The sequence below is a fragment of the Bubalus kerabau genome, chromosome 5 (assembly GCF_029407905.1).
Source record: "Bubalus kerabau isolate K-KA32 ecotype Philippines breed swamp buffalo chromosome 5, PCC_UOA_SB_1v2, whole genome shotgun sequence".
Taxonomy (NCBI): domain Eukaryota; kingdom Metazoa; phylum Chordata; class Mammalia; order Artiodactyla; family Bovidae; genus Bubalus; species Bubalus kerabau.
Window position 1 is genome coordinate 104956857 of NC_073628.1, and position 64534 is coordinate 105021390.

Genomic DNA, 64534 nt, shown 5'->3' on the forward strand with positions numbered 1-64534 from the left:
CTGGGTAGGGGATTTTTCCCTCAGCTGCTCATTTGACGAGAAGGTAAGAGCACATTCCATCAGGCCCTGCGTGGAGCCACTGCCAGCACCATGGCCCTCGCATCTCAGGGGGGGTACCACCGTGGGGGAGGGTTCACCTCAGAGGGTGAAAGTGCAGGAAGACCATGAGACAGGACAGTGAGGTTGCGAGGCAGCTCTGGAGGTGAGATTGCCATGGCAATACAGAGGCCAAGGCAAAAGACTGGAGGCAGGAAAGAATTGGGAGTGTTCAAGAAACAGGTGATCAAAATGCAGCTGGTGTGGAGTGCAGGGGAAGGGGCTTGAGGAGAGGCTCAAGGTGGGGACAGAGGGAAGGGCCCCTCCCTTCACCTGCTGGAGGCAGAAGCAGCCAGGCAGGTACAGGAGGCGGACCGGGGGAATGCAGACAGCAGAATGGATTTCCCTGCAGTGGCTGAATTTAACCTTTTTTTTTTTTTTTTTTTTTTTTTTTTTTTTTTTTTTTTTTTTTGAGGGAGCAGGGGACGGAGTGGGCAGTGAAGGGACCAGTAGGTGGTAGAAGCCAAGAGCATCAGCAGGCCAGTCAAGAACCCCTGCACGACCTGGGGCAAGAATTTCACCTCTTTATGCTTCCACAGGCTCTGTCACTCCAGGTCCATCAGGAAAACAGAACCACACTAGGGGTTTCAACGAGGGGTCAGTATGGAAGTTGGCTGGATGGGCATTAGGGACAGAAAGAGCTAAGGGAGCCATGGGCATTGTAGGGGGGCGGCCCTTGTAGGGCTGAGCAGGCCAAAACTGATAGTGAAAGTCGCTCAGTCGTGTCTTTGTGCTCTTTGCGACCCCATGGACTGAATTCTCCAGGCCAGAATACTAGAGTGGGTAGCCTTTCCCTTCTCCAGAGGATCTTCCCAACCCAGGGATTGAACACAGGTCTCTCGCATTGCAGGCAGATTCTTTACTAGTTGAGCTACAAGGGAAGTCAAAGAACATATCAAGGAAGCCCTGAGCCGACCAAGGAGCATGTTACCGGGACCGAGAACCAGAGGGGCGGCTGAGAAGCCCAGAGATCTCAGAGAGGGGTCCTGGGCTAGAGTCTCAGATCCCAGAGGAAGGGGAGGAGGGCTGTGAGCTAGGAGAAGGGAGCTAGGTTGAGGTCTCGGAGTTCACAAGACAAGGCTGGGCAAAGGTGTGTCTTTGAGTTCTTAGAAGGGCTGGGCCAGGAGATGAGCGCTGGGCCTGGCCGCCTGGAGACGGGTTTCGCTGCAGCGAGAATTCGTGAGACGCTGGACCGTTGCTGGGCAACGCGGGCCAACCAGGAAGTGAGACGGAAGTAGTGGCGCCCCGCTTCCGGCGGTACTACGCCTGCGCGGCTTGTGGTGCCTTGTCAGTTTCCACCCCTATTTCGCAGAACCCGTAGGTGAAGCAAAAAGAGGTGGAATACTTGCCCTGGGCCGCGCGAGGGTTTGACTCTCTTGCTGATGCTCTTGACCTCCCCCGTAGAGAGGGCGCTGCACCGAGATAGAGTCGCCGATCCTCTGTGGCACGGCTGGGAAGACAAGACCACGCGCTCACCTGCTGGGTGCACTGTGCTTTCCTGGGGACAGGCGGGGGCCGGGGGCGTTGGTATCACCTGACTGCATGGGAGAGGGAGGGACAGCGGGAGAGGCAGCGTCTGGTTTGTTCCCCATCAGGCCTTGGGGAGCCACTGTGGGTTCTTGAGAGCAGGAGGAGCCAAGGGAGGCAAGCGGATTTATCCAGGGCAGTTGGCGAGGGGAGGTAAGGCATTTTGGCAGGTTTGAAGAATGGGCTTCCGCCACACTCAGAAAAAGAAAGTGAGCCTGGGGGGCAGAGGGGTGGCATTGGCCCTTGGAGCTGCTCCACCCAGACGGGGGCCGCCAGGGCCTCAGTCCAGCAGTCCCCAGGGAAAGAGTGCTAGGATGGACAGCACCCTCTGGCCTCTGGCACTGCCCTGCTGCATCCATGGAGTAGAGGGTGAGTCCACCACAGCCTTTCTGGACACACCGGGGGCGCCTGGAGAGTGTCTCCCTAGCCTTGACTCTGGCTCCACTGGGCCTGCGGGAGCGGCTAGTTGGTTAGTGAAGTGAGAATAGCGCTAGCACAGAGCAGACCCTGCCTTTCTGATCTGGGGTCCAGGAGGGGGCTCCTGGAACAGGCTGGGCAGAAGGGCATTCGCTGCTGTCCTGGGGCTGGGCAGCCATGTGGGGAGGGGGGAGGCTGGCCGAGGCCCCGTCAGAGGGGGAGGAGCAGAGGGAAGAGAGGAGGTCACCCAGGTAAGAGGAGCTGGGACCGCAGGTGGGACAGTAGGGCTGTGAGAAGCAGGAGGACACCCAAGCAGGGTGAAGGGATTGCAAGGGGGTGGTCACTGCCCTGTGCCTTCATACACTACCCCTCAGAAGAAGCAGACAGCATCTGCACGGGGGAGCGAGCAGCAGCTGGCTGTGCAGGGCTCGGAGGCAATGGCCTGACCTCCCTCCCTCCATCCCCTCTGTGCAGGTCGCAGTCCAGGAAGCTAACACTCTCCTGAACTTGGGACAGCCCCGCCAGGCGCTGGGCTACTGCTCGCTGGCCGTCCTGGCGGGCGGCAGCAGCACCTGTCACCTGCGCCGTCGGGCCACTTGCCTGGCCGAGCTGCGGGAGTTTAGCCGAGCACTTGGGGACCTAGACCACGTGCTCCGAGAGGGCTCAAGGGACAGCGACCTCCAGACACAGGTGGAGGACTTTTGCTCCCGGGGCCGCCTGCTGCTGGGTCTGGGGGATGAGGCTGGGGCTGCGGGGGCCTTCTCCCAGGCCCTCCATCTGGCACCCACCCAGGCCCAGAGCAGCCTGTGGGAGCGGCCAGGCCGGGCTCTAGCCACCCACATACTCTTGTGCCAGGCACGGTGTTGCCTGGTTGAGCAACGCTACAGCGAGGCCTGGACGGTGGCAGAGGCCGGCCTCCTGTTGGACCCAGAGCACAGTGGCCTGAAGAGGCTGAAGGCAAGAATCCGGAGGGAGGCGTCCTCTGGCTGCCGGCTCCACTGACCAGCACTCCCCAGGCCCAGCTGTGAGGACACCCTGTCATCGTCATTCTTCGACCAGCCCCTGGGGAGGTTGCTTGAGGAGGTGCTCCCCCACCCTCTCCCTCTTCCTAGTCCTGGGTGGGTTGGCAGATGGCCAGCCTTGGGAAGCAGAGGAGAGAGCTCCCCACCTGCCTGGAGCAACCACCCTAGGAAGCTCAGAGCCTCTTCCCTGAACAGCGACCTGGTCCTCAAAACTGGGGCCCTCTTGGCCCTCTTGGGCCTCAGAGAGAAGTGCTGTTCCTTATCCCTGGCTTGGGGCCTGCAGGTTGAGTGGGGTTCAGCCTGGCCCCTCGTAGCCCTGGGGAGATGGTGCCAGCCCAGGAAACCCTTCTCCAGATGTGGAGCAGCCCTTGACTCTGGCCTGACCTCTGGCCAGGCGTCCTGCAGGGCCTGGAGCCCCTCAAGGGCAAAAAACTCTCAAACTGGGCCCAAAACCTATGCTTTCATCAAGGTTGTTCTCCAGGGAAGCCAGCACCTTGGGAGGATGATATGGCCTCCCTTCCCTGCCAAGCAGAGACACCTGCCCCAAGGGGCCTCCAATGAGCAGAGCAGCCAGGCGTCTACTTGGCATCCGATCTCCTGTCGGATGTAAAGGTGCTTCTTACATGATTAAACTTACCCACTCCCACCACAGTTGGCTTGGAAAACTTCTCCTGGAGGATGCGGAGAAGTCCAGCCCTGGTCCCATTGCTGTAGGTTTCAAAGAAGCCAGGGGCGAGTTGTGCAGTTTTTCTCTCCCGTTCATGAACATAACTGCTAGACAGGCCATCGAGTAAAGCAAGGGACAGAGGGTGCATTTGCTCTCCTCCCCCCAGGATGTCCTGCCCTCATCTGTCCACTCAAGGCCAGAGCTCATCACAGTGAGCTTGCAGATGCCTGACTCACCACAGCTTCCCAGGAGCTGATGGTCTTGGAAGAGCCCCCAACCAGTCTCCCGCCCCCAGCTCCTCACTGCTGAGCTGGCAGAGACCCCCACCCCAAGTCCTCCCCATCCACTTCCACATGGGCTGGGGGTCGTTACCACATCTGCAGGTCCACATGAGGCCATATCCCAGCCTCCTGCCACGGCGCCCAAGTGGACAAGAACTCACAGGCCCTGGATGGCCTCCATCATGGCAGAATAATCAGGTAGTTTCAGTGTAAATCAGATTGTCCCCCTAGAACACAGGCTGTACCTTATTTTCTCAAAATCTGAGGTTACCAAGAAACGTTTATGATGTGGTACAGAGAGCATTACCTATTCTCAAGACAATAAAGATGTAAATTGATGTTTTAAAATTCCCTGCAGGTGAAACACCTCTTGGATCCAAAAAGAAATCAAAACTGGAATTGGAGAATATTGGAAAAATAGTTAAAAAAAAAAAAAAAAACAGTCCAGGGGAGCCCCTATGGATTGCAGTGCCCAGAGGAAAGTTCACGTTCTGAGTGCATCACTAGCCAATCAAAATGAAGTGCATCCTAAACTTGAGAAGTTTAAAAAGGACAGTGAAATGGAGGAAATTAACAGGCAGGGATGAATAACAGGAAACAAGTTAATGAATTCGGAATACAAAAGGGAAATAACTCAAAAATCCAAAATACAGTTCTTTGAAAATCAAACAGATGAACCAGTAGCTGACTTAATCTGGAAAGACAGGAAAGGAACAAAGCCACAAAATTTTTAGAAGTAAAAACAACACACAGGAAATTTAAAGAATCATAAGACATCACTTTTCTCACCTCTGTGCAAATAAATTTGTAGACCTAGATAAAATGTGTTGGTTCCCAGGAAAATATTATTTAACTGAACTGACTCCAGAGTAGATGTAACAATTGCACAGGACAATTATCACGGAGGGAAAGAGAAGGTGGTTAGGGAGCTTCCCCCAAAACAGCTCCAGTTCCAGATGGTGTCGGGGAGATCTGCCAGCCTTTAAAGAACAGTCAGCTCGTAATTGCTTTAAACTCCTTCGCAGCCAAGGAAAAGAAGAAAAGCTTCCAAGTTCTTTTTTTCTGTTGAAGGATAGTTGACTTACAATACTGTGTTAGTTTCTGGGGCTCAGCAAAGAGATTCCACTACACGTATAGATGTATGTGTATTCTTTTTTTCTATCCTTTTCCATTATAGTTTTTTATTACAAAATACCAAATATAGTTCCCTTCCAAGTTTTTTTTTTTTTAGAAAGCATAATCTCAACCAAATGAAAGCCACAAACCCATTTCATTTACAAATTATCAGTTCAGAAACACTAAATGAAGCACCAACAAACCTGAATTCAACAAAATGTTTGACAGCAACATACATGGGAATGCAAGGGTTTTTCAAAATCAGGAAATGTGTTTGTATAGTTAACCACAGAAATACTTAAAGTAAGTTCTGTGACCCTACCGGAGGCTGTATCAGAGGCATGGGTCATGAATGATAAGTCCTCTCCAACGTGTCACCTCCCTGCGCCCTTGGGTTCCTTCCTCTACGTTACACAGGAGAGGTTCTGGCTTCTCAGCTTCATTGGCCCACCAGTGAGCAGGACAGTGTGCAGGGCTCTCCAACTCCTCTGTCCCATGGTGTCCCAGGCAAGAATACTGGAATTATTGCCATTTCCTCCTCCAGGCAGTCATCCCAACCCAGGGATCCAACCCATGCCTCTTGCATCTCCTGCTTTGGCAGGCGCATTCTTCACCGCTGAACCCCAGGGGAGCCCATAGCCAACACACAAATTTAGACTCTCTGGCTGGTGCACCTATGTGAATGGTGCCAGCCCAGCTCAGTGCTGTGATCCCTCCACTATGGTGTGACACCCCTGACCCGTCCCCACATAATCCCCAGGATTCTTGGTGTCAATTAATTATGTCTTGAAATTGTTTGGATCTATTACTGTAAGTTGTTTTATTCTGGGTTGGACCCTGTACTCGCCCCTACCCTGAGCATGCAGAGATTGGATCCTACTTGTGGGTCTGGGGGCTAACTATGGACATCGAGTAGAATGAGCAGCCTCTTTCTACGTATCTGGTCCACAGGAGGTTCTCGCAGGGTTTATAGTGAAAGGGGCTTGTCTCCTTGGACATGGGAGGGGCTCAGAGGCCCCAGGTGTTCGAGGTTCTCAGCCCCATCTGAGGCCAACCAGACATCCCATTCCTGGTTTCAGGGTCCCAATCCTTCCCAGTCAGTGCTTGAACTTTCTCCTAAGAAGCTTGGGGAGGCTGTGAAAGTCCCAGCACTGACTGTACTACTCACAGGAGCAGATGTTGTGTCTGTCTTTCAGCCTTATCAGCCCCGCACTTGTGAGACAGAAGGGCCTCTCAGGGCTGTGGTGGAGCTGAGCCCAGACCTGAGCTCCTGTCGTCTCCATGTGAGTGCGCAGGACACCAGGGGCCTTGGGGCCACTCATCCATAGCAGCACGCAGCCCTCGCTCCCTGGGCCCAGATTCAGCTATCACTTCACAGCCGAGCACGGTGGTAGCTCGGTCACTCCTAAAGCCGCTGCCACGAGTCACGTCTCCCAGGCACTCAGTCCCACGGTCAGGCCCAAGGATACAAGCAGGCTGGTTCCCAAACTCCATGTTTGGGGGTGCCTCCTGGGGCCATTCCTAGTGGCCAATTCATGTGTCATAGGGTCCATTTAGGAGACAGAAACCACACGAGTGATTTAAATAGCAAGAATTTAAAGAACAGTAGTTATAAGGCTCTTAAATGTTAATTTGTTCACTAACTTGTGTCCGGCACACCAGGCTTCCCTGTCCTCCACTATTCCCAGAGTTTGCTCAAACTCATGTCCATTGAGTCAGTAATGCTATCTAACCATCTCATCCTCTGCCGCCCCTTTCTCCTTTAGCCTTCAGTCTCCTAGCATCAGAGATAAGGGAGTAAAATAACTAGGGATCACAAAAGTAGCAGCCTGAGTTCCAAGACAGATGACTGGCCCCTCCGCATGGGCTGTCAGCCACCACTGCACCCTTCAGCTCCTCTGCACCTGCCCCTCACCCCCACCCCTGCCAGGTGTTTGCCAACCACACAGCTGTGCCAGGCACCACACATCTGTCCTCTTGTCTGACTCCAAGACAAATCATATAGAGGAGGGGTCTGATGTTCCAGTTGTTGGGGCCGGGGGCGGGGCTTGGTGATGGGAGACCTGGGGCAGAGTCAGACCGCCCCGCCCCCTCCTCCTGTCTAGGATGCCTGCCTCTTGACTCCAGGAGGCAGTGAGCAGGACAGTGTGCAGGGCTCTCCCAGAGACCCAGCTCTCAGCTCAGCTCTCCAACTGCTTCGAAATACTTAACCTCTTCCAGCCAGCCTGTCTTCTCCAAGCGGGGCATCTCCCGCCTGCCTGGAGCATGGGTGGGCAGACACAGGGAAGGTCTGTTTCCCCCCAGGCTGAGGCCCAGAGACATGCCTGCTGGGGGATGCTGGGCTTCGGGCAGAGGATAGGATCTGCCCCAGACCGCCTGGCCCAAGGGCATGGGGCAGGGAAGGACTGGACCCAGCAGTAAAGGGCAGGTGTCTGCAGGGTCTGAGGGCAGCCCCAGGGCCAGAGGCTACTCCCTGTAGACCTGCCCTGGTCCCAGGACTGAGGAGAGGAGGGGCGCCCCACTCCCTGCCCTCATGAGGGTGCTGGCTCCTTGGACCCCAGAGCTGAGGTTGGGCTCAGACCTCCACCTCCCACATCTATTGCCCAAGAGATGAGGAGGGGTGGACAGGGAGCCTGCACTGGCCCTTGAGCTCATCTAGGAGAAAGGACTAAAGTCCACCTTGAGGGGGTTATGTTCAAGGCAGCTAGGTCACGGCCCATCCAGGGATTTGGCTGGGGGTCTGTAGGTCCTTGGCCTGTGGGCCCCCCTTTTTCCAGATCCTCTTGGAGGGCACCCAGTACCACTATGCTGGGTTCCCCCAGAACCTGCTGGCCTCAGTGTAGTGCCCACCAGGAGGCAAGGCCAGGCCCCAGGCCCCTTGCTCATGCAGTTTTTTTCATTGATAGAGCTACAGACAAGGAGTCTGAACGGGGCAGCGTGAGTGGGAAAGTGCAACTGAGCTCAGAGACCAGACAGTCCCTGCATCCGGGTGGCCTTGGGTCGGGGAGAGGGAACCTCTGGCTGGACAGCACAGAGCCTGGGTCCCCAGAGCCAGCACACTCTGGGAAGGAATTTGTAGCTGGCAGACTGGACCCTGACCCAGCCCTGGCTCCCGGGAGGGGCAGTTCCAGTTTCTCAGTCTCCTGACCTTGGCCTTGTCCGCATTCAGACCAGCAGTCTGGGTAGCTCCTTGCTCAGGCTGGGTCCCTGGGCCTTTGTTTGGGGGTCTGCCAGGACAACCAGGGGGCTGAGGCAAGCCCTGCCTGGGGGCTAGGACTGGTTTCTGGAATCTGAGCCCCTGAAGCATGGCCCTTCCCCCAGCACAGGGGCCAACCTAAGAGACCACCGGAACGTGGACTGGAACATTGCAACAGGACCCAGGGTGGATCTTCTGGTGAGGGGATGGAGTGAGCAGTTGTTTACCCCAGATCCCTGGCTCTGTGGCCTGGCCCCAGCCTTGGACGCTTATAGAGTCCCAGGAGCCCAAGGGGATCCTTCCATCTGTGAGATTCTGAAATGGAAGCAGAACCATGCTGGTGACCAAGTCAGCCCTGGAGAAGGGACATCTGGGTTCTGACTGGGGCCTCCTTTACCCAGAGCCCCCACCTCTGGCTCCATCATGGGCCAGGGGTGCCTAACTAACACTGAGGCCCTGGGGTGCCCCTGCCAACCCCAGAGGCCCTCTCCTGTTCCCCCAGTCAGGGCCACCTGCCTTCTGGGGGTCAGTGTCTCTGAGTGGGGACCCTCCCTGGCAGCCCCACTCCCACCCCATCATGATGAGCAGGGATGCCTGCTCCCCTCACAGCCCGGCAAGGCCCCCAGAACCCAGCACCCTCACTGGACCCTCCCTGGAGACAAAAGAGAAAGGAACCCCGTGACCAGGGTGGTTCTTGGTTCCAACCTCTCCGCCAAGGTGAGCAGGGTAAGGAGAAGGGCCTGGCCTTCCTTCCCAGGAGCCCTGTGGCCCCTTTGAACCCAGGGGACAGCAAGGATGGATGAAAGGCAGGAGGCGGGACCCTCAGCCTCCAGGGATTTCGCTCGCTCAGCAGGAAGCCTAGAGCCCCCAGAGCAGCTCTTGGCCCCTCCCCCACACCAAACCCAGATGGAACTTGCCTACTGTGAGCAGGAGGGGTCCGCCTCCAGAGAACCCCTGCTCGCATCACAAAGGAGACCGGAAGCTGCACCAGCCTCTCCTGGCCCCTCCTGGAGCCACTGTCTCCCACCCCTGGGAGCCCTCCTGACTCAGCCTTCTGAGACATGTCTGTGGTGGCCGCTCTGAGTGACCCAAAGGTGAGCCGAGCCAGGGGCCTGCCTGCCAGGCCAGCTTTCCTGGGCAGCGCAGCCAGGAGAACACCCTCCAAGCACCAACCCGTTGCCAGGCCCCAGACAAGCAGCCCAACACAGCCCCCCCAACTCCTGTAAGGACCCCTGTCTTCCCAGCTGGCCACAGAGGCCTGAAGATGCCATGACTGTGTCTCCAGGGAGGTGGGGTCCCCAGCTTCTCCCCCTGTCGGTACCTGGCTTTGTCCTCAGTCCTCAGGGAGAGTTTTTACTGTATGCCTACCATTGTTATGCGGAGTCCCCTGGAGTCAGCAGGACACAGTGAAGTGGACTGAGTGATGAGTAGACTCATTAGATCTGATCAGAGAAAGAAGACACTGGTGAAACCAGGGCCACAGGTGCTAAGTTGGGCTCAGATCAGTCAGCCTGACTCATCCTTTCGTTCATTCATTCAAGTCAGTGGATGCCTCCAGGGTCATGGGCACCCACCTAGGTCCTGAGGACCAGGTAGAAGGAGCCCTGTGACCCCCACACTGACACCCCCAATGGGGAGGTGGGCAATGGGAATAGAAATAAGGACTGTAGATGCCGAACCACAGGTGAGGTGGTGAAGCAGTTCAGGTCTGGGGGTGGGCCAGACCGGGGGAGGCCTGGCTAAGGGGACCTCAAGCAGGAACTTCCAGAAGGAGAGGGGAGCAGAGAGAAGTGATGGAGGCCTGGCCGCTCCTCCCTGGTTGGGTTGTGTGGCAATGATGTCAGAGGGCTGAGTGACCCACCCCCCACCCCTCACCCCCCAGTGAGTCTGGACACGTGTTGGCATTGAGAACAGCTAACCCAGTCATGGGCAGCCTCGGGCCATGCTTACCTGCCAGTAGGCAGGACTGCATCTGTCCTCTGTGCTGGTGTAGACTGGGCCCCAGTCTCAACATCAGGAATGTAAGCTCATGTGAGGACTGAAGATGGGAGGGCAGCCCACTCTCCCCGGGGACCCAGGCACCTTTCTCGGTCAGGGCCCTGAATGCCAGCAGCAGAGGCGTGCACATGAGCACACACACACATACACCCAGGAGCATGTTCACACGCTCATCCCATGCACTCACACACACACACGTGTGCATCCACACGCACACTCACGTGCACAGGGGACTCATGCAGCCCTCTGTGAACTGTCCTCACTGACCCGGGCAGTGCACCCTCTCGTGCCCACAGCTGCAGCCCCGGGTGTCCTCCATGCTGCTCGGAGCCTGGCTGTCACCACCTGGCCGGCTGGAGAAGGCGTCCCCTCTGTAGTGACAGGGTGGGGGGACAACTGCTGAAGCTGCCCTGCCGTGTCCTGTCTTGGCTTGCCTGGTCACCACAGTCACTCTCACCTCCCCCTAGACCCTTTGGGCTCCAGGCAGGAACAGTGAGCAGGGAGCCCAGTGGCCCAAGCCACCTCCCAGAGGGTGTCCCTGATGCAGGGGGCCCACAGCTCCAGGACATCCCCCCAAATCGGGACAAGAGCCCCAGGCAGGATCCGCTGCAGAAGCCCCTCGACAACTTGGGAGCTGGGTCTCCTGGGTCCTGTATGCCCACCCCAAGCTGTGAGCTGAGCGACCCCAGACCAATCTCTGCCTGAAAGCAGACGTAGAGAGGCCAGCCTCAAAAAGGGACTGCCAACGGGCCAGAGCCGGGCCTGCCCCACCCCCGGGGTCCGGCACTCAGACTCCTTGGGAGAGGGAGGAGAGCCCTCAGGCGCAGGACCTGGGATGGAGAAAAGGGCCGAGCACCCTCCAGCCTCGGGCAGGGCCTCCCTAGCGCCACACCCAGCCCCCGCTGCCCTGACGCCCCACCCCGGGTGGACGCCGCCCCTGCCTTGGCCTTGGGGCTCCTCCGCTGTGCGCTTTCCCCGTCTAGAGACTTGCGATGGGCAAGCCCGAGAGCCCACTGGGGATGGTGGAGATCGCCGGCCGCTCGGGGCAGAAGCACCGAGGCTTCCTGGAGGCGGGGCTGCTGCTCCTGCTGCTCATGGTGACCGGCGCCCTGGTCACCCTGGGCCTCCTCTACGCCGACAGCAGAGGTGAGTGGGGGCGCCCCCTTCCCCCGGACGGGCCACCGGCACCCTGTCACCGCGCTCGTCCGCACCCGACCTCCGGAAGGTCTGCGCGCCCGCCCACTCGGAGGAGCCGCCTGGCGAGCAGGGCAGGCGGGGTCTGCGCGGGGCACCGGGGGCGGCCCGGCTGTGCTATAGCCTGGAGATGAGGGGCACTGACCTGTGGGGACCGGGGACCTTTCTGGAAGGCTCTGCCCAGGCGCGGGCTGGCACCAGGCTGGTTCTGACTCGGTGGGCCTCTGCCGGACTCCCGAGAAGCTGTAGACCCTGTCCCCAGCCCCATCTGCGCGCCCCCTCCCCTCGGCTGCCGCACAGAGCGCTGCAGTTCCCGGCCGGCCCAGCAGCAGGAGCCCGCGCTCCAGCACTGGGACTCGCCGCGCAGCATCCTCCGGCCGCCGCGCTCACCTGCCGCCTCCCTGGCTGCCCCCCGCAGGGACCTCGCTGGGATCCTCCTCCCCGGCCCCTGACGGCCCTGGTTCCCCGGCCTCATGGCATCTCAGGCTCTGCTTTTCAAACCTTGGTGGGGTGGTGGGGAGCAGGCTGGGGTCCTAGGGAGGTGGAGGAGCAAGAGTGCCCTGCTGGAACACCCCCACTCACAGAGCCCAAACTGTCCCTTCCTGGGGTCACAAGGTACGGGAAACAAGAGGAGGCGCTCACGTGTCTGCACCTGGGCACCAGGTAGCCCAGGCCAAGCCCTGGGGTGTGAACTGTCCTCACTGGAGCGCGCTGCTGCCCCAAGGGGCATGTGCAATGGGCGGACACCAGCTGGGAGGTGCTCTAGGTTCCTTCTGCAGGCGGGTGGGTGGGCAGTGGGCTCAGAACTCAGGAGGATCTGCAGGAAAAGACACCATCTCCACCCCAACCCCAGCACCCTCAACAATAGGGCAGAGGCAGTCTTTGTACTAGAATGTTCCTTCACTGACGGGAGCCACCTGTACTGCTATGGAACCATCCAGACATTGCTGGGCAGCACTGTTTCTCTGAAACAGAAGTGGGAGCCACCCCCAGATGTAATGGGCATTCCCCCTCCCCCCAGGGCTGCTCCTGCCTGACCAGGTGCCCGGCTGGACCCTGCCAGCTGCTTCAGTCTCTGGCCACCCTGGGTCTTCTGTCAGGGTAGATGGGCACTGAATCACAGAGCTCTCAGAGAGACCCCAGGGAGCCTGTTCACAGCTACTAGGCTGCAGAAACCCAGCTGAGGGGCTTCCTGGGGACTGGGCTGACCCCGCACGCCACCCCAGTCCTCATCTAGGCAGTACTAAGAAGTGTGAGCCCACCCTGACTGCAATGGCCTTCCCTTCTCCTCCTGGTTCCCTAAATACAAGTGGGGTCTCTGCCAGGGCTCCTGTGTCCTCCCCTACCCCCACAAATGACCCATAGCCAGTCTCTGCCTCAGGTCCTGATAGAGCCTGTGGAAGGGTTTATATGCTATGTTATTGCTTATTCTTAAGTACTTTCTCATCCACTGATTGTTTTTTTTTTTATTGATTCATGGATTACTTAGAAATCTCCCTTTTAAATTTCTAGATGCGTGGAGATTTTTTTCTTAGTTGCCTTTTGTAATTGGTATCTAACTTAATTGAATTGTCATCAGAAGCCATGGTTTCTGTAATACTGATTCATTTGTATTTGCTGAGACTTGCTTTAGGGCCAATACAAGGTCAGTTTTATAAATAATCCATGTGTGCATGTGGAATACACCCAATCACCATTAGGTGAAAGTGGAGACACAGAGGAGGCTTAGTACATCTATTAGGTCAATCAAATCTATATATTTGTTTCTTTCCATTTTCTTGATCTTTTAATTATTGAAAAATATGTGTACTAAAACTTAGCCCTAGAGAACCTTCAATTTTCCTTGTAGTTATGTCAAGTATTAGATTGCCTGTTTTAAGACCCTCTGTGCTGTGTGCTATGTCACTTCAGCCGTGTCCAACTCTGTGCAACCCCATGGACTTTAGCCCACCAGGCTCCTCTGTCCCTGGGATTCTCCAGGCAAGAACACCAGAGTGGATTGCCATTCCCTTTTTCAGGGGATCTTCCCAACCCAGGAATTGAACGCAAGTCTCTTCAGTCTCCTGCATTGGCAGGCTACATTAAGGAAATTTCCTGACAGTCCTGTGGTTAGGACTCCATGTTTTCAGTACCAAGGGCATGGCCAAAAAAAAAAAAAAAAAGCTACATTATTATATGGATGCGAATTTAGATTCAGTGTATCTTCACTCAGTGTAATGGTGTGAAAGTGAAAGTCACTCAGTCGTGTCAGACTCTTTGCCACCCCATGGACTATACAGCCCATGGAATTCTCTAGGCCAGAATACTGGAGTGGGAAGCCTTTTCCTTCTCCAGGAGATCTTCCTAACCCAGGGATCGAACCCAGGTCTCCCACATTACAAGCAGATTCTTTACCAGCTGAGCCGCAAGCGAAGGCTGTATAACGGTGTAGGGCCCCTTTATGTCTTAATGTGCCTTTTGCCTTAATGTGTTTTGTTTTCAATTCTGTCTCATCTGATCTGAGTTAGCATTTGCTCTCTATTTCCTCCATTCTTTTTCTTTGAAACTTTGTCTCTTTAGCTTTACATGTGTGTCTTTTGGAACCGTGTATAGGTGGATTTTGGTCTCTATCTTCTACCTGGAGGATTTTGTCTCTGTCTATTCACACAAAAATGTATGCTTTTTTCTGTTGTGTTCTTTTGTGCTTCGATGCCTTTTTTCTTTTTTCTCACCTTGTTTTGGATTGGGCTATTATTTTTCACTCCGTTTTACCTCAACTAGCTTGAAAGTTTTATATTTCTAATCCTTGTAAAGGTTATCTCAGATTTTTTCATTTTAATATGTTTTTCAAAAGTTATAGATAAGCCTTTTTCATAAGAGCAACTTTTTAAAATAAAATATACAGTAGCAAATACAGTCCCAGGCCTATACTCCTGCCCATCCTGGAATTATGCTCCTCAGAAGCTGTCATATTCACTGGCTAGTGCAGAGGTTGGATACCTCTGGCCCATTGCTTGTTTTCCTAAATAAGGTTTTATTGGAACACAGCTGTGTCCATTCACTTGGATATTGCCTGTGGATGTTTTCATGCTACAAGAGCTAAATTAGGTAGGTGAGACAGAGTCTGTATGTGACTCACAAAGGCTAAAATATTTATCTGGCCTTTTACAGAAAAATACTGCCAACCCCTGTACTGGAATGTCTAAACTTCATCTCTGACTCTTCTCTCTTTACTGTCATTGCTAGATCACAGGGGGGCCCTATAAGGCTGTGGTTAATACCCAGGCTCCAAAGGCTGACAGGCTGGTGGGCTTGCCAGCCTCCCCAGATCCCAGCTACGTGACCTTGGAGGGTGACCTTGGAGAGTTTTCATCACAGCTTTGTGCTTCAGTTTCCTTATCTGTAAAATGGAACATAACATAGTTAGAGACTTACTTGAGGGTTCAAACACATCAAAAACACTTAGAAAAACTTCTATCATGATATTATGATCAGATTTTATTATGATCAGATTATAATAGAATGTTAGATTTGTCATTGATCCTCTATCAGTATTATTATTGACATCCCAAATAGGAGGCAGATTTGGCTCCTTAAGCCACCCAGGCTTCTATGCTCCCAGTATAGCTACCTCATTGCCTTTGATAAATCCATATTCATCACTACAATAGTTCTACTGAGGGAGGATTTTTCATAGCTGAGCTATGAAGACTAGCTGGATTATATTTCCTTTCCTTGTTATTTTTGGTTTTCTTATTAATAGCAATCTTGTTTAAGGACTCTTATTTTTCTCTTGCTTCTTCCACCCTCCTCAGACTCTGCATAAATGTCTGTAGGATGGTGTGATATTATCCCACAGTATTTGGATGCCCAGTTCAGATTTCGTTCATTCTTTTACTCTCTGTGATACAGTTTGAAGAGTTTGACCCTAATTAATCTCCAGGTTCACTGGCTCTTTCCTCAACTGTATCTGGACTGGTCAGCCAGTTAAAGAAATTCTAAGTTCATCTCTAATAACATGCTTTTCATTTCTGATGTTTCCCATTTTCCACTTTCTTATAGCTTCCATCTCTTTGCTGAAATTTCTTATCTGTTCATGCATATTATCCACCTATTCCATTAGATCCTTTAACATATTAATCATAATTATCCTGAAGTCTTTTTCTGATGATGCCAGTATCTGAGCTATCTCTGAGTTTAGTTTTATTGATTAATTTATCTCATGGCAGTGGATTGCTTTTTCCTCCTGTGTGTATGTGTGTGTCTCTGTGTGTCACACATTTTTACTGAGCGCTGCACATCTAAAGAAAGAGCAGAGACTGGAGTAAACAGTACTTGCACCCAGCAGTAAGCACACCTGTTCTGCCAGCCTTAGTGTGAGTGGTTGAACCCATCCAGTCAGGAGTCAGCTGACTTGGGGTTTTGTTTTCACCCTGTCACCCTCGGTGCCCTGCAGACTTCACCTTTCTCCAGCTGTGAGTGATGATTACCTGTGCTCAGAGAAGGAACCTCTGGGTCCACTTCGCTCCTGCTCCAGCCTCAGCAATCAGCAGTCCCCAGTGTGTGTGACACAGAGGGGTTCTCTCCATGCCTCTGTCCCTGCACAGCTGGGAGGTTGCCCTTGCTCTTTAGTGCTTGGCTTACGCTGGCAGGGGGTGGGGGGGCTCTGGGGTCCCGGCCCAGGCTCAGTCTTGGAGCGGAGCCACCACCGCATCCCTGCCCTGATCCCCACGTCCATCAAACTTTGCCGTATCCCTGAGTCCCCTCCCCCGTACCTAGTAGCAGCAGACCTCAGCTAAGATCCTGGGCCCACAGGGCTCTCCTTTGCCTCTTCCATGAGCAGAGGATTTTTACATCAGGCTCTCCTCCAGACCAGTAGATTTTCACCTGGTCCCTGGGGGTGAAAAGGTGTACTGCCCTTCCCCGCAGTGGTATAAAGTTCTTGCTTCCCACAAGAGGAGAGTGCAGGCAAGCATGAGACACCAAGTGCAGGCCCCGCAGCAGAAGCAGATAATCTCCTGCATGCCTGTGCCACTGAGTGGGACTCCCTCTGGCCTTCTGAGAACGGCCCCAATCTTTCTCATCAACACCTGGTAAGGATCCATGGAAATAGCTGGTGAATAAGTGCAAAATCCCCGTGTGTTGAAGCTCCAGCTGTTCCACACTGGCTAACTCACACTTGGCCTTCAAGAATTCATTAAGGGGCTTCCATGGTGGATCAGTGGTAAAGAATCCACCTGCCAATGCAGGAGATACGGGTTCAATCCCTGATCCAGGAAGATCCCGCATGCCACAGAGCAACTAAGCTCGTGTGCCACAACCATTGAGCCTGTGCTCTAGAGCCTGGGAAACGCAACTACCGAGCCCACGTGCACAGCTACTGAAGCCTAGAGCCAGTGCTCTGCAACAAGAGAAGCACTGCAGTGAGAAGCTTGTGCACCTCAACCAAGAGTAGCTCCCACTTACCACAACTAGAGAAAGCCCATGCGCAGCAACAAAGACCCAGCATAGCCAAAAATAAATAGTTTTAAAAAGAACATTTCAGACCTTTAAAAATAAGAATTCATTAAAACGTTAGCTGATTTCTTCTTACTTTGTCACTTGTATGGTGACCGTCTCTTACTCCTCCTGGGGTCTGTCAAAGCAATAACTCCCATCTCTGCTGGGTGGGGCTTGTCACTCTGTTTTCTGGGTCCCCTTCTGACCTCAGGTCCTAGAAGGTCTCCAGAAAAGTACTGATTTCTGTAGACTATCTGGATTTTTCCTGTTGTTAAAAAGGGAATGATGTTCTATTGTGGCATTTGATGTCATAAGCAGAAAGCTAAACTAATATACCTTAAATCTTATGTGCATATTTGACTTACTCAGTTAGTCAATATTTTCATGTTTCTCCCAAACAACACAAGCATTTACTCTTCTTGTCCTCCACCCTGATCACATATTGTTGTGGATACGTCCTTGGTTTCCACCTCATTTTTTATTTACTGCACACAGGCAACATTCTCTAATACCGTCTATTTAATTTAGATTTTCCATGTCCTTACCAGTTTCTTTGCTCATTGCTCTTCCTACTTCTCCGGCAGCCCTTATGAAGTAGTTTTCCTTCTTTCTGAAGTACATGCTTTTGGAGTCTCCTGTTCACAGTGTGCCTACAGACAGTGTGGGTCACCTGGGGGGTTGTTAGAAATTCAGAAACTCAGGGCCCACCCTAGGCCTGCTCAATGAGGACCTGCACCTAATCCCCAGGGGATCCTCTGTACTTAAATTTGGGAAGCGCTGATTAGGATGGCATTTGCTGAACTTGCTTGATAATCAGAGGAACCCGGGGCAGTTGTCTGCCCAGGAACCTCTGGCACCATCTCAATCTGCTTGTTGTTGTTCAGTCACTAAGTTGTGTCCAACTCTTTGTGACCCCATGGGCTGCAGCACGCCAGGCTTCCCTGTCCTTCACCATCTTCCGGAGCTTGCTCAAACCCATGTCCATTGAGTCAGTGATGCCATCCAACCATCTTGTCCTCTTGCCTTCTCGTCATCCCTGTTTCCTCTTGCCTTCTCGTCATCCCTGTTTCCTCTTGCCTTCACTCTTTCCCAGCATCAGGGTTTTTTTTCCCAATGAGTGGGCTCTTCACATCAGGTGGCCAGAGTATTAGAGCTTTAGCTTCAGCATCAGTCCTTCCAATGAATATTCGGGACTGATTTCCTTTAAGATTGACTGGTTTTATCTCCTTGCAGTCCAACAGACTCTCGAGAGTCTTCTCCAACACCATAATTCAAAAGCATCAATTCTTTGACACTCAGCCTTCTTTATGGTCCAACTCTCATGTCCATACATGACTACTGGAAAAACCATAGCTTTGACTAGATAGACTTTGTTGGCCAAATAATGTCTGTTTTAAATACACTGTCTAGTTTTCTTATAGCTTTCCTTCTAAGGAGCAAGCATCTTTTAATTTCATGGCTATAGTCATTGTCCACAGTGATTTTGGAGCCCAAGAAAATAAAATCTACCACTGTTTCCACTTTTCCCCTTCTATTTGCCATGAAGTAATGGGATGGGTTGCCATGATCTTAGTTTTTTTAATGCTGAGTTTTAAGTCGGCTTTTTCACTTCCTCTTTCCCCTTCATCAAGAGGCTCTTTAGTTCTTCTTAATGTTCTACCATTAGGGTGGTATCATCTGCATATGTAAGGTTGTTGATATTTCTCCCAGCAATCTTGATTCCAGCTTGTGATTCATCCAGCCCTGCATTTTGTATGATGTACTGTGCATTGAAGATAAATAAGTAGGGTGGCAATATACTGCCTTGTCATACTCTTTTCTCAATTTTGAACCACTCAGTTGTTCCATGTCTGGTCCTAACTGTTACTGCTTGGGCCACCATAACAAAATACCATAGTTGGGGTGACTTCAACAACAGAAATCTATTTCCCCAAGTTCTGGAGTCTAAGAGTCCAAGGTTGGGGTACAGGCCAATTCAGCTCCTGGTGAGGACTCTTCTTGGCTTGTGGATAGACACCTTCTCACTATGCCCTCATGTGGCAGAGAGGGTCAGTTCTGGGGTGTCTTCCTCTTCTTATAACACACTGGCCCTGCTGGATCAGGACCCCACCATATGGCCTCATTTAACCTTCATCACCTCCTGACTGCCATCACCAAATGCAGTCACATTGGGGGTTAAGGCTTCAATTCATTAATAGGGAGTGGGGAGGGGGAGACAAGCATTTAGTCCATTACAGGCCTCCATCTGGGCAAAACCAAGAAATCTTCTAAGGTAAGACCTCTGAAACTGTACTATATATAACCAGCATGTTAGGCCTTTGCTGTGATCAAGCAGGTTTGGGAAGCACAGCTTTGAAATACTCTTTTCAATAGCAAACCTTAGTTTTGTTTATTTGAATATGACTTTATTTGGTACTCATCCTTCAGTAATAGTTTAACTGGTTAAAACATCTGGACTTAGTTATAGACTCAGCATCCTGAATATTTGACCTCACTGTCTCTGACTTCCACTGCTGCTGTTATGAGCTGTCCTTCTTGTCGGATGAACCTTTTCCCCACTGAACTGTTTTCTCCTTGGTATCCTGCATTTTTACCATGAGGCGCCTAAACTATGGGACTCTCTTTATTTATTCTGTTTTGGGTCTGTTGTGATTCTTGAATCTGAACATTAATAACATTTATTAATTTTGGAAACTTGTCGCTACTATCTTTTTCATATTGTGGCTTCCCAGGTGGCACTAGAGGTAAACAACTCACCTGCCAATGCAAGAGACATAGAGACGTGTGTTCGATCCCCGAGTCCGGAGGATCCCCTGGAGAGGGCCATGGCAACCCACTCCAGTATTCTTGCCTGGAGAATTCCATGGACGGAGGAGCCTGGTGGGCCACAGTCCATGGGGTTACAGAGTCAGACGTGACTGAAACGACTTGGCACAAGCGCACACACATGCTCCCGCATAATCTTTTTCTCCCCTTCTTAAATTCTGATTATGTATGCACTCAATTTTTCTCACTCTACCTTCCATATATCTTTTAGGGAAAAATTTCCATCTCTTTGATTTTGCTCCACATTGTGGGTAAATTCTTTAGAACTACATTCAAATTCACTAAATCTGTCTTCAGTTTGGTTGTATCTTCCACTTGACCCATCCATTTTGGATTTTTTAAAATTTAATTTCAACAATTACATTTTTTATTTCTATAATTTCCAAGTGATTCTTTTCCAAATTGATGTTTTTCTTTTTTAAAAAAATATTTCAAACATACTTGAGTTATTTCTACATCAGCTAGCTACTGCTGCCTGACAAATTGCCCCTATACACAGGGGCTTAAAACAACAATTATTTATCACGACACGCATTCATCAGTGGGCTGGGGGCAGCTCACCTAATGTGGGTCAGGCTCAGCTGGGGCAGGTCTGTACAATGAACTTCATCCTCCTATGAGGACAAGCAAGCACATCCTTCTCCATGTAGAAATGTGTGGAGACAAGTAGGAGCACACTCAGGGCCTAGCCTCACAGCAGGAACACATCATTAGCAAAGCTACAGGGGCCAACCCGCACTGAAGAGAGGGAGGACATACTTCCTGCCTCCTCGGGAGTACCAACTACTAAGGCATAGCGGCAGAGAGATGTCAAGGTCTGGGGCCCGTGATGCCAGCCTCCACACGTTCTGATCAGATAATCCCAAAATATGAATCCTTGGGGTTCTAGTCCTGCCTTTAGCTGTTTCTCACTCATGGAAGCTGGTCTTTTCATAAACCTAAGTGCATGTTCAAACTGGCTTTGTCTATGAGAATCCTTTGTTACTTGAGCTAAGTTTTCCTCCAGAGAATATGTGTGTTTATCTCCATCATGCACCTGGAGACACTACCAGCCTAAAATTAATTTCTCAGCTTAAGGTTTCCTTGACCACAGGATCCTGTAGACTCATGCTCCATACCTGCATGACAATCAGCCTGGGATTATACATTCTCCAGGGAGGACAGTTGTTTTCCACCCAATAAAGTTCTTCTTTGCCCTCTTTTGTTAGATATACAGACAGAAACAGGAAGAGCAGAGAAACAGGAAGAGCAGAGAGACAGAAAGAGGTAACAAATTATTCACATCAAGGCCAACCTTTAGGAGAACCAATCATTCAAAGGAAAAGTTAGTTATTTTTTAATGTAGAGGGTCTGTATGAAAAGAATTATTCAAGCATATATAAAAAAGAACAAAGAATGGACACATGTCAATTTGGTATAAGGAAGGCTACTTCTTTCTGGAATCAATGGGGAAATATCCCTTTTGAGGGTCTGTTTGCTTGTGTCCATTGATCCTGTTTTATATTTAGAGGAAGACTTCATTCCTCTTCAGCCTTTGTGTCAAACCCTTGCTAATTTGCTTTTTCTCTTGATCAGAAGAACACATTTTGAGTGAGAATATGGAGTCTGGAAGGCCAAACTTGCCTACTCACTAGTGACTGGCCATAGGTGCATGACTCCGCATGCTGGCTGGTTTTCTCATCAGGAAAGCGGAGGCGATGACACACATGAGGTGGTGTAAGTTAAAGGTGATGTGCACAAACACAGTGGTCTCGCCTTATTCCATTTCAAAAACGCTTGTCAATATCCCACTGCATCCTCGGGCAACTCCTGAGGTGCAGCATCAAATGAGCTTACCCGAGGAGTGTCCCCCACTCAGAAAGTTACAGCAGCCTGTGCTGGGAGTGCAGTGGGGGAAATGAGAGGGGGACAGCATGGAGACGAAGTGAACTTACCTCCACAGTGCTGTCATAGGTTCTGGTTTTGCCTGACTAGACAGGCCGCAGGTCAGACAGATGCACTGTTTGGGTCCCCATGATGCTTCATTCACCCCATTTACTCTCTGCTTTCCTTTCTGGTCATGGTCATTCCTTCCCACAAACCTGTGCTTCCACTGCTTACCTGTTCTTCCTGTGGGAATCCTTTCTTTAGTATTGGGTAGGCCAAAAAGTTCAGTTGTCAGATGCTACAGAATGCCCAAATGAACTTTTTGGCCAACCCAATGTTTGTTGTAGTGAGTGCATCTGTGATGGAGACAAATTCTCTCGATTTTTACCTGAGATATCTTTATTTCATTTTCACTTGTTAACCAAATTTTTGCTGAATATAGAATTCTAAGTTGATAGTGTGTTTTCTTCATACATCCATTCAGGGCTTCATTCCATCATCTCCTGACCAACATTACTTGTGATGAGAAGCCAACCATTAATCTTACTGTTGCTGTCATTTAGTTGCTAAGTTGTGTCCAACTCTTTGCGACCCTATGGACTGTAGCCCACGAAGCTCTTCTGTTCATGGGATTTCCCAGACAAGAATACTGGATCAGGTTGCCATTTCCTTCTCCCAGGAATCTACCCTACCCAGGGATTGAACCCACATCTCCTGCATTGGCAGGCAGAGTCTTTACCACTGAGCCACCAGGGAAGCCCCCCTCTTTCTGTAGCTCCCATGAATTGAAGTCTTTTTCTCCTCTGGCTGCTTTTACAAATGTCTCTCTCTGTCTGTAGTTCTTAGTAGTTTGATTTTAATGCTGCTACATGCAGTGTCTTTGTATTTGTCCTACTTGAGATATATTGCAGTTTGGGGATCTGTAGACTAATGTCTTTCATTTTATCTATAAACATTTGTATATGTATCTGTCTGTGTATGTAAGCTAAACATGAATTTATTTTGATGACCCACCTCTAATCCATGACCACATGGATCATTCTGCCCCCTCTCCTTGTTTATCTGTAACTCCTCTTGCAGCATTGATGCACATGGCCTTCTGTTATTTACTTGCCTACTTATTCAATTCCAACATACTCATATCATGGTTTCAGAATTGTTAACGTGTATTCCCATGGGGGAGAACTTTATCAACTAGAGCACAGTGCTACACACAGCTCTTTTGCCTTCAGTCTGGTGGAATCTACTCATTTCCAAGGTGAGTGAGCTCAGCATGTTGTGCCCCCACTGCTTTCAGTGAGGTTACTGTATGCACTGTGATATACTTAAATTCTCATGCTGCACTTCATCCTGGGGTCTCTTGACCTTCTAAATGGTCTTTTTAAAATTTATATACATCAGTGTTTACGCTCTCTGATATAAAGTTCTGTGGGTTTTTGCAAGTGTTTAATATGTCATATCCACAATTACAGTATTACAAAGAATAGTTTCACTGCCCTAAATTTCCCTGTGCTTCACCTCTCCTGCATCCACCAGCACCACCTCTACTTCATACCTTCCACCAAATCCCTGGCAATCATTGTTTACTTTCGCTATAGCTTTGTATTCCTGGAATATCATATAATTGGAACCAATGTATGTAGCTTTTTCAATCTGGCTTCTTTCACTTAGCAACATACAACTTAAGATTCATTCACATCTTTTTGTGACTTGATAGCTTTTTCCTTTTTATTGCTGAATGATAATTCCATTCAATAAATGTAATGCAGTTTATTCATTATCCTATTGAAGGACATCAGGGTTGCTTCTAGTTTTTTTGAAGTTATAGATAAAGCTGCTGTAGATATTCACATTTAGGTTTTTGCATAGACATAAGTTTTGAAGTCAGTTGTGTGGCCACCTAGGAGTGGAGTTGCTGGTCATGTTTTAAGACTGTGGTTTTGTAAGAAACTGGCAAACTGTCTTGTAAGACAACAGCTCAAACTGTAGCATTTTTCATCCCCACCAGCAATGAGTGGGAGTTCCCAGTGCTCTCTAGCCTCACTAGCAGTTGATATCATCAGTTGCTTATTTTGTCCATTCAAATTTTGTCTGTTATGCTACCTCACTGTTGTTTTAATGTACATTCCCTAATGGAAAATGATGTTAAGCATCTTTCCATATGTTTACTTTTCAACTGTATATTTTCTTTGGTTAGGTGTCTTCATATCTTTTATGTTCTCTTACTTTTGAGTTTTAAGCATTCTTTGTAACTTTTGGATACCAGTGTTTCATCAGATACATGTTTGCAAATATTTTCTCTCAGTTTGTAGCTCATATTTTCATTCTTAGCAAGACTTTCACAGAGCAGAAGTTTTTCACTTTAATTCTCAAGTCTCAGTTTAATTCTTTAAGTCTCATTTGTCAAGTATTTTCTTTCCTGGATCATGCTGTTTGTGTCCTATTTTAAAGGTGATCACCAAACCAAGGTCATGTAGATTTTCTCCTGTCTACTTCAAGAAATGTTATAACTATGTATATTATATTTATCTCTGTGGTTCATTTTGAGTTAATTTTTGTGTAAGGCATAAGGCTTGTCTCTAATTTTTTGGTTTGTTTTTGTATTTGAATGTCCAGTTGTTCATTTTGAAACATTTATTGAATGGCTATACTTTCTCCATTGAATTGCCTTTGTGCCTCTGTCAAATGTCAGTTGACTATATTTGTGTGGGTTCATTTCTGGATCCTCTATTTTGTTGCATTGATCTTTATACCAGAGAGTGTATAGAATGCAGGGTCTTTTCCAGTGAGTCGGCTCTTCCCATCAGGTGGCCAAAGAATTGGAGCTTCAGCTTCAGCATCAGTCCTTCCAATGAATATTCAGGTTGGAGTTCCTTCAGGATTGACTGGTTTGATCTCCTTGCAGTCCAAGGGACTCCCAAGAGTCTTCTCCAACACTACAGTTCAAAAGCATCAATTCTTCAGTGCTCAGCTTTCTTTATAGTCTAACTCTCACATCCATGCATGACTACTGGAAAAACCATAGATTTGATTATATGAACCTTTGTCAGCAAAAAATGTCTCTGCTTTTTAATACACTGTCTAGGTTTGTCATAGCTTTTCTTCCAAGGAGCAAGCATCTTATAATTTCATGGCTGCAGTCACCATCTGCAGTGATTTTGGAACCCAAGAAAATAAAATCTGTCACTGTTTCCAATTTTTCCCCATCTATTTACCATCTAGTGATGGGACTGGATGCCATGATCTTTGTTTTTTGAATGTTGAGTTTTAAGCCAGCTTTTCACTCTCCTCTTTCACCCTCATCAAGAGGCTCTTTAGTTCCTCTTCACTTTCTGCCATTAGAGTGATATCATCTGCATATCTGAGATTGTTGATATTTCTCCCAGCAGTCTTTATTCCAGCTTGTGATTCATCCAGCCTGGCATTTTGCATGATATACTCTGCATAGAAGCTAAATAAGTTAAATAACTTTTATCTGTCATATAACTGATATCTGTTCACCAACAAATCCACTTTGGGCTTTTGTTTATTTTCTTGGTTATGGGTCACATTTGCCTGCTTCCTTATGGAGGAGGATTTCTCCCAGCTTTACTGCCCTGGCCCTGCCTTCATCTGCATCACTGCAGTGCATCAGGGGAGGCCCCAGAGAAAGAAACAGAGTCTTGCATGACGGGGGCTCCTTGGAACCCAGTATCCCTCCCACCAGCCCAAGGGCAGGTGCAATACAGGCGTGCATGCTTAGCCACTCAGTCGTGTCCAACTCTCTGGGACCCCATGGACTGTAGCCCGCCAGGCTCCTCTGTCCTTGAGATTTTTCAGGCAAAAATACTGGAGTGGGTTGCCATTTCCTTCTCCAGGAGATCTTCCTGACCCAGAGATCAAAACTGCATCTCTTGTGTTTCCTGCTTTGCAGACAGATTCTTTACCCAGCAGGTGCAAAGGGCTTGTTACAAATCCTTCCACTCTGTAGGAGGCATGCTCCTCCTCCTGCCCCTCCCCCTGACCCTCCTCCTGCCCCAGGCACAGGTGAAACAACCACAGGTCCCTCTGGTCCTGGGAGGGCTTGGCTCTTTGTGGAATTCTTTTGGGTTTCTTTGTCTTCAGCTCTCTGCTGTTTTCTAAAATTCTCATGTTGCTTCTCCAGCTTGCTGTCCTTATTCAGGTGGGAGCCACAATCCGCGCCCTAATCAGAAGCAAAGGCCTCTTCCTCCCTGTCCTCCCTGCCACCCCCAACTCACCACTGTCTCTTTGGCCAGAGCTCAGATAGCTAGTCCACTCTTCCACAAAGGCATGGCCATTGTCTGGAAGCCCTGTGGGTTTTTGTAACTGGCACATGCCCATGGGGCAGACAGATGTGGCAATCACTCAGCACTGTGTTTGTGTTTCTGATCTGTGCGACCGTCCTCCTCATCTCCAAAGCTCAGATTTGCTTTTACAGTTTGCCTCAATCTACGTATCACTTTTCTCCTGTTTCCACTGAACTGGGGGCCCCTAAGGGCAGGGCCTGTGTGGGCCTTAGATCTGATTCTCCAGGGTCCAGCACCAGGGCTGGTTGATAATATTAACACAAGTTGGACTCATGGACGAAGAAACAGATGGCAGGGAAACTCCTCTCAACACCCCTATCCCAAATCACAGCCCCCAGGGGACACCAGCATGTCCAGGGCCTCCTGCACCCCCCACAGTTGTAGTGCTCACAGCCTTGACCTGGACAAGGCCCTCTATGTGTCTCCCTGGTGGGGAAGGTGGCCAGGGCTGGTGGGCACTCTCCCTGGACCTGATCAACCCCCTCCTGCCACTGGCCCATCCTTCTCACAACCCCTTCAGGCCGATGCTGACCAAGCAGTGGCCCCTCCCACGCAGTAGACAAATGATGGAGGGCAGCTTTGCACTCTCAGCTGCCAGAACAAGTGGCGGGGCTGGAGCTGAGGGCATGGAGAATGGGTCAGGAGGTTACCCCCGCCCCCAGAGGACATCCTTTCACCCTAAAGGAGTGCATTGTCCCTGCCTTAGCAGACCCCAGAAGCTGCCTACCCTGACCTGGGTGAGGCCCATGATCCCCCAGTCAAGGAGGATGTCAGAAGGCACTTCACTGGGGGAGGAGGTCCTGCCTCAGGACCCCTATGGGCCCGGCAGCAGGAGGGGGGCCAGGCAGGCGGGCCCGGAGAGAGACAGGCAAGCCAGGGGAGCCCCGCCCCCTCCACTCAGATTTGAGTTCTGCTGGGGCCCCTGTCTTGGTTGACTGGTGACCTGCCCCCACTAGAGGGGGCAGAGGCCACCACCTCATGCACGATTTCGCCCCCTGCCCCCATTGCCGCAGGAGAGTGCCTGTGCTGTCCCAGACAGGCCCTACCACCCCAGAGCTGAGTGCTGTGTTTCTCCCCAGGGAAGCGGCTGCCACTCTTTTCTAGCCGGCTTTGCTTCTCCAAGGAAGAGAAGAACACTGTAAAACGAGCACCCCGAGGTAGCCCTGCCTCCCCTCTCAACATGGGGAGGGGGCTAGGAATCAGCACCCCCATGGGCCAGGCCACCAGCAAGGGCCGTGGAGCCTATAGCCAGGCCGGGTTCCACTGCAAGCTGGAGTGTGCAGCAGGAGGGTGGTCCTGCCCAGGACACAGTGTCCGGGAGGTGGGGGGAGGCAGTGGTAGGGATGCAGTCGTGAGCACCTGCTAGATGCAGGATGTTTCCCCAAGCCTGGGGACCAGCAAGAGTCACACTGCAGCCCTGCTGGGAGCTGCTCCACAGACATGGCCAGATGGCGGGGGTTGAGAATGGGAAGAGAGTAGGGGCGCACAGCAACAGGGCAGCACAAGCAGACTGCCTGGAGGAGGTGACAGCTCATGGGTGAGAGATCGCTGGGCCCACAGGGTGGAGGGCACCACGGCTGGCTTCAGCCTTCAGAGGGGGCTCAGAGGATGTAAAGGGGCTCCAGGGTCACTACAGGGGTCAAGCCAGAGTGAGCTTACCCTCACTTAAGGCCCAGGCCTGGGCAACCCAGGGAGGATGCCCTCAGGGCCCAGTCTGGGCCACATGGGGGCGGGATGACTTTGAAGCTTGACCCTGCCCACTTCAGCCATCCCCACCCCACGGGTGCCCCACCCACCCCTGTCTGGCCTACTGGCACCTGACCATCCTTGTCCTGCACTTACACTCATCGCTCCTTACCTGCAGAGATCAAACCCTCCAAGGACAATGTCAAGACCTGCACCACCCCTGGCTGCGTGATGGCAGGTAAGCCCGCCTCCCTGCCGAGCGTTGTCCCAGGTAGGGGGGTGGCGGTGATGGTGGTGTAGGCACTGCCCAAGGCCAGGAGGAGCCACACACACATATATACACATACACACACACATATACACATATGCACATACCTACACATATACACATACACCCATATATACACATATACATACACACACACACACACACACACACAGCGCTGGTGCGCAGACCCGGCTGTGAACACAGGCAGGGACTCCTCTGCAGGTGTCTCATCCCCTGTGCCGCCCAGGAAGCCGCTCCCTGCCTGCTGAGGCCCTTGTGACCACAGCAAAGCTAGCACAAGGACCCCACAAGCTCTTTTTCGCATTTGCAGAAAGAAGATCACACAAACACACACTCTCGAGTTTTCTCCCAGGAATTCATCTTAAAATTGGGTGCCATGTGCAGCTATGTGCAAATAAAACACAGTGAAAATGGTACAAAGAAACACTAGTGTAAAAACTCAGCAATGTAATTCTTCGGCCCACATTGAGGCTGTGGAGAGACCCCTGTAGTGCTGTCTCCTGCGAGGTCCCGGCCACATAAAGCAGAAGGTGAGGGAGGGTCCTGGGTGGGGTTCCAGCCTGGCCAGCCCAGCTGAAATCATCCCACCACTGTCCCTGCCACTTGGGGTTCTGGGGGCAAAGACAGCCCTCCAGCAGGAAATGAAGCCCCGTGGTAGATGACAGCCACCATCCCCCACAGACACAGTGACCCGTTACAGGGCTCTGGGGCAGGGCCAGCGTCGAGCACTTGCTGCAAGCCAGGTGGGCTCAGACCCCCAGCATCGCAGATTTGCAGATGTGGAAGGGGAGGATCAGAGCAGTCACAGGGGTCCAAGGTTGTGTGGCTGATAACTGGAGTCCCTAGAGCTGGGGGCTTCCCTGGTGGCTCAGACAGTAAAGAATCCGCCTGCAGTGCGGGAGACCTGGGTTCAATTCCTGGGTTGGGAAGATCCCCTGGAGAAGGAAATGGCAACCCACTCCAGTGTTCTTGTCTGGAGAATCCCATGGAAAGAGGAGCCTGGGGCTACAGTCCATGGAATCACAAAGAGTCAGACACGACCGAGCAACTAACACACTAGAGCTGGAGCCCCTGCTTACAACCGCCCTGAGGTCCCAGGGTGACTAACGCTCCTGAGGGCCCTTGGCTGTGACTGAATATCTAACTGCCCATCGGGCTGTCCACACCGGGTCTCCCTCTGCAACCCCTGGGGACGAACAGCTGCCAGGATCCTCCAGAACATGGACCCGTCCATGGAGCCGTGTAACGACTTCTACCAGTACGCATGCGGGGGGTGGCTGCGGCGCCACGTGATCCCTGAGACCAACTCGCGCTACAGCGTCTTCGACATCCTCCGGGATGAGCTGGAGATCATCCTCAAAGGTGAGCACAGCCTCCACCACGGGGAACGGGGAGACGGCCAGCAGAGCCCTCCTCACCCAGTGGGCTGGGGAGAGGCAGTCTCTTGGGATGAAGCCTCACCCTGGGCTGGGACTTTGACCCTTCCCCCCACCAGCAGTCACCTGAGGCCTCTGTTCGGCTTCTCTGCCCGCAGCGGTGCTGGAGAACTCCACCACCAAAGACCGGCCGGCCGTGCAAAAGGCCAAGGTGCTCTACCGCTCCTGCATGAACGAAAGTGAGTGGCCAATGGGGCTGCCCGGCCAGGACCCTGTTCTAGGACCCCCACAGCCCTTGGCAGAGCAAGGGACAGGGCACCACTCCAAACTCACCTGGGGGGACTGTGTGCCCCGCCGCCTGACCATAGGGTCCAGGCTTCCTGCGAGCATGGGCTGACTGCCAGCTACCCAGAACCAGCTCACCCCCTGACCCTTGTGGACGACACATGTTCAGGCTGGAGGGAGATAGTGAGGGATGCATGTGTGTGCATAGATGTGAATGTATGTCTATTGTGTGTGTGATTCTGTATATATGCGTGTGTAGGAATGTATGTGTATATGTTTGAATGTGTATTGGTGTATGTATGTCTGTATTTATGCATTTGTGTGTATGTGTGTATACATATGTATGTGGATATGTGTATTAAGTTTTTGTGTGTGTCTGTGTATATGTGCGTGTGTCTATATACATATGCCATGTGTATGTCTTTGTGTGTATAGGCATACATGTTTGTGTGCATGTCTTTGTATGCCTGTGTGTATATGTGTATGTGTCTTTGTGTGTGTGTGTATGTATATGTATATGTGTCTGTGTGTCTGTGTGATTTGTGTGAATATGTGTATGCCTGTGTGTATGTTGGGGGCGTGTTGGGGGATTTCTTGGGGCTCTGGTCCCTATTAAGAGGATTCACACACTTGGGTCCCTCCGGCCATCTTCCCTTTGCCCTCTGCCATGGAGCTTTCAAGCCTAGCCCATTCTTTTGGCTGATCTGGGGATGGTTCCTCGGTGCCAGGACTCAAAGCTGGCTGTTTCCCCAGGGTCTCTGGAAGGAGGGGCTTGCTCCTGGTGTACCTGAGAGCTGGACTTGTGGGGACCCCAGCATCATCTGGGTGCCTCTGTGCAATCTCTGACTGGTGCAGTCCCTCCTCCCATGGAAACAAGAGGTCACCTGATCTGGTCTGGCCGGCACCTGCCAGGTGAAGGCAGTGTCCTCGGTTCCCACATGTATAGAGTTTCTGACCTGAGAGACCAAATCTTCAAAAGGACAATGCCAGACTGAGTATAAAAGCACAGGTGTGACCCACGGCCTGCAGCCTGGTGGCCAGTCCATCACCTATGGGAACCAGCCCAGGAAGCCAGTGCCTCTTGTCACAACTGACCCGAGACTGCCAGGACTCCCTCAGTTTTGAACCTGCTCTCAGCTTGGGACCCAAGAAAGCAAGCCCAGAGTGCCCTCACCAGCCACGTGGGATACCATACTTCTCACTCCCCCAGGTCCTGGCCCCCCTCCCCCTGGACCACTCCCCCACCTGCCTGCTCTCAAGCCCATCCAGATCAAGTGGCTGGCCAGTCCCTCCCCACCCGGAGCCTCTGCCTACTCAACAGGCCTCTCTATTCCCACCCACACTGATTCTTGACCCAGGCTCTCCCAAGCTTCTTGAACCACCCCACTGGGAGGCTGTGTGTCAAGCCCTGTCAGCAGTTCAGCCACCCGATGCTGGGACTGGAGGGCTCGAGGACTTCCCCACCATCGAGTTGGTCCCCCACCCCTGCCCAGAGTGCTGCCTGGGCCTCTTGAGTCCTGCCTGCTCCAGGTCACAGCCCCCAATACCCTCGTCCTGGCGGCACCTGGGCTTTTATCAACCCTGGGCCCCTCCCCACCTGTGTCCCGTCTCTGCTCTTTCCAGGGCCTGCACATGTCGCACTCTGCAGTGTCTGTGTAGGGAGGGTCAGACATAGTGCTGGGTGTCAGCATACCTGGGTGTGCAGCACGTGTCACACACATACACACACCCCTCGGGCATCAGGTGAGTGACCACTCCCTCCCCTTTCAGGTGAGATAGAGAAGCGAGACTCACAGCCCCTGCTGAATATCCTGGAGGTGGTGGGAGGCTGGCCAGTGGCCATGGACAAGTGGAACAAGAGCGTAGGTAAGGCAGGGCAGGTGGCCCTGGGCTTCTAGGCCCGAGCTGGGGAGTGTGCAGCAGCTGCTAGTGGGCTCTGGGTGACCAGTCCCTTCCAGCTCTACACAGCGGCATCCCTTCCAGAGCCCTAAGGAGAGACCCAGGGCTCCAGCTCTCAGGGCAGACTCTGCTTCCCACACTGTTGTTCCCTGTGGACAATGTGGGGAAGGGCGACCCCAAGCCCCACTCCAAGGCCCACTGGTGTGCTTGCTGCCACAAGCCAGGGTCTCCTACACCCCCGAGTTCTGGGATTCCCCATCAGACAAGGGGCTGGGCTAGACCCCAAGGCCGGTGGGTCTCCAGCATGAGGCGCTGACCCTCAGGCCCTCAGTGGGAGCTGGAACAGCAGCTGGCCGTGATGAACGCACAGTTCAACCGGCGGGTGCTCATCGACCTCTTCATCTGGAACGACGACCAGAACTCCAGCCGGCACATCATCTACGTACGAGCCAGGGGGCTGGGGAGGCGGGGCTCCACAGGGCCGGGTGGGCCTGGTGTGCTCCAGGGCCCCGCTCTCATCCACACCTGCAGTACAGGGGACCGGTGCCAACCATCTGGGTTTCTGGGACCCAGGTCCTGACCAGGAGTAAGCCCATGTGCTGAGCTGGTCTTCGGGACACTCTGTCCAGGCCTTTGGCACCAGCTCAGAAAGTCTGACCTCAGAGAGCTACCACTGGCCACAGCTAGAAGGCCACAGAGGACCCGTGTGGAATGTGCCCTCACTTTGGGGGGTGGGAGAGGGTGCCCAAGGCCCTGCAGGTGGGCCTCCCCTCAGCCCACCCAGAGTCCAGCCCAGGGCAGGAGTTGGGGCTGGTGCCTGCATGCACTCCATATGGAGCTCAGGTTCCTGCCAGGCACAGTCTGGGGGAGGGGCGAAGCTGGGGACCTAGCTCCGTGCCCAGGTTCCCACACTCTGTCTGCAGATAGACCAACCCACCCTGGGCATGCCATCCCGAGAGTACTACTTCAAGGAAGGCAACAACCAGAAGGTGAGTCAGGGACTGCCTGATGCTGGATCAGCCCCGTACCCCGGGCACTTTCCTACCTGCCCGCTCTGCTCCGGGTGCCCCCTGCATGTCACTTGAGGGCCCCCTGAGGCCCAGCTCCCTGTGTGTGTGCCCCACCCTTGTCCCACAGCTAGCCTTTGTGGGCACCTGCATTGCTCAATCCCAGTGCTGAGGGCTGGACATGCAGACGTGGACCCCTGCCTTTGTCACTGTTGCAGGGGTGCCCCTGGACCCCTGGAGCCAGGTTTGGCAATCAGCTCAGCCCTGCAGCCCCTAGGGGCACACCCTGCCCGCCCCCTTGCCAGGGCAGAACTAGAGTCCATGTGGCCAGCTCAGGGCCTATAGAGATCTGAATACAGCCACCAACTAGGCCCTAAGTCTGCTCCCTGAGCTGTCCTGCTTGTGCATGCAGAAGGAGAGAAATGGGGAACCAAATAGTGGCGAGGACAGGGCCAGTGAGGGGAAGAGGGGGAAGTTGGAGAGGAAAGACTGGGAGTGGGCTGGGAAGGCAGGAGGTGACATGATCCATGACCTGGAAGCAATATGGTGGACCTCCCGCAAGAGGCAGGCTGTGAGCTAGGCTGTGAAGGATGGGACCAGCCAAGAGAAAGGACAAGGGTGACCAAAAGCAGGACCTATGGAGGGGCCATGGAGTGGGAGATCAGACCAAGGATCCCAGCTCAGAGCAGCAGGGGCTGGAGCATGTGGATGGGCTCACACCTGGCAGCCAGGGAGCAGAGCCCACCACCACTAGCCTCTGGGCACTAGCCCAGCCTGACACCAAGCAACTGGGAGGAGGAGGCCTCTGTGGTTCCTGCCCACAAATGATGGGCCACAAAGAAGGTGGGTCCAAGATGGGCACACGTCCTCAGGACTGATTCCCAGTGCCCAGATGAGGCCAGCCTGGTGGGGCAGCCCCCCTGAGCCCTGGGCCTTTTCCAGCACCTACTGTGTGCCCCACACTTCACACGTGGTTGTGCGGTCCTCTGGATTAGGTCTCAGGCCCTGGTCACACACAGGAGGGATGGAGTGGGAAGCCCAGCCCTGAGTGCCTGGTGCAGGTCACACAGGCACCATCCACAGAGAGCTCGCAGCCACCCACCCAGGCTTGGTGGGGAGCGTGAGCCCCAGCGCTGAGGGCCCTGTTCTGGGAGGCACAAGCCGTCTGGAACGCCTGTCTGGGTGAGCACCTGAGGGCTGCTCTCTGTCATATGCCCACCACACCCCCACAGAGAGCACCGTGGGGGCCATGGAGGCCGAGGCCACCAGACTTTGTCCTGCATCCTTTGGCCCAGGTACGGGAAGCCTACCTGCAGTTCATGGTGTCGGTGGCCATGATGCTGCGGGCGGACTTGAACCTCCCCGAGAACAGCGGCCTGGTTCAGGAAGACATGGCCCAGGTGCTGGAGCTGGAGACGCAGCTGGCCAACGTGAGGCCGCGCCCCAGGTGGGCGGTGTGGGGAGGGGGTGCCACGCCGGCCCCCGTGACCGCCCGCCCTGCCGCAGGCCACGGTCCCCCAGGAGGAGCGCCACGACGTCACTGCCCTGTACCACAGGATGGACCTGGAGCAGCTCCAGAACAGCTTCGGTCTGAAGGTGAGCCCCGCCCCCGCCCACCTGCCTCTCCTCTTAGCCTCGATACACCTGCCAAGAGGGGCCGAGGGACCCCCCCACATACGCCCCCCAAGAAGGGCCATACACCCCCAGAGAGGGGCTGAGGGACCCCCCACATACAACCCCCAAGAAGGGCCATACACCCCCCTGAGAGGGGCCATGGGATGGGACCCCCCCACATACGCCCTCCAGGAAGGGCCATACACCCCCTCGAGAGGGGCCGTGGGACCCCTAGATACACCCAACACGGATACTTTCACACCAGGACAGTCTAAACCTCAAGACACCCCCCAAGAGGGGCCATGGGACCCCTAGATACACCCCCACCCCCGAGAGGGGCCGTGGGACCGGTCACTCAACAGGGACACCTTCACAGAGGAACAACAGACATCAGCTGGCTGTCTGCGGATGGTGGGGCTACCCTCCCATGAGGTGGCTGCTGCAACGTCCCCAGTTTTCTGAGCAGCAAACAGCCTGGTAGGGGTTGTAGACTCACCTGGCTGAGTTGGGCAGACCCCCACCTGGGGCTTTCTGTCCCCAGGCCCAGCTCAGGACCCCCACTGTGGCCAGACCCTCCAATCCTACCCTCCCCACTGGCCAAGCTTCATGCTCAGCGCCAGGGGCTGGGGAGAGGCAGCCCAGCCTAGGAAGAGAGAAGATCAGCTTTGGGCCCTTCCCCACCCGCAACTCACCCACAGCCTGCTCTGGCCACCCTGAGCAGTCAGAGGGGCCTCCCTCAGCAGGGAGGAGGGACAGGAAGGCCGTTCTAGCCATTGCCAACTAAAGGTGGCAACTGAGGCCCAAGTCAGAGGGAGGAGGGTGCATGCAGCCGGGGACAGAACCAAGTCAACAGGAGGAAGGCAGAGGCAGAAAGCTCCTTCCTCTGACCAGAAAACCTGAGTGTCTGGAGCCACAGAACATGCGGAGACTCAGGGACCAAGAGAGGAGGACTTGGGGAACAAGACAGGACTCAGGAGAGGCCCCACCCAGGGCTCTGAACCTGGTGCTCTGGAAGGCCCCATGGCGCCCAATCCTACTCTTCCTTCCCGGCACTCAGCCATGGCCCGCTGTGACACCCCTCACCCACAAACCACTCCCCAGCGGGCACTTTCAGGGCCAGCCCTGCTCTGGCACTAGCTCCATCCATGAACGAAGAAGGCAGCCCCTGCCTGGAGCTCAGGTCAGGAAAAAGAGAGGTGGCCTGCAGAGTATGTCAGAGGGCCAGCAAGGTGGGGACAGAGGTACAGTGTGTGCTAAGGTCCTGAGGCCAGGGCTGCGGGATGTCTGGGGGCAAGTGGAGGCCAAGGGGGAAGGGTGGACCGTGTCAGGCCTCTGGGGCCATTCTGAAGGCTTTGGCTGTGATGGGACAGGACTTGGCTCACAGAGAAGAGGAGGTCAGGAGGCTCACGCACAACTGGGACCAGAGGCAGCGGAAGTGCCAAGAGACCTGGCTTGTGGGTTAATTTGGGAGGGAGATGGGGCAGACTTACAAATGCACTCAACAGGGGAAGTGAGAGGAACAGAACTCAAGATGGCCAGAAGTTACCCAGGAGATGGCCGCAGAAGAGCAGGGGGCATGTCCAGGAACACAGAGCTCAGAATGTCTGGATGATAATGGGTTTATAAAGTTTAGAACTGCCACGTGTGAGCACATCCACACAGCCCCCATCCTGCTCTTCCCCTGAAGCAGCACCGCCCTCCTCCCACCACACACTCGCACCGGCTGCCTTGTTCCACATTCCCTGGGCGAGCCAACATCTCACCTCACCGGGGCAGCAGCGACCTCCCACTCATCCTGATTGCTGTACGATCAACCCTGAGAACACACAACAGTTTGTGCATCTTTTCTACTCTTGCTGCACCTCTGGGTCAGTTCCAGTTCTGGACTTTTCTGAGCGATGTTGCTGCACTCATTCTCTTGCACGTCCTTTAGCACACACACGCAAGCATCTCTGTCAGGCAACCACCCAGGGGTGCAGTGGCCGGGTTGTAGGACACAGGTCATTCCAAAGCCATCATACCCATTTACACTCCCCAACAGGAGTGAAACGCTCCCTCTGGTGCTTGGGTGTGTGCATTCCTTCCGTCTTAGCCCGTCCAGGGATGTGCTGTGGAATTCTGTCTGAGTTGGATTTGATGTTCCCTGAACTACTCCACACCGTCTGGCCAGCGATGACCCTCTTTTCCTAAGTGTCTGTTCAAGTCTCTTCCCACCTCTGCCTTCTTCTTGCCGGTTTTTAGTTCTTTATAGACACTGGATGTGATCTCCGGGTCAGTTTCTGTGTATCGAATGTCCTCTCCAACAGGCAGCCTGATATGTCACTCTTATACTGGTTCTTTTTTATTAAGGAGGTTTAAAACAGTCCAGTTTATCAATTTATCAAAGTTGGATGGATACTGTCTCTGTCTAGCGTTCTTTGCATTCTGCTTAAGAAATCTTTGCCTATCCAGGTCATCTAGGTCAAAGTCTACCTTGAGGTGATTTTACTTATTTATTTCTCTTTGGTTATCCTGGGCCTTTGCTGCTTCGAGCAGGCTTTCTCCAGTTGCAGGGAGTGGGGGCTGCTCTTCACTGCAGTGCTCGGGCTTCTCGCTGCAGTGGCTTCCTTGCTGCGAAGCCCAGGCTCTAGGCTCGCCGGCTTCAGTAGGTGCAGCACATGAGTTTAGCAGTTGCGGTGCATGGGCTTAGTTGCTCCACAGTGTGTGACATCTCCCCAGACCAGGGATCGAACCCATGTCCCCTGCACTGGCAGGATTCTTATCCACTGCACCACCAAGGAAGTCCTGATTTTTATGTAGAGTGAGAAGGAATTGTTGCATTTCCTCCCTGTGGCCATCCGGATGATCTAGCACCATTTACTGAAAAGACCCCCCTCATCAGCCCCTGCGCTGTGTGCCGCCCTTGTTAAAGCCTGAGTGTCTTTGTGTGCCTCTGCGTGCGTGTCTGTGTCTGTGTGTTCGCACCTGCGTGTGTTATCTCTGAACTGCCTTCGGTTCCACTGGTCTCTGTTTATTCACAGCACCCACTGCCTTTGTTGCTACAGCTTCATGATAAGTTCTGATGTCTACCAACTCTGTTCTTCAAGATCAAATTGATTATTCTTGAACTTTTACATGTCTTACAAGATTCGGAGTCAACTAGCCAATTACACACACACACACACACACACACACACACACACAAAGTTGCTAAGATTTTGATAGGGATTGCTTCAAATCTAAGTGTCAATTTGGAGGAAGATCAACATCTTTACAAAGTTCAATCTTCTGATCCATGAACCTTCCATATACATTTACTTCTATATATTATGTTTTCTCTTGTTTCAGTAAGTTTTATAGTTTTCTATGTCAAGGCCTTACATATCTTTCAATAGATTTATTCCTAGGTTTTCTAAATATCATTGCCAATGGTATAATTCTGTAATATGTCTTGCATGTTCCTGGTATATATTAATAAAAATACTTAGTATATAGCAATTTTACTCAAAGCATGTAGTAGTTCCATTAGTTTATCCTTTCATATTTTATATACACAGAATCATATCCTTTATGAAAAATGTGTTTTTTCCTTTTCAATCCTTACTGATTTTATTTTTTTTCTTATCTTATTGAACTGGCTACGACTCCTAGCATAATGCTAAAATCATGACAGTAGATACCTTGTTTCCTTCCTGATCTCAGAAGGAAAGCTTGCAACGTTTTGCAAGCTTTCACTTAATTTTGTTTGCTGTAGAGTGGGGTTTTATTTGTTGTCACTGTTCCTGTTGTATTTGTTGTTCAGTCACTCAGTCATGTCCAACTCTTTGCAACACCATGGACTGTAGCATGCCAGACTTCCTGTCCTTCGCCGTCTTCCGGAGCTTGCTCAAACTCATGTCCATTGAGTCAGTGATGCCATCCAACCATCTCATCATCTGTCGTCCCCTTCTTCTCCTGCCTTTAACCTTTCCCAGGATCAGGGTCTTTTCTAATGAGTTAGTTCTTTGCATTAGATGGCCAAAGTATTGGAGCTTCAGTTTCAGCATCAAAGCATTGACTGCTTTGAGCTCCTTGCAGTCCAAGGGACTCTCAAGAGTCTTCTCCAACACCATGGTTCAAAAGAATTAATTCTTTGGTACTCAGCATTCTTTAGCCTGTTGTATAGATCATTTCATTAGATTATGGAACTTATCTCCTATTCCTAATTTGCTCAAAGTCTTTATCATGAATAGACAGTCCATTTTTAAACAACTTTTCTGCCTCTACTGAAATTACCATGTGATCTTTCTTCTGTATTCAGTTATCATATAGAATAACACTAATTTGATTTTCAAATGTTACACCACACTTGTATTCCTGGAGTAAATCTAATTTGGCTGTGTTGCATTATCATTTTATATCGGTATGGATGAATTCTAATTGCATTTTTAAGTTTTTTTTTTTTTGATGTTTTGATGTAAACCATTTTTAAAAGTCTTTATTGAACACGCTACAATATTGCTTCTGTTATATGCTTTGGTTCCTTGGCTGGGAAGCATGTGGGTTCTTAGCTCCCCAACCAGGGTTTGAATCCACACCCCCTGCTTCCGAAGGCAAAGTTTCAACCACTGGACTGCCTGGCAGGTCCTTAGCCTATTGTTTTCTTTTCTTATAATATCCTTATTTGATATTAAGATTATTCTTCATCTCATAAATCAAGTTGAAACAGGTTTTTTCTTTCTCCCTTCTCTGAAAAGTTTGAGTAACATTGACAATATGTCTTCCTTAAATGTCAGTATCCACAGGAAAAGCCAGATAAGTCTGGAAAATTCTATGTGAAAATATTTTAATTAAATATCCAGTTTACTACCTTTGTATGTCTTTGGGCTTCCCAGGTGGCTCAATGGTAAAGAATCCATCTGCCAATGTAGGAGATGCCAGAGACATGGGTTCAATCCCTGGGTTGGGAATATCCCCTGGAATAGGAAATGGCAACCCACTCCAGTATTCTTGCCTGGAAAATTTCATCGACAGAGGAGCCTGGCAGGCTATAGTCCATGGGCTCCTAAGAGTCGGGCACAACTGAGCCATGCACACATCCAGATTATTACACATAAAACTTTTTTTCTATTTCTTCTTTTGTCTTTGCTAAGTGCGCTTTTCCAGGAATTCTTCCATTGTACTTGAGTTTTCAAATATATGGCATAACCTCTTCTCACCATTTTTAGGCTTGCAATAATGTCATCCACCTTTTTCTGATTCTGATTACCTGCACCTTCTCCCTGAAAAAGTGAACATGTTAGCCAGTCGTGTCTGACTCTTTGCAACCCCAAAGACTGTAGCTCCTCTGTCCATGGAATTCTCCAGGCAAGAATACTGGAGTGGATTGCCATTCCCTTCTTCAGGGAATCTTCTTGACTCAGGGATCAAACCCAGGTCTCCCTCATTGCAGGCAGATTCTTTACCATCTGAGCCACCAGGAAACCTACCTTCTCCACCAGAATACTCTCTGGTAGGGGTGGGTTTCTTGCATGCCTAAGAACTGTGTCTACCTTTCCACCTCTCCTTCTTTCTCCCCATCCCTCTGTCCCCAGGGATTTAACTGGACTCTCTTCATACAATCCGTGCTATCCTCTGTCAAAATTGATCTGCTGCCTAATGAAGAAGTGGTGGTCTATGGCATCCCCTACCTCCAGAATCTTGAAGGCATCATCGATGTCTACTCACCCAGGTAGGGCCAAGGAAGGCCCCAAGAGGCCTCGGCATCTTTCCCCCACTCTCTCCTCCTCCCTAACAGCTCCTCCTCTCAGGAAAGGACCCAATAAAGCATCACTCTGAGGCATGAGGGACATGATGGGGGTAAATGTTCGTGGCCAGTGGAACTTTATATTAGAGATGCAAACCCCTCCTTGAGGCATCCAGGGGCAGGCACTTAGCAAAGCGCACTTAGCAAAGACAAAAGAAGAAATAGAAAATGGGGGTCATCTTGGATGTTTCCTCCACGACCCTGAACTCCCTGCTTGGTGTGGAGCCTGCTGTCCAAGGGCCGGAAACCTCATCCTCTCCCTGGGCAAGCACCACCCACCTGTTCCATCCACTTCCCTGTGCCTCCTATCCTAGGACCATGCAGAACTACCTGATTTGGCGCCTGGTGCTGGACCGCATCAGCAGCCTGAGCCAGCGGTTTAAGGAAGCGCGTGCAAGCTACCGCAAGGTGAGTGACACCCCACCTCTGTGGCTCTCCCCATATGCCAAACCTGGCCTGCCACTTGTCCCTTTATGACACTGACCACGTGCCATGGGCCAAGCACCAAAGTCCACCCTGGGGTCAGAGCCACGATTGAGGCTAATGAGACACTGGTCCTCTTGGGCCAGCTGAACAAACCTTGATCTGCCCTTTAAAACCAGCCAGTAAGATGCAAAGGGAGGGGATGAGGGCAGGGAGGGCCTCTCCTTTAGACAGTAGAGACCTTCAGGCAAGATGACCCAGGCATGAAAAGACTGCAGCCAGATTCCCCAGGAGCAGAAACAGCCAGTGCAGAGGTCTTGGGGCAGCAATCCCAGGGTCACATGGGGGAAGCAGGGAGATGAGGTGGGGGACCGGCAATTGTGGGCCAGAGCAGCTCTCAGGTTCCACAGGCACTGAGAGCCCCGGGGGTGTTAAGAGTGGTAGCCAGGTTGGGGCAGTCAAGCTGGAGACACTAGCAGCCAAGCTGGGGAAGAGAGTGGAGCCTGAAGCTCAGTGGAGAGAGGCTGAGTCAGAGTGCTTTGGGGTCAAGAGACCCCACAACCCTGAACTGTGGGGCCAGATGCGGGGCCAGAGCTCCAGGCTGGCCGGAACTCGGGGCCGGAAATCTGATGGGGGAAACGTTTCCATCTTGTGCTCTGTGTCCCCAAAGACAGCAAACATTCTCACCGCCACTTTGGAGATTGGAAAAGTATAGTCAGGCAGTTCCCTGGTGGCTTAGACGGTAAAGAATTTGCCCACAATGTGGGATACCCAGGTTGAGTCCCTGGGTCAGGAAGATTCCCCTGGAGAAGGAAATGGCAACCCACTCCAGTATTCTTGCCAAGAGAATCCCATGGACAGAGGAGCTTGGTGGGCTGTGCCGTGTCCCCAAGGACCACAGGCATTCTCATCGTCACTATGGAGATGGGAAAACGGAGCCCCAGGCAGCTGGCAGCTCACGGTTGAGCTAGACAAGGCCTCCAAGGTCAATGCCACCCTGTGCTTTGGGTGGGGCTGGACTCCTGGAGAGCAAATAATCAGGCCAGGGACAGGGGACAAGGAGGGCCCCCGGCCTCCATGGGCCAGCCTGTGCCGGGAGCCCCACCCTCCAAACCACACACTGTCTTCCCACCCCTGGGGGTCAGGGTTCAAAGGGAGTGTCTGAGTTCCCCCATGTACCCCACTGGTCCCTGGGCACCCTGGGGCCGAGGCCAGAGAAGTAGGTTTTGGTAAACGTGATGACGACATGAACCATGCCAGGCACTCTATGGCACGACGGTGGAGGAGGTTCGCTGGCGGGAGTGCGTCAGCTATGTCAACAGCAACATGGAGAGCGCCGTGGGCTCGCTCTATGTCAAGGAGGCCTTCTCTGGTGACAGCAAGGACGTGGTGGGTGCTCCACGACCTGCCCTGGGCCCAGTGCAGCCTCCCTGCAGGGACCTCCTGGCCCCTGGTCAGGGGGTCCTGCTTGTCCAGCAGCGCCTGTGCATACTGGGGAGCACGTGTTTGCCCCAGTGCCCTGTCACACATGGGGATTCGGGGAAGTTGTGCCCCCCATAGGACCCCTGCTGGCCTGCCTGGGAGGGGGGAGAAGTTGTACAAGGCATGAGTCCAGGGCCCGGCAAGCCCCTGCCCAGGAGGTTGGAAGGTCCACCCTGGACAAAGCGCCCAGGGGGTTGGATCCCACCCCAAATCCCCTCCACATTCAGAGGTACCAGCCCCCTGCAGAGACCCAGTGCTGGCCCCCCTAGACACCAGGGCCATGCACTCCTGCAGGTCAAAGAGCTCATTGACAAGGTGCGGGCAGTGTTCGTGGACACTCTGGATGAGCTGAGCTGGATGGATGAGTCATCCAAGAAGAAGGCCCAGGAGAAGGTGGGAAGGAGGCCAGGGAGGGCGGCCCCAGTGTGAGGGCCATGGAGTGACCATTACCACACCCACTTCAGAGAGAGGGCAATGAGCAGGGGGTGGGGCTCGCTCAGGAAGGGGCTTTGGACAGAGATGAGGCACCCCCAGCAAGGGGGGAGTGGGACGGCCACAGCTGCAAGGAGCAGGGGTCCCTGTGGGCCCGTGTGACAGAGGGCAGCGTGGCAACTCGGCCCTATCCCCACCCCAGACCCTGGCTGGCAGCTGGATGAAGGTCAGTGGTGAAGGTCGGTCTCCAGTCAAGCCCTTTCAACGTTCTGTCCCCATTAGCCTCCCCCCAGCCTGCAAGGAAAGCCAAGTCCCTTAGTCCCTAACCCAAATGGTAGGGACAGAACCAGGATGCCCATGGCAGGGTGGGCATGGATTGGCCCCCTCTCCTCCCCAGGCCATGAACATCCGGGAGCAGATTGGGTACCCTGACTACATCCTGGAGGAGGGGAACAAACATCTGGATGAGGAGTATTCCAACGTGCGTGTTCCAGTGGGGCCCCCCAGTCCACCCCCAGTCCAGGGGCCCTTGAGAGCCCCACCTGTCCCCTCGCCCCAGCCCAACCTGCCCCTGAACCAGCCCAGGGGACCTTCGTTCCTCAACTACCAGGGGTGGACCCCTCCTAACTTAGTCATCTGGCCATGTGCCAGGGCTCCAGCATCACCTTCCGTTACCAGTGAGGAAACTGAGGCCAGGAGGGTCTCGGATCTTGCCCAGTAAACACACAGAGAGCCAAGGTTGGCCCTTAGTCCACCTGCACTCAGAGCCTGTGAGCCACGGGCAGGACTGCCTGGCGAGTCCTGAGGCCAGTCTGCAGCCGTCCTTGACCTCCCTTCCCCGCCAGCCTCTCAAGGACCCTGCACACATGTCCAGAAATGATCACCTCTCTCCTATAGCTGAACTTCTCAGAGCACCTGTACTTTGAGAACGGACTGCAGAATCTGAAGGCTGGCGCCCAGCGGAGCCTCAAGAAGCTTAGGGAGAAGGTGGACCAGAACCTGTGAGTGGGGATGGTGTGTGGTGGGGGATGGGCCAGATGCCAGGCCAGCTGGGGAGGGCAGTGGTCTGACTCCGAGCCCCTTGTGCCTGCCCTCTGTTTGTGGGGCTCCAGGAAGAAACCAGGTGTTCAGACTGGCCCAGACCCAGCCCTGGCCATTGGCAGTGCTGGACCCGTGACGTGACCACTGTGCATACGTCAGAGTGGGCTTTGGTCAGCCAAGTAGAGGGGCCTGGAGTTAAGGCCCAGAACTGGGCTCTGAACGATGCACCTGTCTTCCACAGCTGGATCATCGGGGCTGCCGTGGTGAATGCCTTCTACTCTCCAAACCGAAACCAGATTGGTACGTTCCCTCTCCACCCTGCTCCTCTAGTCCTGCCCTCCCGCCTTCTGAGCCTTGGTTTTCTCCTCTGTAAAATGAGGGGGTCATAACCTCTACCTCCCCAGCCATGGAGTTAAATGGCAGGACCCCTCTATGTGCCCGCCCAGAGCCCAGCACACAGGTGTGCTCACCTAAAGCTTACTCTATCTCCCCCACCCCCCACCCCCCACAGTGTTCCCCGCTGGGATCCTGCAGCCCCCTTTTTTCAGCAAGGAGCAGCCTCAAGCCTTGAACTTCGGGGGCATCGGGATGGTCATCGGGCACGAGATCACCCACGGCTTTGACGACAATGGTGGGGGGCTGCCCGGGGCGCCGAGCCGCACCTCCAGTCACACACTCATTCCTCCCACCACTGCCTGGGGGACCCCCCACAACCTGCTTCCAGGGGCCTCAAGCTGCTACCCAGGGAGGCTGGCCTTCCCCTAGGGCTGGCCCACCCAGACCTTCTGAGGGCAGCCCCGGACCCCCAGAGTGCATGCATTCCCTCCCTGGGGTTTGGAAAGTTTGGACATCATAGCAAGGGTCACTAGTCACTAGTCTCCTGAGAGAGACCCCAGGCCCTGACCTTGGGGGTGGCATGGACGCCACAGAAGCCTTCTGTCCCCCAGGGCCTGAGCAGCCCCCACCTGGGGCCCATTCTCTGCTCATGTGGCTCCAGACTTGGGGATTTCAGGAGGGCGTGGGGGTGAGGCTGGCGCTGGGCAGGCTGGGGATCATGGGTAGCCTACCCCTCCCCTAACCTCCCCGTTCAGGCCGGAACTTCGACAAGAACGGGAACATGCTGGACTGGTGGAGCAACTTCTCTGCCCAGCACTTCAGGGAGCAGTCAGAGTGCATGGTCTACCAGTATGGCAACTATTCCTGGGACCTGGCTGATGACCAGAACGTGAGCGGCCACACCTGGACCATGCCACAGCCCTGGCCTGGGGGAGGGCGGAGGAGGGCAGCCCAGGTGCTCCGCCCTATCCTGTCTCCTGCCTGTAGGTGAATGGCTTCAGCACACTCGGGGAAAACATTGCCGACAATGGAGGGGTGCGGCAGGCATACAAGGTGGGTCCAAGTAGGGCCCCCCGGAGGAAGTGGAAGGGAGTGGTCAGGCCCAGGCAGGTACAGGCCCCTCAGTGTGGCAGGGACTGTCCCCTGCCCAAGCCCAGGTGTATCCTGGGGCCCTTCTTCATCTGACGGGGAGGCAGCAGAGCCCTGGGGGAGCCTGCTGGCCACAGGTGGGCAAGTACCATAACCACTTGGCCCTCACTTCACTCCACTCTTAGCTGAGGCCTCTGCACTCTGGGGAGACCACTGTCCATTGCCAAATAAGACAGTGACAGTCACTGCACAGCTTCCAGCCTCAGTGACACCCCTGCACTGACAGCCTTGGGCACTGGGTGTCAGGAGCTCATTTGTGGGGCAGGTTGCCTGGGCAGTGAGCCCCCACAGAGCCCAGCCAGGCTCTGTGCTCAGATGGTCCCTGGGGTGCTCAGAAGCTCCACGCTGCAGAGGCAGGACCCCCACAAGGGGAGGCCTGAGAGCCAGACCTCCATCCTGCCCCAAGCCAAGGAGCAGGAGTCCTGACCAGGCTGGTGCTGCCCCCGGGAGGGCAGGCCCTGGCCCAGCACCCGTTTGGTGCCTGCAGGCTTACCTGAAGTGGGTGGCAGAAGGTGGCAAGGACCAGCAGCTGCCAGGCCTGGAACTGACCTACCAGCAACTGTTCTTCATCAACTATGCACAGGTGGGAGTCAGTTCCCCACCCACACCCTCCCCACTTGCCCCCACACCCACCACTGGGAACTGGCTCCCACTTCCTATCCTTGGTGAGCCCTCACTACAGGGTGCCTCCAGGGACACTGTGGGCTGGCAAGCTGGGCAGAACCGGAACTAATGGGCCAAGAGGGCTTCCTGGAGGGAAAGGATGTCAGGGGAGCTGGAGCTGGGGAAGATTCAGATGTAGCTGTTGAGGGAAGGGGCAACCGGCTGCCTTCTCTCTCCCCACCCAAGGAGTAGGGGGTCCTGGCGTAACTCCTCTGTGCCTAGAGGAAGGAGACCACACTCCAGCACTGCCACAGCCCTAGGGGAGCCCCACCTCCCCGGGCCCTTGTTGGGACATGGCGGGGGTGGGGGGGGGCATTCCCTCTGGTCCTCCTTACCCCTGCATCCCACCCCCGCCCCTTCCCCAGTTCCGCAGCCACGCCCCTCATGCGCCCACAGGTGTGGTGCGGATCCTACCGGCCAGAGTTCGCCATCCAGTCCATCAAGACTGACGTCCACAGTCCCCTGAAGTACAGGCAAGTGACCCTGGCGTCCCCGTGCCCCACACCCAGGCCGGCGCTGTCTCAGGCCCCTCCGTCCACCCGCAGGGTGCTGGGCTCGCTGCAGAACCTGGGCGCCTTCGCAGACGCGTTCCACTGCGCGAATGGCTCCCCCATGCACCCAAAGGTGCGATGCCGCGTCTGGTAGCCAAGGCCGAGCCGCGCTGCGCGGCCCACGCCCACCCGCCGCCCCGAGGCATCCCATCCGCGCGGAGACAGTGCTGCCGGCGGGGACCCCACAGCCAGCAGCCGACCCACCCGCGCCGCACCAGGCCTCCGCACCGGGCCTAGACCGCAGCTGGCGCTTCAGACAACCGGAGGTGAGCGCCCGCCCGCGAGGGTCTACGCCGCCCACCGCAGCCCTGTAGACGCGGTTATCCGTCTTCTGCCCGCTCTCCAAAGCGTGTCCTCCTCAGATGTCCACGAGCTTCAGACTTTAGCTAAGTAAACGCTTTAAAGAAGCTGCTGCCTTGTCTGTGTAGCAGGGCCCAGGGCGAGCGGTCTGGGTGACAGTACCCGAGAAAGTGCCCCCTCTCCCGCTGCACCTGCCACTGAGAGCTGGAGGCCAAGTGGGACATGGCAGGGCGCTCCTGACAGACCCCAGGGTCCTTGTGCTGGATGCACAGCAGTGACCACGATGCCCCCAAATGCCCACCCATGCAGATGGTTCAAACAAGGTGGGGGGGGGGGCTCCTGACTCAGGGAGGAACTAAGGTGGGGGATGGGCAGAGGGGATGCAAGTTGCACCCCACTATCTGGATGTGGGGTTTTGTGTAACTGGAAGCTGGTGAGGGGTTAAAGCTTGTCACGTGTCCTGAGTTTTAAATGAGCACACAGAGGCTGAGTGAGGGGGTTGGGTGACAGGGAGAACAGCTAGAAGGCCCCTGTGGTTGTTCAGACCCAGACCAGGGGACACGGCGGGGCTGCTGAGAAACTCATCTGGACTCAGATGAGAGGCCCTGAAGGCGGGCAGGACAGGAGTTCCGCTCTGTACCTGTCAACTTTGAGGCTGGTCACCCCCATGTGATGGAGCCTCAGGGAGCTAGACCTTGTCTAGGCAAGCCCCTCCCCCAGGAGGGCTTCCCTACAAGGCCTCGGCTGTCCAGCAGAGCTCCCTAGAACCCAACTAGCTCCCACCAGACATGAACTCTGACCCCGAGCCTTCCAGGTTGGGCTCCCACCTGGGGTGTTTCCTATCAGATGGAGCCCACCCCACCCTCGTCTCCCACACCCTGGGCCTGTTTGCAGACCCCTGACCTGCAGGCACCAAAGGCCCAGGGTCTCCAGAGAAACTGCCAGGGGCATGTCCACCACCACCAACCCACCAGGGAAAGTGACTCTCCTAGCGGGGAAAGTGAAGCCTCGGGACGCACAACCACCCGCCCGCCCGGATGAAACCATCAGTGATCAAGGCCCCGGCTGCTGAGCACAAGATTCGGAGGCAATGAAGAAACGCTGCCCAGAGACCACAATTTAATGCTCGTTGCTGCTCACAGACCAGGGCGTCCAGAGATTCTGGAGTCTGCTCACATCCAGCTCCCAGTGTGCCTGGGGCAGGCGACACCTCCTGGGACCTTCACCTCGAGCATGCCTCTTCATCGCACTGTGGAGGCAGCAGGAGCCCCATCAGGCCAGCCATGCCCCTGGGGCCAAGAGCCGCTCATCCCACCCTCCAGGGCCATAGACCCTCCAGGGGTGTCTAAGGCCCAAGTAGGAGAAGCATGTTGGACAGTCCCCTCCACGTGGGGCACAGAAGGTCGGCCACCCGAACCATGCTAATATGGGCTACAGTCACATGGGACAACCCCAGCCCTCGTAGGCTGAGAGGACAGGCCACTCCTCTTCTCTGCAGCCGCTGAGTGACCCCCTGTCCTCCAGAGAGGCCCTGCTGTGCCTGCCCGTACAGTCACCCTGCCCCTGGCCCATCACCACAAAGTGGGGCAGGCAACAGTGACATCCTGGGGCTGCCGTAGACACAGAATCACCTAAAGCCATCCAGGTCCAGCTCAAAGTCTGGCCACATCAAGCGCACAACCCTGGGGAGTTTGCGGGGGAGGCATTCTAAGTGCAGTGCCCACCCCAGGCCTGGGCTCACCTGGGGCGGCTCACTGGGGCCAACCTCTGCAGAGATGCCCAAGGCCTGCAGGATGCTCTCCAGTGGGGCATAGTCACCCGGGGACTTCTGGACAAAGTGCAGCAGCACTTTATCACCACCTGCAGCAGGTGGAGGTGGGGGTGGAATGGTCAGGGTGCCCCTATGCAGCCACCACCCCACCTGGTTATGGAGATGCATCAGCTGCTCTGGCCACACCCTGTACAGCTAAGAGGACACCGAGAGCTGGGCCACACTGCAAAGAGGGAAACTGTGATTAACAAGCCAGAGGGAGGGAGAGAGGAAGGGTCAGGGCAGAGTCAAGTTCAGCAAGACCTTCCCACCTAAGCATGTGGCCCTGCAATCCCCACCCCGTGACCACACATTAACCCCTGATGCCCGTGCCCTAGCCCACCTTTGGCAACCACCAGCAGCCCTCCGCTCTGCAGCAGATCCCCGGACAAATTCCCCTGGATGCCGACAGCCTTGGCCTGGAGGAGGGGAGCAGCCCAGGTAAGCCCTAGACAGAAGCCCTGCACCCCAGCCCCATACAACCCTGGCCCTCACAAACCTTGGCAGCCACTTCACGAACAGGCTTCCCCAGGGCAGCCGGCAGGATGCTCAAGCTGTTGTACCTGCCAAGACACAGCTGGCTCATGCAGGCTCTGACTCTGCACCAAAGACTGGGCCCCAGAGCCTGCCCCCGACCCTGACTCCACAAGACACACCCACCAGTTCCCACAAGCAAGCCCCACCCCAACTCTCCAGGGGCTCAGGGGACATGGGGCAGCCAGGCCAGCAACTGGCCCAGCCCCAGGAGCAGCAGCTGCCAGAGCCACGGGCTGGCAGGCCTGGGGCCCCACAGAGGGTATGGGGAGTGTGGACGGGGTGAGTCTGGGGATCTGGCTCAGCTGGCACCGCCAATCAGACAAGGCAGCCAGCCTGTAGCAAGGCACCCAAGGTGGTTGAAGGGCCCCTGACTGGTGCCCTAAGCCCAGGCCCCCGCTGCAGCCAGCTAGGGAGAAGTCCTGGGTGAGAAGCCTAACCTATAGCCCATAACAAACACAGGCACCCAAGAGAGACTGGTAGGGCTGACTGGAGCAGTGGATGCCCCCAGAGTCTGCTTGGCCAAGGAGAGGGTGGCAGGCAGAAGAAGAGGGAAGCAGTGAAGCCCGGAGCTCTCAGCTCACCGCTTGAAGCCCAGCTCCTTGTAAAACTGCTTGCTCTCGTCCAGGTAGAGCTCTGGAAAGCAGAGACCACAGTTGTGTGCCCCTGGACTGTCTTCCCTCCCCCACAAGCCCCCGCCCAGGGGGCTCACTCTCCTGCATCCGGCCCTCTGTTCACCCTTGGAGCCCAGCTCAGACACCCATGATCAGGAGAGGCAGAACAGGGCTGTGTCCCCACTGTTAAGAGGAAGGGCAGAGGCCCAGAGCGGGGGAAAAGGGAGGAGCAGGACTCTGTGAGGGCACATCACAGGTTGGAAAGAGAGGTGGGCCAGAGGGGTGGGGTGGGAGCCCGTGCAATCTGGGCTCTAGGCCCAGCCACTACTATTGGGCTTGTGGGGAAACTTCCGAGGAAGTTCAGGATCAGGCTCCTGGGGAGGTGGGAGGCTGGCAGAGGACACAGTAAAGACTTTTGGTCTTGATTCCAGGCTAGAGTCACCACTGAGCCCTCCACAGTGGGAGGAACATCATGGCTGGACAGGCAGGTAGGGGCCACAGCTGGAGGGGGCAGGGGAAGGTAGGAAGTACGAGAGGAGGGCAGGGGAGAGGATACAGGAGCATGTCAAGGCCGCTCCAGCAGAGAAGGGTCAGGGCTGGACCAAGAGGAGGCAGGCGAATGCCCTGAGTCTGAGGAGGAGAGGGGTCTCATGGCGGTTGGGCAGTTGAGGGGCCGGTGCTGGGGGAGGAGGGTGGGGAGCGCAGGCACCTCCCGCGAAGTAGCCACCATCCAGGAACTCCTGCAGGCCCAGGGCCTCTGGCCCCACGCCCACCAGGCGCACGCCGTGCTGATCCAGGAGCCCCTTGAGGTTGCTGAGGTCCCGGGCGATCCAGCGACACACCATGCAGCCGAAACGCCGCAAACCGGCCACCACGCACGCCTGCTCCTGCCACAGGTTCCGCAGCTCTACGGCCTGCGTGTAGGCGGGTAAGGAGCGCCCCCAGACCACGGCCTGCGAGCACGTCCACACCCCGAGCCCTGCGCCAGGGCCGCTCACGTCCAGCCAGCGCGCCTAGCTCCCCACCCCCACGGCCCCCCGCCCAGACGCGGGACTCGGATGCCGCTGCCAGGTGCCGGGGCGCACCCACCGCCCTGAGCCCGCCCGGCCTCACCTCCCCGGTGACCGCATGCTTCAGGACACACGCGCCAACGCGGGCAAGGTCCACGGTGCTCATGGCGCCGGCCGCCCCAGATCTCAGCCGCGAGCCCGGATCCCCACCAGCCGTCTCCGCCTACAGCCCAGCGCACTACTCGCCTCCACCGCGGGCACGCCCCAGACGTCGCCCCGCCCCACTATGGGCGTGCGCTGGCCCCGCTCAGCCCTGGGCACGCCCCCCCTACAACCCCGCTCCGCCCTGGCCCCGCCCATTGCAGCGGTTCGTATGCAAAATAGCCCCTGTATTTTGTGTCTACCGCCATACCATCCTGAACGCGCCCGATGTCTTCTGATCTCGGATGCTAAGCAGGGTCGGGCCTGCTTAGTACTTGTTAGTGTTTAGATTTTGTACATGCGTGAGCCCGCCAGCCAAAGATGCTGCTGGTAGCGGGCGGAGCTTGGCAACCGGGCCGCAGGCACGCGACCCGCCGGAGTAGAGTGCTGCGACCTGCCCAGAGCAGCGGGCTCGATCCTGGTGTGCGGGAAGATAAGGGGCGGAGCGGCCAGGGTCCTGGGATTCCGGTGGGGTCCCATCTGGTGGAGGAGCCCGAGGGTAGCCCGAGGGCCTAGCTTTTCCGTGGTCTAAAAAGACCAAGATAAAACGTATCTTGAAAGTCCATGACAGTGCAGCGTTTTCTGAGTTACACGTCCGTGTTGGCTTTCATCATAAAGTACCGTCCATTATCATGCCAGCTAAACATCTGCTTTAACCCCCAAACTTTGGGTAAAACAGACCTGAAAGAAACAACAGCAGTTTGCTAGGTGCCTTGTGAATTTCTCATTCCTCGCGACAGCCTTGCGACGCCTTCCAGTACGGCTCACTTTTAGCAGCGAGGGTCCTTAGCACGGAGGCTGAGAGGCGGAGCCAAGGCAAGCCGGACAGCGGAGTCTCACCTGAGTGTCCCCTGACCCCCGCGGAGAGTCTGCGGTTTCTGGCCGCTCCAGGCCCCAGACGGCTGGAGAAGGAAGCCACAGCCAGCAGCCTACCTGGGGTTTGGGAAGAGGGGCGCCCCCTCTTGCTACCTCACTGTATTCCACAGGGCCCCCAATAGGGGGAACACGAAGGCCCAAGATGGCTGCTGCTGCCTCCAGCCTGCCGCTGGGCCTGGAAGGATGAGGGTGCTGGGGTGGCTGGAAGTCCAGGCCCCAAAATTGAGTTACTATGTCAAAAAGAGAAGGATTTCATTTCCTGGGTATTGAAGGCAGGAAGGAAAGGCCATGCAGAGACTAACAGGTAAGAATACTGGAGTGGGTTGTCATGCCCTCCTCCAGGGGATCTTCCCAGCCCAGAGATCAAACCCAGGTCTCCCGAATTGTAGTCGGATTCTTTACCATCTGAGCCACCAGGGAACTGTTACAGTAAGACAATCCAATTTGCAGAGATTTGAACAAATCCTTCAAACCCGAGAAGATGCATAGAGAGCACCAGCAAAGCGGTGCAACATCATGAGTCAACAGGGAAACCCAAACTGAAACCAACGGAACAGCCAAGATTAACGTCTGACCAAATGCTGAGGAGCACACAGAGCCATTGGGAATCTCAACACTCCCAGGGATGAATGGAACATGGAACAGCCACTTTGGGCCACAGATTGGCAAGTTGTTACGAACTTACACACACCTAACACAGGACCGGCCAATTCCCCTCCTGGGTAAATAAGGAAGAGAAATGAGAAGACATGTCCACACCAGAGGGCTTCCCAGGTGGTCCTAGTGGTAAAGAACCCGTCGGCCGATGCAGGAGACCTGAGACGCTTGTTTGATCCCTGGGTCGGGAAGATCCCCTGGAGGAGGGCATGACAACCCACTTCAGTATTCTTGCCTGGAGGTTCCCAAGGACGGAGGAGGCTGGAGGGCAACATACAGTCCATAGGGTGGCAGAGTCAGACACAACTGAAGCGACATAGCCCGCACACACGTCCACATCAGAACTTGTTTACAGAAGTTCAGAGCAGCTTTCCCAGTAATCACCAAGAGCCAGAAACCACCCAGATGGGTGAGTAGACACAAAGCGTGGCATATTCGTACAATGGGACCCTACTCAGCAATAAGATAATGAATCTTGGTGCACACAGCATCAGAGGAACCCTGCAGTCACTATGCTGAGTGAAGAGCCAGGCTGCATGACTGAACTGATGTGAAATCTGGGAGCAGGCAGACATCACCACGAGTAACAGAGATCAGGGATGCTTGGATGGGGCTGGGGCCTGCCTGGAAGGTGGGCGGGACTAATAGTGAGGGCTGCCATGGCAATGTACCTGAGTCTGGAGGGTTTAAACAAGAAAAAATCATTTCTCACAGGTCTGGAAGCTGGAGGTCTGAGATCAAGGTGTCCAGGGTCAGCCTGAGGCCTCCCTCCTTGGCTCGCAGATGGCTGTCTTCTTGCCACATCCTCACCCACATCCCCCATGTCTCTCTTCTTAGGAGGACACCAGTCCCCTGGGACCAGCGCCCCTCCCTTCTACCCACCTCCTGAGAGCCTGTCTCCAGACACAGCCACGCTGGGAGTAAGCACTTCAACACATGAATCCAGAGTAGATGGGACTCAGGGCAAACAGACACGGAGCAGAATGCAATTCCCGAGGGCCACGAGCTTTTTCCCTCGTTCAGTGCTGTCTGTGTCCCCAGCACCTGGCACTGAGCAGAGGCTCAGAACAAACCCAATGGGTAACAGTGAGGCCGAGGATAGCTGCTTGCCTGCCTCGTTGCTCTCTCAATGAACAGAACAGCACAGCCAGTGCCCGCAAAGACACGTCAACCAGGTCTGACCGAAGACGGAACACAATCGCAGTCAGGCCACAGAAGTGACCCTGCTGATGCAGTGACTGCTGCTCCTTCCTGCCTCAGCCTCAGCTCCAGCCTCGCTCCACCTGCTCAACGGGATGTACTGAGATGCTCCATCATCGACTTACCCTCTCCCTGACAGTGAAACCTATCAGAGCCTCTGGGGCTCCCAGGCACAAAAGCCTTTCTGTGTGCACCATTTCTTGTTTGTAAGGAATAGACTCCAGCCTCTATGACCTTCCCTGAGTTCCAAAGAGCAGATTCAGACAGTTGCTAATCAGGGAAGGAAGGGGACAATGGAGGAGAGCAACTGAGGCCAGATTAAAGGAGTGCAGGCCCTGCCCACACCCTGATCCTTAGCAATCCCACCCCTGAACCATTGCTGTAAACTCCTCATCAAATCCCCCTGGGTGGGGACACCATTTTTCAGGGAAGGCACCCACCATGGGCCCCTTGCCTGATAAAGCTTCTGGATCTGGGGATGGGGGATGGAGGGATGGGAGTATGGGGGAGGGGGAAGGGCTGCCACAGACAACCTCCACTTTCTCCTCTATCCTCTTCTGCAGGCTGTGAGTTTTGGGAACTGCATGTTTCACTTTTACGAGAAAAAGGCTGATGAGAACATGGATTAACATTCACTGCTGGTCAAGGCCACGTGACCAGGACACCCCTGGGAGCCCCATACTGTCCCCAGAAGGAAGCCTTGTCAAGTATTCCTTGCCTGCTGCACCCCCCATCCCCCACCCTCCACAACGGGCCCTCACTCCTCCGCGCTGGACTGTGGGATTCAGAAATGAATCAGGTCTAGTCCTGCCCCCAGGGCCCATGTCCAGCACTCCATACACTCACGTGGCACAGCAGAGCTAGTCACCTTTGTCACCAAAAGGTGGAAGACACCCAGGAATCCAGCCACGGAGTAATGGCACCCCCATACAAGGGAGGGTTATTCATCCAGAAGAAGGGATAGAGCTCTGGCACTCGCCACAGTGTGGATGAACCTTGAGGACGTGATGCTACGTGACAAGCTGACGTCGTGACCAGCACCGAATGACTCCAGTCACGTGAGCGTCTAGAGTAGCCAAGTCCACAGAGACAGCAGGTGAAGAGGGGGAAGGGGAGTGAGTGCTCAATGGGGACAGAGTTTCTATGGAGATGATGAGAAAGTTCTGGAGACAGTGCTGATGGCTGCACAACAATATTTATATCCTTAAGGTCGCAGAATTACACACTTAGAAATGGCTAAGGTGGTAACTTAAAGTATGTATGTATGTTTTATCACAATCTGAAATTAATGATTCAATAACGTTTTGTTTGCAAAGAAAGCAAGAGCGATCCTCGCGGTTTTGGAATATTCTGTATCTGGACCCAATCAGCACCCCCAATCTGATCCCTGTACTATAGTTGGTCCCCCCATCCCCGACCGTGCCATGCAGCATGCAAGACCAGGGGTCAAACCCACGCCCCCTCACCCCTGCAATGAAAGCATGGATTCTTAACCACTGGCCGGCCAGGGAAGTCCCCCTGCACTAACATTTTGTGAGGTGTTACTGATGGTGAAGGGTGCATGAGCTCCTTCGTGTTGTTTCACACAATTCCCTGTGAATTATCTCCAAACAAAACGTTCAACTAAAAGAATATAAATAAAAAGGAAGCATGTGAACTAAAGGTCTGCACGCTACGTGCAGGAAGAGTTGGCCAGTTGGCCAGGCTCCTGGGCTGTAGACCCTGCATCTTTGAGGTGCCACCCTGGGGTGTTGCTCCAGCTTCCTTCCTTGGACAGAAAAAGGAACCACTGCCTCCAGGAGGTGATGCTGGAGGGTGGGGCCCCGGGGCCTGGGAGCTGGTGTTGTCCACCTTCAGGAGCTATGGTTTCCTTTTTAAATGTGAACCATGATCATGTCCTTCCCCCAAACTGTTATCAGGACATTAAAAAGATGCTCACCCCAGCCTGTCTCCTTTGTTTCAATGTGGTCACGGGCTTCATTTCACAAAGAAAACCTGGGACATGAGGGGAATGTTGTCTGGCCACAGCCTGGTGAGAGGCTCCCCACCCCCAACTCATGGGTTCTTGCCCTTTTGAGCAGCACTTGTGAGGCAGCCCTGAGTCTCCACCACCTGTGACATGGACGTGGTCAACCTATCCCCCACATTCTGCTGCTGAGATATCTGACACGTGACAGATTGGCTCCCTGGATTCTCCAGCCAGCTACACTAACCAACTGCCCAATTGACCCAGAAGCAGAGGACCGTGTCCATGGCCCCAGCCCCGCCCCTGGACCAAGGTTCCCAGATAGGCTGGTGGGGAGGGGGGCCCTCCAGGGCCCAGGGACCAGGCAGTCACCCGCTGCACAGTTGAGAGTCTCTGCCCGCCTCTGATAGGGAAACTGGAGGGCTCTGAGCCAGCGGGCCTTACCCTGAGTCCAGGCTCCTCAGGCCTCCAGGAAGCCAAGCTCTGTGTAACCCACATTTATTAAACACCCACTAGATGCTGGGGAATGGGGCAGAGGGATGGCCCATTGGTGGCTGCCCCCTCCCCTAGAGGAGTGACCTGCTGGTAGGGGGAGTAACTGGAGCCCTGAGCGTGGAGCAGGGGGCTCAGAGGTGGAAACTTTCATTGGGAGATGGCTCACAACCCCATCATCTGGAGCCACTCCAGGCACAGAGGCAGCGGTGCCATCCACAAGGCTGCTGCCTGCTGCTGTGGTCACCACCTCTGCCCGCTGACCACCTTCTCTGACTTCTGCTTGCTCTCTGCATAGCCCACCCCTTTTCCAGAGCTTGACTGAAGCCCCACCCAGGCGGGGGCAGCCCCTGGCTGTCTGTCCACACCGGGCCTGGGGCAGGCTTGGGCCCAGGGACCCTCCACCTCCACCTCTGCTGAGAAGCAAGGGAACTCAGAGCCCCTTACCTTCTGGGAGCCCAGCCCTTCCAGGCGGCAGGACCAGGCCAGGAGACACCAGGGGGCAGCAAACCCCAGATCTGTGCCCTGGATGGGCTTTAGTCAGGGAGCAGGGGAGGAGCGAGCCAGGGGAAGGAGCCTGGGGCCACACTCCCTTTAAGATTGTGACCCCGCGTCCCCTCCCATACCGGTTCAGTGTGGGACACGGGCTGGGCCCAGGACTCCTGACTTCTCAGCCTTGCTGCCAAGGGAGGAGGGGGCTCTAATCATGGGGAACAGATGGGGGCAGATTGAGGGGTCCACGAAGAGGTACCTGGGGGAGCCTCAGTCCTTGCTCTGCTCAGTAATGTTGGGCAGCTACCACAGGGGCGGAAAGGGAACGAGGGAGGTTAGGGCCAGCCTCCACTGCTGAGAGGCACCAGCCCACCCCCACCCAATTCCTGGTGTGTCCTTTGCAGGGTCCCTGGGTCAGCAGGGTCACACTAGGAACGCTCTGCCGTGAACTGGGGACAATGTCGCTCTGGCTCAGAACCCACATCGTGGGCACCATAGGGAGCTCCCAGAGACAGGAGGCTCCCCCTAGGAGGCCTGGCTCAGGGTGGCCCCAGAAGACAGAGGGTTTTCTTTGTCCTTAGAGGCTGAGGGAGTAGACTGGGCAATGACCACGGTTCCAGGGAAGAGGTCAGCAGGGCAGGGATCCAGCCCAGGACACCCTGGCACAATGCCCCACCCCTGGAGGCCCAGACCCCTCCCCATGCCTTGGGCAGGGACCCCAAATCTCAGGGGTGGTGGTCCACTTGAGGGTGGGGCAGAGACCCAGGTGGAGTCTGCAGACCAGGAGCTTTATTCAAGCACCACGTGGTCCAGTTCTGAGACACACATGGTATGAATCCTGCACCTCTGCAATGCATACCCCTGTATCCCACGGGGATGGCATGTGCCCCTTAGCCCACTGATGTCCAGCAGATGGGCACGCCCTTCAAGGGCACAGCACGCCACCACCTCACTCCCACCCTAACATAAAGCATCTAGTCCTCTCCCAGCCTGAAAGAAGGAGAGGTGGAGCTGCAGGGCCCGGCTGGGATGACCAGGCACACCTGACCCGGCCCCACCCCACTCCCTGCCATGGACAAACTTGATCATTTACCGCCTTTGTAATATACAAAACCCTTGTCCCCAGGACTCCTCTTCAAGGTGAAGGCCTGGGCACAGCCCACAGCGGACAGTGGAAGGCCGGGCTGCTCAGCCTTGGCTGGAAAAGGAGGGGAACCACATTGCCTTCTTCGGGAGGAGCACTGCAGCTGGCCATCACGGCTAAGCCCCGACCTGGGACCCTAGTGGGAGAGGAACCTAGTGGGAGGGGAATGCCTTCGCGTGCGGCTCTGGCGGTGGGGGCGGGGGTTCTTCCGCAAGGCGCTCTTCAGCTCCACCTAGGTCTCCATCCTCACTTGGTGCAGGGAGAAGTCCGGAAGGCTTCTGGGAGGCCGCAGGTCACGCTTTCCCTGGATCCATCCGCAGTCTGAACAATGTCAGGGAGAGTGAGCCCAGCTGGGGACTGCGCGGGGGTGTGGGGGGGAGGGGGAGGCGTGCAGCGAGGGCTGTCTGGGGCCCGACCTCCGGGTTTGGGTGACACCCCTCCGCGACCCTCGTCAGGACGGACGCAAAGCGCACCAGGGATGGTACCACCCCCATCTCCAGCACGTCCCTTCCCCGGCTCCGACTTGACCTAGCGCCGCGCAAACTGCTCGAACAGGAGGGAGAGCAGAGCGGTAGCGAGGTGTACGCTGGACCCTGCAGGGACCCCCGCTGACACCCTGCGCTGCAGTCTCACCAGACCCGGATCAGGGTTCAGTCTGGGGTACTCACGGGGTCACGCCAAGGGCTGGGGCGCCTGGTGCAGGAGGGCGGCAGGAAGGCAGTAGTGGCGGTGCTTTTATGGGACTGGGTTGGGACTAGGGTAGGAGGCCCAAGGGCAGGCACGCTTCCCCACCTCCCCACGCTCGCTCAGCAGCCAATCGGAGGCCGGAGCTGGATGAAGCTTGGACGCCAGAGGCCGCTGACTGGTATAAGGCAGTGCCTCCGCCCCCAGCAGGTGGGGGTGTGGGCGGGACGCTCCGGGACACGTGGGCGCAAGCTGACTATCTCTGCTCCTGATACCAGTCCTCAAAGCCCCATGGCCCGGCCCCCAGCAGCCAGCAGCCTTGCAGGACTCAGGACCAGAGAAAGTGTCCCTCCCTGGGGTCTTGGCATACGGATTCAGTTCCTTCCCGGACACTGAGGACAGGCGTCCCCACTGGCCACGTTCTGGTCGCTGTCTACCAGTGACACATTTGGTACCTCCTATGAACCTCTCCAGTGGCTCACACCTGACCAGGAGCTCTCCCAGACAGGGGACCTTCTGAAGAAGGCCATCCTCACTGGGCGACAATTGGTGCGGGGTGCCCAGAATGTGGAGCCCCATGGAGACACAGCCTGAATCAGAAAAGGGTCCTACCAGCTGGGCTGCACTGAGAGGCCATTGCCTCTGCCCCCGAGAGTTCCCACACTCCCCCCTGCTTTTGAGAAGCCAGCCTCCACCTGCCACCTCCTCTGGGAAGCTCCACTGGCCTCCCCAGGCTGGCCCTTGTCTGATGTGCACTGGGCAGTTAACTCCTGAGGCCAGGCACCCTGCCTCCCCTCCTCCCTTACCCCACCCCCTGCTTCCTCCAGGACTTGGTATTTTGAAACATCTGAATTTAGGGGGCTCTGACACCAGCCCAGGGAAGTGGCAGTGCTGTCCTACGTCTCAGATGAGGACGCTGAGGTCAAGAGGGAGGCTGCGCCCAGCCTTCTGCCTTCGCCATTTCTCCCTCTTGTCACCTGCATGGTGTAGCAGAATGGGGTTGGGGCAGGTGAGGGTGTCTAAGAAAAAAGGAGGTGAGAGCAGCAAGGCAGCGTGCCAGCGGGTGATGGTGATCTGAGGCCAGTGGGGGAGTGGGAGAGGGCAGGCTGGTGGCGAGGCAGGCACAGCAGCAGGAGTGTGCCGGTCTGAGGGAGCAGGCCAAGGATGAGTGACAGGCCCAAGAACCATGCCAGCTTCCAGCAGGTGGGGGGGGGGGGGCAGGTGGCTGGCCTGGGTGGCCCCATAGGGCTCTCCCAAGTGCCCAGCCACAGGGACCTCCCTGCCCCCGGTGGTCAGTGGGCAGGCACCGCCCCCATGGTTGCAAGCTCTGCCTGGGGGTGGCCAGGTAGGCTGCACTGCGCCTCTGCTCACCCCACCCGCCGGGCCCTGAAAGGCTGGGAGCCTTTTGTGGGAGAGCAGCTGGCGGCCGGCCTTTATGTGGGGCTGTGGGAAAGTCCGCGGCCAGCCTCTCACAGCCTCTCAAAGGCAGGGATTATCTCGGGGCCTGCAGGACACCCTCTCAAGGACATCCCTCCCGGCGGGGGTGGGGGCAGGGCGCCTCCACAGAGGTCCTGTCCGCCAAGCCCTGGCCCCACAGCCCCTTGGACAGGAAGGATCCCTGAGTGGGGGAAACCCTGATGCCCTGCTCCCTGTCCCCAGCCGTCCAGCTGCCAGGTTCAGAACTGCTTGCCACATGAGGTGGGGTTTTCAGGGAGCCCCCCCACCCTGCCCCTCAGGGCTCTCCCCTTGGATTGTCCAGGTCCCTGGCCCTTCAGGGGCTGGTCAGCAGAAGGGTATGCTTGGGGCTGTGCCCACCCTGGGCTGACTCAGGGCAGGCCCAGGGTGGAGGTCAGGGGGCCTGAATGAGGAGAGTGGGGCACACTTACTTAGCACCTACGGCATGCAGACCAAGCAGGACATGCGGCTTCTCCCTGGAATTGCTTGGAATCCTGAGAGAAAGGCAGGCCCACCTGTGCTCTACTGGACAGAGGACAGACCAGCCCCGCCACTGCTGAGGTCACATCATCCTGGGTGCTCCTTGGCCCTGCACCCAGCCTTTTCCTGTTCCATCAGGTGGCTTTCACGCGGCCCAGATGTGGGCAGGGATCACCAACCCAAGAAATGGAACCAAGTGGGGTGGGTGGAAACAAAAGCATTAGTACCAGCAGCGCCTGCATGGCCACCTGAATTCTCTGCCTTTATCCCCTCCCTTCGTCCTCAGCATGGTCCTGCGGTGGACTGTTGTTAGCCCCATTTTACAGATGAAGAAACTGAGGTCTACTACTAAGTGGTAGTAGTAGCAGTGCCTGGGTTTCAGTCCTGAGCCCACAGCCCTGTCCTGAGGCCATGCTGCCCCCAGAGGCTCTCTGATGTGTGCATCCAAGGGGTAGCAATCCTAAGGGCTGGGAAGGAGAGGCAGGCGTCCCCCTTACCCCCTCGTCATCCTAGCAGTGCCAGGCTGGGGCGTGCATGGGACACCCTGGGGGCTGTGGGACAGGAAGGTGATGCCAGGCCAGATGTGTGGCCTTCCAGCCACTGCTGCTTCCTCAACCTTCAAAGGCAGCCCAGGGCCCCGCCCTGCTGGGACGACTGCTCCCCAGATGGCCTCTGGGTCCGCAGCCCCGCACACAAAGCCCGGAGGCCCGTGTGAATGAGTTTGTCGCCGGGCACGCGCCTTTTGTGCCGGATGAATGTCCCCAGCAGGGGGCGGGGTGTGGGAAGCCACCCGGAGTGGGCCTCCCGCCCAAATTCCCGCGGACTGGGGGTGGGCAGGGCTGCGGGGTGGCTGCTCAGAAAAAGCCCCAGAGCCAAGAGCCGGCATCAGCCTTGGGCAGCACAGGTTCCCTGTCCACAGGCCCCCCAGCTTTCTCAAGTAGCATCCGATGAAGGGGGTCCACAGGGCCAGCAAGACCACTGGGGTTCCCCTGTCTTGTTCCACACGCAGGAAAACCGAGGAGCTCCAGGGTAGGTGGCAGCTGCCCCATGGGGCCCAGAGCTACTGGGTGAACCCAGGGGGTCGCCTGCTGGACACCTGTGGTTGAGCCCAGGAGCCGTCTTGAGTCCCAGAGGTTAGAGGTGGGACACCGAAGATGGGGTCACTACCAGACCTGGGTAAACCAGAGAAGGGAGCCCTCACCTCTACCTTAGTGGAGACCCCATGGCCAGGCTCTGGGCACTCTGCCTGGCATTTAACCACCACTTTAAGTAGCTGGGGTGGGCAGGCTTGATCTTGCCCCCTCCCCTAAGCTTTTGGCTGGCCAGGAGCCCAAGACTGGTTTGGCCATACTTGCCTTCACCTGTGAACCAAGCATCATGTCCCTTGCCCCACTAAGTGGGTCCAAGGAGACTCCCCAGCCCAGTGGCTCAGGGAGCACCAGGTGTGCCCCGGGCCACTGCTGAGCCTCACTGAGGGGTCCCGTAAATGGGCTGGAAGCCTGGAGCCCCTGGCATTGGGCTCTGAGTGCCAGTTATAACGTGGAGTCTGCAGGAGGTGGGAGCCAGCAGGTACCCACAGGGAATGCTGATGTAGTAGTTTGGCATCAGGGCAGGGATCTTGTTGGGGGGGGGGGTTGGGAAGGAACTGAGGGTCCAGGGATCAGGGAGGAATGACCAAGAAGGATGTGGAGCCTCACATCTGTGATCCCCATAATACCTGGGAGCAGAGGGTCCTGGCTGGGACCATACCTGCAGAGCTGGATTCTTTTCTCCTTTCAGCCATCACAGGATAAGGGAATGGGGATGGGTCAGCTGAGTGAGGCAAAGAGAAAAGATTTCCAAACTCAGTGCCCCAGAACTGCAGGTCTCCTTGGCATCCCCCCATAATTGATCCAACAGCAGGCAGGCCCCAGTGGGCCTGCCTAAAGCCCCCTTCCTCTGAGCTGTTGCCCCCTGTATTTCCCATCCCTCACGCCCCCAGTGACCTAAGCACAAGGCAGGGGAGCGCCTTACATATCAGCAAGACCAATCCAACCATCAGTAGGGACACCGAGGCCCAGAGCTGGACTGCTGGTGGAGGAAGGGGTTGGACAAGCCAGCCTAGGGCCCCCAATGAGCCCATGGAGCAGCCATGTGAGAATTAACCTTAGCCCGGGAAGGGGGGGTGGGGTGGGCAGAGCTGGGTGCTTTTAGCACAAAACGGATCCTCTCTGTGGTGCACAACAGCCCCTGTGCTGGGGCATGGACCCCCTCCCAACGGGTGTGAAGGGGAAGATCCTCCCTGGGCAGTGGAAGACATGCAGGTGGGGTCTAGGAGCTGCGTGACCACCATGGTGCTTTATGCTGCCCCATCTGCCCTAACCCAGGATCCAGTCTGGTCTCAGCCACAAACTGGGCCTCAGTGTGCTTACCTGTACAATGGGCATGAGGGCTTCCCAGGTGGCACTAGTGGTAAAGAATCTGCCTGCCAGTGCAGAAGACTTAATTCGAGTGCAGAGACTGGAATTCGATCCCTGGGGTGATCCCTGAATCAGGAAGATCCCCTGGAGGAGTGCATGGCAACCCACTCTAGTATTCTTGCCTGGAGAATCCCATGGACTGAGGAACCTGGCACGCAGAGTGGCCATGAAAACCTTCACCTCAGCAAGGTGTCCCCTCTGAGTGGGGCTCCCACACCAGCCCCAGAAGCAAAAGGGATGAGGCGGGGGGCAAGACCTATCCCTGAGCTGGGGGTGGGGGGGGTGGTAAGGATAGCAGTTAACACACCGATGGTGTGGTGGGTGCCGTTCCTGACTGCAGGTGAGCGAACCTGCCCTACAGTAAACATGTCAGGGTTTAGGGGCCTGTGGTTCACCCACTCGGGTCTGCCTCCATCCAGAACAGCACTCCTCATATTAATAGCAGAGGGATCGTCTGGCTGTGGTCCAGTAATATTTTATTTCTGGATCCTGAAATTTGAATTCCATCTCATTTTACGTGTCTCAAAATATTTTTCTTCTTTGGATGTTTTTTTCAAGGATTTAAACATGTAACAGCGCTCTTCCCGGAAGGCATGAAAATGGCGGAGGGCCGCGGCCCGCCCCTACCCAGCACTCCAAAACCTAGTAGGTGGGCGCAGGCATCCTCCCTGCTTTACAGATGAGGAGACCGAGGCACGGTAGGGTTCAGGCTACCCGGTGAGGGCCGCCAGGAGTCCTCCCGCCCCGCCCGGCCCGCGAACTCTCCACGGGCGCGGGCAGCCCCGCGGGAGCTCCGTGCGTGCCCATCCGTGCCCCTCCCCGCGGGCGGGCTGTGGGTCCGCACTGCCTGGCGGTTCCCACACTGCGCGGCGGCGGCGGAAGCGTGCCTGCTCCCCCGCCCCCAGCCTCCCGGCGGCATTAGCGCCGGGGTCTGCCCCTGAATGAATGAGGGCGGCCGCGGGGGGCGAGGGGGGGCAACTCCCAAAAGACCATCTGGCTCCGCGTTATAATAGAGCAATAAAGGGCTTGTCTGCCTTTCAGAGGTTGGGAACGAGCTGCTCTCTGACACCGCGGGGTTTTTAACCAGCTGGGGACAGCGACCTGGCCCTGCCCTGGCCTCGCAGGGCGGGGGCGGGGCGCGGCCACGTGGGCCCGCGCTGATCCTAATCCCAAGGCGCCGTGAGACGCGGGGCTCCCGCGCTTTCCCACCGCCCACCTCCGCGCGTCCCTGTGGCCACCCCCCTGTGCCCCCCGTCCTCCCCGCCACCACCACCACCTTACACCTGGAAAACTGAAGCCCAGGAAGTAGGGGCTGATGGAGTCCGGGGTCTGTGCTCCTGTCTGTCAAGTCTGCAGCGCAGCTCTTTTGGGAACCTGGGGCCTGTTTGGTCCGCAAAATCCGAGGGGGGGTCCCCAAGTCTACAGCCCCTGGCTGACCCCTCACCCCCTCATGGAATGCAGGGGTCCCTCAGATCTATGGACACCTTGCTTCAACCCCGGGATAGAGCATAACCTTGATGAGATGAGAGAAAGGGGTAAGGGGTGGGGGAGGCCAGGTAGCCATCCAAGGGCAACTTCTGGGGAGGGCCCAAGCTCCGGGATCCCAGAATATGATCCAGTTATCAGATTTATGACCTGGCCCAGCTCCTTTGGCCACCCTCAGTTAGCTCCAGCAACCTGGAGCCAGTCCCCTGCCTCAGGTGGTCTTGGCAGAGAAAGCCCATCCTACACAGGTAAATCAAGGCACAGAAGGCAAGAGCAGAGCCCAGCCTCGGCCTGAACACACCCTGTGCCCATCCCGCCCAGTCCCTCCTCCCCCAAAACCAGCTCCCCCCAGTGTACTACTGAAATGCCAAAGGGAAGGAGACCATCTTCTGGGTGGGTGGGTGGGGGGGTCTGTGTCTACACAGGCAGGGGCAGTACAGACCCCAGAAACTGGGAGCTGGCTGCAGAGTTGCCCCACCACAGGATGGGCAGCTTGGTCCCACCCAGCACCTGGGGTGAGGGCCGAGAAGGGCATTGTCTGTGCCCCTAGCAGTGCCCCTGGAAACCACCCCACTTTGGATGGGGGTTTCAGTGGGTCTCTGGGCACCCAGCCTGGAGAACGTTGAGCCTGGGCAGAAGCTGCAAGGCACTGGCTGAGAGCCTGACCCCCAGAAGCAGGCTTGGGGA

The 64534-nt window shown here is 55.2% G+C and overlaps 3 protein-coding genes across 6 annotated transcripts in view; 2 read left to right on the forward strand and 1 right to left on the reverse strand.

Moving 5' to 3' along the window:
* Positions 1-3094, forward strand: part of TTC34 (tetratricopeptide repeat domain 34) — a 22467-nt gene extending 19373 nt beyond the window's left edge. The window contains exon 8 of the mRNA XM_055583616.1: positions 2515-3094. Within this exon, the coding sequence (XP_055439591.1) occupies positions 2515-3042 (528 nt within the window). The 3' untranslated portion in view covers positions 3043-3094. The remainder of the gene's footprint in view (positions 1-2514) is intronic.
* An 8218-nt stretch (positions 3095-11312) lies between these two features.
* On the forward strand, positions 11313-46082 carry MMEL1 (membrane metalloendopeptidase like 1). Its single transcript, XM_055583617.1, has 23 exons — positions 11313-11466; positions 27071-27148; positions 27856-27915; positions 29167-29328; positions 29501-29581; positions 31398-31493; positions 31850-31968; positions 32450-32515; positions 33829-33963; positions 34040-34129; positions 39700-39836; positions 40226-40319; positions 41595-41723; positions 42111-42209; positions 42646-42729; positions 43146-43249; positions 43531-43589; positions 43801-43920; positions 44381-44514; positions 44613-44678; positions 45262-45357; positions 45834-45910; positions 45983-46082. Exons 1-23 carry the CDS (start codon positions 11313-11315, stop codon positions 46080-46082), a joined length of 2340 nt encoding a protein of 779 aa, XP_055439592.1.
* A 1311-nt stretch (positions 46083-47393) lies between these two features.
* On the reverse strand, positions 47394-50528 carry PRXL2B (peroxiredoxin like 2B). Of its 4 annotated transcripts, none has more exons than XM_055583620.1 (7): positions 50360-50528; positions 49956-50127; positions 49217-49268; positions 48598-48661; positions 48442-48517; positions 48030-48148; positions 47394-47537 (listed from the first exon to the last, which is right to left on the reverse strand). In XM_055583620.1, the coding sequence occupies exons 1-7, from the start codon at positions 50420-50422 to the stop codon at positions 47511-47513; spliced, it is 573 nt and encodes a 190-aa protein (XP_055439595.1). In that variant the 5' UTR covers positions 50423-50528; the 3' UTR covers positions 47394-47510. The 4 variants fall into 4 exon arrangements, with proteins under 4 accessions (XP_055439595.1, XP_055439594.1, XP_055439593.1 ...); XM_055583619.1 differs by having other exon boundaries at positions 49956-50133; XM_055583618.1 differs by having other exon boundaries at positions 49956-50160.
* Between the last annotated feature and the right edge of the window lie 14006 nt (positions 50529-64534).

Bases quoted from the DNA above. Each gene is read 5' to 3' on its own strand.
- MMEL1 (XM_055583617.1), top strand. From the start codon at position 11,313: ATGGGCAAGCCCGAGAGCCCACTGGGGATGGTGGAGATCGCCGGCCGC. The intron at 31,969-32,449 runs GTACGAGCCAGG...CTCTGTCTGCAG, and splicing joins CCAGCCGGCACATCATCTAC to ATAGACCAACCCACCCTGGG. The intron at 44,679-45,261 runs GTGGGTCCAAGT...TGGTGCCTGCAG, and splicing joins GGGTGCGGCAGGCATACAAG to GCTTACCTGAAGTGGGTGGC.
- PRXL2B (XM_055583618.1), bottom strand. From the start codon at position 50,422: ATGAGCACCGTGGACCTTGCCCGCGTTGGCGCGTGTGTCCTGAAGCAT. The intron at 49,269-49,955 runs GTGCCTGCGCTC...TCTGCTTTCCAG, and splicing joins TGGTGGCTACTTCGCGGGAG to AGCTCTACCTGGACGAGAGC. The intron at 47,538-48,029 runs GTGAGCCCAGGC...CTGCCTCCACAG, and splicing joins GCCCCAGTGAGCCGCCCCAG to TGCGATGAAGAGGCATGCTC.